Raw genomic sequence first — 72,089 nt, 5'->3', positions numbered from 1 at the left:
CCCAACTACCTTAATTATTAAAAATCGTACATGTCGAACGCGAGACTCGATCACCGTACCCGACGCACGAGGGCCCTATACCATACCGCGACGTTAAGCCGATGATGAGCGACCTCTTGCCTCAAGTATACTTATAAGCATGACCAATGTTCGGCTTGCCTAATTTAAAACAAATAAAATTCGAATTCAAGCCTAAGTTCGGAAAGCCAAGTTCGCTCCAAACTGGTAAAACTCAGGTTATCGTTACTTGAAACCAGTTCGGCATTCCCATGATATATCAGACTTAAGGAATCCATGAGACTTTCCTAGTTACGTCCAAGTTTGGCAAGCCGAACTTCAGCAATTATTTATGGTTATCGTTGTTTACAAATCAGTCCGGCATTTCCATAATATGCCGGACTTCAGCAATGCCACACAGTTTCAGGATCACAACCAAATTTGGAATATTTTCGGCATGCCAATTTTCGTTCTGCCTACCTTGGTTTTTATGAGGTGCAACTTAGGCAGGCCGAATTTGGACGTAGCTTAGAAAACCTACGGCAGAACGAAGTTTGACAAACTATTGGTGTTCCTGACTTGCATGAAATCACAGTTATCGAAGATTTGCCGAAGTTTGGTTTGCCAAACTTGGGTGTTGCTTGGAAAACCTACAGCAGTTTAAAGCTTGATATACTATTGGCATGCCTGACTTGCATGAAATCACAGTTACCGAAAATTTGCCGAAGTTCGGTTTGCTGAATTTGGGCGTAGCTTGGAAAAACTATGACAGTGCCGAACTTTGGCTTGCCTATAGTGGAATTAATAAGGCGTGAATTAGGCTTGCCAAAGTTCGGAAAGCCAAACTTGCCCCGAAGTGATTGTTCGGCAATGCCTCACGAAATTTCTAGTCAGGTAGTTAATTATTTAAAATTTTTCATTTTAAAAATCTCATAAAATTCTATATTAAAATGTTAGATATATGTAAAATGAGAAAAATGAGCTTTTGGTTATTTTCCAAATCCAGAAGACGTAAATGTGGTCATTCATATGATCGGCTATATCTGGGACGAGTCCCAAGGCAGCTTCCGAAACGGCTTTTAATACACACTATATCTTTCACGACTGACTGGGATATTATCCGCGTGTTCACCCTCAAGATCTTACTACCTGAAGAAAAAAAATTAGAAAAACGGTTCACCCTAAAGGCCATCCCTGAAACTTCCCGCTAATTCCATTCCTGGGCGCTTAAAATTGTACTTATGATATTTTTGAGATTTTTGAGCTCAAACTATAGTTTATGTGATATTTTGAGCTCGCTGAGTTCAAAGAAATAATATTTCTATGCATTTGAGCTCTCCCAGCTCAAAAGTCTGATAGAAGTTTCATAGAATACTATTTTTGGAATTTTCAAACCGCAATAACTTTTGAATGGCTCAACCAATTTTCATGCGGTTGGCGGCATTCAACGCAGTTTTATTATCCTCATAAGTTATTTTCAGGTTTTTTTTTTTTTTTTTTTTTTTTTTTTTTTTTTTTTTGGTTTGCTTTCGTTCACGATATCTCTCGAACGAATCAACCGATTTCGACCAGCTTGGTGGCGATCGACGTGGTTTTTCAAGCTTAAGGGCGGATTAGTTTTTGAAGTTGATCGATATAGCCGTTTAAAAGTTATTCCAAAAGAACCACTTTCAAAAAAAAATTTTTTTTTTTTTTTTTTTTTTTTTTTTTTTTTTTTTTTTTTTTTTTTTTTTAGATTTCCAAAATTTCTCAAAATCTATCGCTCTGAATCGGTTCAAATTCATAGGAAATCTAAGTTCGAGGGAACTCTTTAGAACGCCGTTTAGTAGATTCCGATCGGTTTAGTCGTTCAAAAGTTATAAGCGAGTCACATAGTCACACACACACACACACACACACACACACACACACACACAAACACACCCGTGTCGGGCTTGCTGGGTCCCGCATCGGGCGCCTCCTCAGGTGGCGGATAGGGGAATGCCCGGCATATCTGCACGTCAGATGCGTCGGGTACCGAGGAAACAGAATACTCGGGGTGGACCAAAACCTAGCAAAAGATGATATGGAAATGTCAGAAGATTTTCAAACATCGTTTACAGTACAGAGGATGGATACCTCAGTGCCGGCGAGAGAAGGCGTGCAAACGGGCCTAAACTTGTCGTTATCAAGCGACCGTTTGAACAGTGGAGTAGACCCCATGGCTCTGCTGTCTAGCAATGCTAGCAAGGTTACAGGGAGTACGAAATCAGCACAGATGGCAGAGAACGGACAGCTGAGCAACATTCCTTCAAAAAGTGGAGGACCTTTTGCTCCTGCCACTAATCAAACCCACCGAGGTAGAATGAACTCTCTACCGACCGTCACCGGCCAACAGTCACCAATGGAGAGGCTCGGCAACAAGATTGATGAGTTAGCCGACTTCATAAAAGACAAAAAGAATCTCCACCATGAGATCAGAAAATTGGTTTCGTCTATTAGTACGGCATATAGGCTGGCCAACAAATCACCAACGAAGTCGGCGTCAACGACTCAAACATCTCCGAGTCTGAACAAAAATCACAGCCACCTCTGACCACTCCTAAGAAATTACCACAGCAAGGAGATGGCAACAAGAAGAGGCCGCTGTCCACGCCCAGCCCTTCCTCAGATATTGACAAGCCAGCACAGAAAAAGACAGCCCGGGATGATACCTGGACCAAAGTGACTCGGCAAAACAAGAAAAAGAAAGAACAGGAGCCAGTGACTCAAACTGCTACAGCCCAAGACCAGCCAAACAGCGGTGGCTCCAAGAAACCAAGGAGGAAGAAGACAAGAACTAAAGCTGTCCTAGTCCAACCAGCTGAAGGGCGAACATACGCCGATCTCCTGAAGGAAATCAAGGCCAAGGTAAGCCCTGTCGAGACGGGCGTAGACATAAGGTCTATTAAAAAGACGAAACACGGAGGCGTTCTCCTTGAAATGGCTCGAAAGTCCGAAGACAGCAAGGCATTCACCGATGCAGTAAGGGCAGCCACTGCAAACATCGGCACAGTCAAGACGCTAACACCAACAACAACGATCGAGATCCTCGACTTAGATGAAATCTCTACCGAGAGCCAAGTCCGTGAAGCACTCAAACGTGAATTCACTGACAACCTGGAGGTCAAACGGGTAAATTTGACAAAACCCACACCACGAGGTAATCGGGCAGCCTTCTGCGAACTAGACGAGCCCAATGCGATTAAGGCCCTTGACAAGGCCCGTATACGGATCGGTTTGGTGAACTGTCGTATACGCCCAGTAGTAAAAGTAACACGTTGTTTTAAATGTCTTGGTTATGGACACCAAACACGTCAGTGTGCGGGACCAGACAGAAGCAGGTGCTGCTACAAATGTGGCGGAGAGAACCACAAGGCCGTAAACTGCACGGAGAAGTTAAAATGTTTCCTTTGTGCTTCGGACAAAGATGCCCAGGATAGTCTATGCCATATTTCTGGCACTGGAGCGTGTAAGGCATTCCGCAAAGCACTTGCAGAAGCCATGAAAGGTCAGAAATGACACGCATACTACAAGGCAACCTGAATAGGTGCGCCTTGGCGCAAAACCTGCTGCGCCAGCGTGTTTTCGAAGAAAAAATTGACGTCTGCTTTATCTGCGAGCAATATCTAAACATCGAAGGTAAAACATGGTTCGCAGACGAAACGGGCACGGCAGCAATTTGGATTGTGAACACAAAGAACGTTACCGTCAACAACAGCGGAGGTGGAGCAGGTTTTGTCTGGATTCAAACCCCACAACCTACTTCATGAGCGTCTATCTCTCACCTAACGAAGGGATTAGTGTGTTCCGACAGAAACTCGCAAATATAGAAGATGCGGTCACTAAGTTCGACGGCGAAGTTATCGTAGCTGGTGACTTCAATGCTAAATCGGCTGAATGGGGCGCTGATTTCTCCGACACCAGAGGCAACGAGGTCGCTGACGTCGTGGCTAGACTCGACCTCATAGTGCTAAATACTGGGAGCACCACGACTTTCAGAAGACCGGGGTACCAAGAGTCCATCCTCGACATTTCGTTGGCGACTCCAAAAATTGCCAACATGATTGAAAACTGGACAGTATCCGAAAAATACAGTGGCAGTGATCACCAGTTCGTGACATTTAACGTTGGATTGGCATCTGCTCCGGTACCACAACACGACCTTTCTAAGCGAAAGTGGAATGTCAGGAAGCTTGATCCAGAGGCACTGCGAGCTTCACTTGCACGGAGCTGGTCTACCCTTCAGAACAACCCGACTCCGGATACTTGCAGCGAGACAGAAAGGACAGTACTAAATACGATGAAGGAGATTTCCGCCGCATGTGACGCCTCTATGCCGCGGTTGAAAAACCGGAGTTTTCGCAGGCCGGCGTACTGGTGGTCAACAGACATAGCGGAACTTCGCAAAATGTGCCATCAACTACGTCGCCGCGCAACGAGAGCCGCCAAACGCTCCCCAAGCCAGGACTTGTATTCAAAAGAGTACAAGCAGGCCAAACAGATGCTAAATCGAGCCATCAAAGCAAGTAAAGCAAAGTTGTGGAAAGAGATCTGCAACGATCTCGACAATGACATCTGGGGTAAAGCCTACCAAATTGTCGCCAAACGACTTGGAAAGGCTTCACCAGAGGCGCCGAAGTCTCCTGCCTTAATGGATAGCATCGTAGCGGAGCTTTTCCCCAAACACCCGCCGCGGGAGAAGAAACACTACACTAAAAACAACGAAGTAACGCCCTTCACAACTAAGGAACTACAAGACGCGGCCAAGTCACTCAAAACAGGAAAGGCACCTGGACCTGATGGCATCCCGGCATCGGTGATCAAGATTATAGCCCTGGAATACCCAGACTTACTCCTGAACACCTACAACGCATGCTTGGCAACTGGCACCTTTTCCGCGGTCTGGAAACGGCAGAGATTGGTTCTCTTAGACAAAGGTAAGGGAACCCCCATAACACCTTCGTCGTTTAGACCACTCTGTATGCTAGACATTGCTGGAAAACTGCTCGAGAAGCTCATACAAGGGAGACTTCGCGACGACATCGACCGTGCTGGAGGTTTTGCCACCAACCAGCATGGCTTCCGGAAAGGTCATTCGACAGTCGGAGCGATCAAGAAAGTCATAAAGACAGCAACACAAGCATGGTCTGGTAGCCTCAAAGCTCGTAAAGTATGTCTTCTCCTCACGCTAGATGTCAAAAACGCATTTAACAGCGCAAATTGGGGGGACATTTTAGACGCTCTGGAGCACAAGTTTGACGCGGAGCCAGAAAATCTGGCACTAGTCGACAACTACCTTGACGATAGAAAGCTAATAGTGGAAACTACTGAAGGCCCACAAGAATACGCCATAACGGCTGGCGTGCCGCAAGGCTCAATAATGGGGCCTGATCTATGGAACGCAGACTACGACGAGCTTCTTGAAATCCCGTTGCCAGAGCAAGTAGAGCTAACAGGCTTTGCAGACGACGTTGCAGCCACTATAGTGGCGGACAGCGTGGAAGAGGCCGAACTGCTAGTTCGGGAAACCATCGACACCGTCGAGACTTGGCTCGATAAGCATCACCTGAAACTCGCCAAACAGAAAACCGAGATGGTCGTTTTGACCCGTCAAAAATGGTTTCCAAAACCATTCGCTATGGACATGGGAGGAACAACGCTGACGTCAACAAGGGCCCTGCGGTATCTAGGGGTAATGATAGACGAGAAACTATCTTTCCGTGAACACCTCGACAGTGCATGCAAGAAAGCCAGCAAGACTGTGTCTAGCCTAGCACGAATTATGACCAACACCATGGGGACCAAGAACAAAAAGAGAAGAGTTCTTCTAGAAGCAGTCCACTCGGTACTGCTTTATGGAGCGGAGATATGGGCAGACATATTAAAGCAGAAGACCTACCGGCGAAAGATCGCAGCAGTACAGCGGCGAGGCGCTCTCAGGGTTGCCTGCGCCTACCGCACAGTTTCCGAAGCGGCTGTATTGGTCATTGCAGGAGCCGCGCCCATCGACCTATTAGCGTTCGAAAGAGCAAAACTCTATGACGCTAAAAACAGTGATGATAACATGAAGGACGCAAGAACGAGGATAAAGGCGGAAACGCAGCAAGAGTGGCAGGACCGATGGACATCGGGAGAGACGGGCAGATGGACGGCGCGCCTGATCCCAAACATCAACGTCTGGCTCTCTCGGAAGCACGGGGATACGGACTTTTTCCTGACCCAGCTACTGACGGGACATGGGCAGTTCAATGCCTATCTTTTCAAGATGGGTTTGCACAGCACACCAACGTGCAAATACTGCCCGGATAAAATCGACGACTCCGAACACACATTCTTCGAGTGTGCTCGATGGAAGGACTACAGAAGAAACACTGAAGAGATCATAGGCACCAGGCTCTCCCCCTCAAGCCTGGTGACCTATATGATCAAACAAGAGGAAAACTGGTCAGCTGTTGCAGTTTATGCACAGCACCTCCTGAAAGACAAAATCGCAGAAAGGGACCAGTAGCCAGGAGTAGGCGTCGTGAGACGCAGCACGACTGGATTGAAGTAATGCTAACGCGGTTCCAATCCAGTCCTCCCCGTACCATCTAGGGGAGAGGGGAAGAGGAATGTTTTTTTTAGTGGGTAAAAATCTCCACACTACCGACTATCGATATCTGCCGGAAGATGGGCGGCAGAGTTAACGATACCGGTGTCTTTTGAAGATCTTTTTTCGTACCTCTTTATAAAAAAAAAAAAAAAAAAAAAAAAAACACACACAAACACACACACACACACACACACTCGGGGCAGAAGAGATACTGCTACCGGGCGCGTCTCCCCGAGCGGATGGGAGAACGCTCGCTGTCCTTGGATGACACTTAATCTCTTAGTTGATGAGGTACAGCGGGTAGGAACCAAGCAAAATAACCAAACAAAATAAGCTCCCGTAGAAAAACTCCCCTTTAATGGGTTGGTCACACTAACTGACCTAGCAAGACGATTGGTTCCTGCTGTAACTCACTGGGAGTGTCCGGAACCTGTATCGTAGTTTCCGACGATGCAGGCCACGGCTGATGTGAGCTTGCTCTGCCGAGGTGAAAGTTGCAGCAGTGGATCAGGAGCCAGCCACTTCGAGCCTTGATCAGGAAGTACGCAGTGAGTGTTAGAGATCGGAATCTTCACCGCTCTGAGCGAGTCTAGTCCGTCCGTGTATTCCGGGACTGGCTAAGTGTCGACTAGGCCTCAGGGAACTGGGGTAGGAGTACTATCTCCGAGGGTATACCCGTTCCTAGTTATGGCAACCCGCTCCACTCCGTACGATGCGCTGGTAAATCAGAAAAGTATGAGTAACCCACAGGAAACAAACAAGAGGGGAAACGGGCTACATGCCCAACAAGCAGCGATTGACGCAAGCGCTGAAATGAAGCGTTCGCAAGCGCTCAAACGCCTTGAAAAGCTGATCAGTGAGCTGAATGATTTCGTCCAACCAAAGGTCAACATTCACAAAGAGATAAAATCCAAGATGACTGGTGTAACTAACGCCCTTCAAAGGTTTGAGAAGCTGGATGAGGAGTGGTGCTCATCATTGCAGCGCATTTCTCATGCTACACCGGAGAAAGCCTGTCAGGCTGTCGTCGTGACTGACGAAGCAATGGACACCGGAGCTGAAGGTGATGGTGAATCAGTCGCTGAAGACAAGGGTGAAACTGACACAAGGCCTGGAAAGAGAAAGGACCGAAACTCGCCAGAGCCAACCGATAAAGTCACAAAGAAGAAGGACTTGAAAAAAAGCCCTCCCCAACGACTGGCAGGGCAGGTCGACGAACCTAAGAAGACGACTGACTGGGAAAAAGTACAGTCTAAGAAGGAGAAGAGAAGGCTAGCTAGAGAGCAACTCCCAAAGCAACCGCCGAAATAGCCCCGGCCGGAACCTAAGCGGAAGAAACCACAAAAATGGACCAGGCCTGACGCTCTGATCATCCGTCCGGTCGAGAAGGAGAAGTACGCCGAAATATTGCGTCGTATAAAGCAGGCCGTCCCTGACGAACAGGTCCGCACAACCGTGGAAAAGATCCACAAAACCAAAACTGGGGACATGCTGATTACGCTCTCAAAGAAGAGTATCGACAAAGGCCAAGCCTTGCAAAAGACCATCATGGATATTCTTCAAAAAGAGGCCGAAGTAATCTGCAAAGGACCGCAGGAGACCATCGAGATCCGAGACATTGATGATGACACGACGAAGGAGCACATTCAGACTGCCCTGAAAACGGAAACCGGAGAACTTGCGAAATACCACTAGAGGCTATCAAGATCCGTAAGGCCTACAGAGGTACGCAAACGGCTACAGTGACACTACCAGCAGCTGGAGCACAACAGCTACTGGAAGGAAGCGGCAAAATAAGGATTGGCTCAGTCAATTGCCGAATAAGAGCAACTAGAAGACCAGTCCAATGCTTTAAATGCTGGCACTTCGGACATGTTGGGTCCCAATGTAAAAGCCAAGTAGACCGGTCTAAACTCTGCATCAGATGTGGACAAGAAGGGCACCGTATCTCTGACTGTAAAAATCCTGCCAAGTGTGCAATACCTACACCAAAGGTGACGCAAGCTCAATTGTAGACCTCACTTTTGTCAGTAATAGCCTTGCTAGAGGTGACTACAACTGGAAAGTGTTGGACATCTACACTTCCAGCGACCATCATGCGATATTCTGGGAAATATCAAACGACCAGAACCTCAAGAGACCAATCAAGCAGTCTAACATCGTTGGTTGGAAGGTGAAATCTTTTGACCCAGAAGCATTGCTAATAGCCTTCGATGGTGATCCGATCAACACTGGATGTGCAGAACAACATACTAAGGACCTGATGAGGAGAGTAACACATGCTTGTGATGCCAGTATGCCTCGTAAACGTGGCATAAATTCGAGACCTTCGGTGCATTGGTGGAACGACCACATCAGCGTCCTCCGTAAAGAGTGTCATAGAAAGCGAAGAATCTCTCAGCGCGGCTATCAACGGCTCAACTCAGTGGAGCTGATCACAGAGTACAAAAAGGCGCGTCGTGAACTGAATAAAGCCATCAAAGAGAGCAAAAGAAGATGCTGGAAAGAGCTTATATACGAGGTGGATAAAGACGTGTAGGGTAGGCCTTATAAGGTGGTTATGACCCACCTGAAAAAACAACAAATGCCATCACCTACGTATCCTCAACTTCTTCAGAAAATCGTCACTGCACTGTTCCCACAGCAACGCAACTTCGATTACCAGTTGGCGCCAGGCGAACTGGACGACATTCCACCTGTCACTGAAGAAGAACTGCTGGAGGCCTGTAACCGTGTAGGGAATAATAAAGCGCCGGGATTGGACGGAATCCCTAATATAGCCTTGAAAACCATCATAAAGGCAGCTCCAACATTATTCCTCAACGCTTATAATGCATTCCTCAAGGAGGGGACTTTTCCTCGTTAGTGGAAACAGCAACGATTGGTACTGTTACCTAAAGGGAAGAAACCACCAGAAGAACCGTCATCTTACCGACCACTTTGCATGCTAGTTACGGCGGGTAAGATATTTGAGCGCATAATTCACCAGAGAATTGAAGCAGTAGTCGACCCACTCCTGGCAGACAATCAGTATGGATTCCGGAAAGGACGATCAACCCTGGACGCAATCAAACAGGTTGTTGATTCGGCCAAGGAAGCAATTGCAGGAACCAGATGGAACGGTGGAACGAAGAAGTATTGCCTGGTGGCGATACTAGACATCAGAAACGCCTTCGACTCCGCCAATTGGAAATGCATCATGCAGGCCCTCCAAGAGAAGAATGTACCAGAATACCTGCTTAAGATCGTAGCAAGCTACTTTGAAAACAGGGTCCTGAAGTATGACACGAAGAACGGTCCGAGGGAGTATGATATTACTGGAGGGGTACCACAAGGTTCAGTTCTAGGCCCGCTCCTGTGGAACATTATGTATGACGGTCTATTAAGACTAACTCTGCCAAGAAACGTCAAACTCGTAGCATATGCAGATGACGTAGCCGTAGTGATCGTTGCCAAATACCTTGACGAGATAAATCATATGTTCGATCTCACTTTTGAGCACGTTAACCGGTGGATGGACGCAGTGAACCTGCAACTGGCGCAACACAAGACTGAGGCAGTACTTATTACCAGCAGAAAAGTGGTAGAGACCATTAAGCTGAAAGTCGGCGAACAAAAAATCACATCACAACCTTATATCCGATATTTGGGAGTGATGCTTGATGCCCGACTCAACTTCAAGCAGCAAGTGGAACATGTCAGTGCCAAAGCGTCAGTAGTGAGGGCTAGTCTCGCACGACTGATGCCGAACGTCGGAGGCCCAAAACAGAGCAGGAGGCTATTATTGTCATCAGTAGTCACATCGGTGCTCACTTACGGAATATCCATTTGGGCCGACGCATTAAAGACGCAAGAATCATGGAGAAAGGCTGGACCAGTATATCGACTGAGTACCCTACGAGTAGCTAGCGCCTTCCACACAATATCAGAGGAAGCAGTGTGTGTTATTTCCGGTACTCTGCCTCTCAGAGTCCTAGCTGAGGAAAGAAGGAACCTATATCAACGAAAAAGGTCAACCACACTGAGCCCTGAAGAACTTAGAAGGGAAGAACGGCAACACAGCATCGCAAGATGGCAACAAGACTGGAATGCTTCAGAGAAAGGTCGGTGGACGTACCGTCTCATACCTCGGATTGATGTGTGGTTCAGCCGGAGTCACGGTGAGATCAACTATTATTTAACGCAGATGTTATCAGGACACGGATGTTACCGGAAGTATCTTCACTGCTTTAAGCACGATGATACCCCAGAGTGCCCGTCCTGTCCAGGGGTCAATGAAGATGCGGAGCATGTTTTCTTTGTGTGTCCACGTTTCAACCAACAGCGCGATGAGTTGGGGAAGATTCTGAAAAAGAGAACCCAACCAGAGTCAATAGTAGAAGCAATGTTGTCGTCAGAAGCTGCCTGGAACGCCACAAGCACTTTTGCTACAAAAGTGCTTACCGAGTTGCGATTCACTGAGAGGAAAAGAGCGAAAGACAGAATCTAGAAGGAAGAAATAACATCTTAGCCACCAGAAGGAAGAGCGGCAGCTAATTCCTCCCCCCGCGAAGAAATGCCTTACGGCGGTACCATGGGGGATCAGAGGATAGAAGAGAAAGAGGTTTAGGGTTTAGTGGGTAGGGGCGTCAGCGTCGAGTTTTAGTATGACGCTGCGTCGAGTCGCCACATATCCAGGCCAAACAGCTATGCCTAGAATCCGTAAAAAGGATTCCCCCCCCTACAAAAAAAAAAAAAAAAAAAAAACACACACACACACACAGACATAGGGACAACATCGCGGGGGTAGTCAAGGAAGCTTCATATGACCTTAAAACGTCGAGATCTGATGAAAACTCGATTTTTGCAAAACGGGGTGAAAACAATAACTTCCCGATTTTTGAAAATCTTCGATTTTCTTAGCGGGAAGTTAAAAATAATGACAGTATAACCTTAAATCCATCGCTTTATTTGTTTATTTTATTCCTACAAAATCACATTTTTTTGTTCACCTATAAATTTTCCTTATTAGTTACTTCAATTTTATAAAAAACAAAAATAGTTACAAATAAGTATACGTCATAACGCAAGGATAATACCGATTAAAAAAGGTTTCGAAGAAGATCACATTATCGATCTATTCAGATTTTAGTGAATTTAATTTAAGTAAATTTCTTCTTATTTTAGAGCTTAATTAATGTAAGTTATCTAATTTACTTTCAGATATCTACTCTTCTTCTCTATGATGAACATGTATCATATAAGCATTATAGTTTTCACTATTATTTTATTCTAAGGACACATCTTTTATCTTTACTTCTATACTAATATTATAAAGAGGAAAGATTAGATTGTTTGTTTGCATCGAATAAGCTCCGAAACTACTGATCCGATTTGAAAAATTCTTTCACTGTTGGGAAGCTACACTATCCCCGGGTGACATAGGCTATATAACATCGTAATTAATGTTGAAATTTTGTGTTAAATAGCCGTGCGAAGCCGGGGCGGACTGCTAGTTTATTATATGTTCAATCTAAATTTGATAATTTATTTTAGACAAAAATTTAATTTCTTAAAAAATTATGTCGTCAACAAATATTCTTATTTTTAAATAACAGTTACAGTGACTAATGAGTATAGCTACTGAAATACAATAGTCCTTTCAAAGTTTTTATTACTTAAAAAACATCTCATTTTTTCATCATAATGTACAAAAATTTGTGTATCATCATAATGTTTTCATCAAAATGTACAAAACTCCTCCTAAACAGCTGGACCGATTTTAATGAAATTTTTTGTGTGTCTTCAGGTGGACTCGAGAATGGTTTAGATTCACAATTCAATCCACGGGAATATGTTTAATTAATTGATTTTTTATTTATAAATTGCTTTTGATCTAGAAATGTTTTACATTGGATATGGCAGACAGCGCTGCGATCGCAGTATCGAATATTCAAAAATATTTTATTTTAATTTCAGTGTAACCTGATAGTAGGCGCTGCGATCCGATTGAAGAAAATTTTGTTTTATTGTGGTAATATCAATCACCTGCTAATTGAAATATTACAGTGTAATAACGTTTTAATTTTAATTATAATTCTCATCAAAATGGTCCAAACTGTAACAGGTTATTCGAATAAGCTTAAAATTTCTAAATTTAAGACGTTTGTACAGGACAACGTCTGTCGGGTCCGTTAGTTTATTTATACATTTTTACACAATTATTATTATTAATGAAAGCATTATTTTTTAATAAAAAAATTAGGAAAACGGTTGACCCTAAAGGCTATCCCTGCAACTTCCCGCTACCTCCATACCTAAGTGCTCAACAATTCACTTATTTTTTAAGCTCTTCGAGCTCAAAAATATAATTTTTGTATAATTTTGAGCTCTCCGAGCTCAAATAAATCGCTGTTCCGTGCTTTTGAGCTCTTCGAGCTCAAAAGGCTAATAGAAGTTTTATAGAACACTATTTTTGGAATTTACAAACCGCAATAACTTTTGAATGAATTAACCGATTTTCTCGTGGTTTACGACATTCAACGCAGTTTTTTAAGTTCTTTAAAAAATCTTTAAGCGTAAACTGGTCAGACTAAAAATTTCATAGAAATTCTGAAAAAAAAAAAAACATTTTTTTCAATTTTTTTCGACAACTATATTTCACAAACAAATCAACGGATTTTGACCAGGCTGGTGGCAATCGACGTGGTTTTTTGAGTTTAAGAGCTGATTAGTTTTTAGAATTGATCGGTTTAGCCGTTTAAAAGATATTTCAAAAAAACGAATTTTTGAAAATTTTATTTTTGAGATTTCTCAAAATTGAGCGACTCAAATTTTGTAAATTAGTATCAGAATTTTAGGGGTAAAAGAACTCTTCAGAACGCCGCTTATTTTGATCGAATCGGATGATCCGTTCAAAAGTTATGAGGGGTTTATATATACACACACACACACACACACACACACACACACACACACACACACACACACACACACACACACACACACACACACACACACACACACACACACACACACACACACACACACACACATACATACAGACACGGTGACATCACCGCGGGAATAGTCGGGGAAGCTTCCTAGGACCTCAAAACGTCGAGATCTGATGAAAACTCGATTTTCGAAAAACGGGGTAAAAACAATAACTTCCCGATTTTTGAAAATTTTCAATTTTCTTAGCGGGAAGTTAAAAATTTTAAAATAGTTAAAGTAACAATAGATAGTTTTGTTAAAGACAAACTCCATTCGACTACCATTTGTCTACTAATTAATCAATTTTCAAATTTTGGCTTTATTTTCTCAAATATTTTAATAGGTGTGGTACATTTTTAATTCATTCTTACGTATATACAAATTATTGGTTTTTAATGGTTGTACAATATCTATTTCGACACAACCATATTATCTACGAGAAATTATTTCGAATAAAATCGTTCGAACAAGATGATGAGTTTTGACAGTTGTAATAATATAGCGATTAGATTTCTCTAAAACAAAGTTGATCTTTGATGTTTAAATTGATTCCTTAAGAGCATGTAATACAGTCTGTTGTCGGTAATTCAGTTTGAACTAGTGATCACAAATGCCAATTGAATGTATCGTATTGTTTATTTGAAACACAAAAATGCACTGAAGATTATCAGGCTGTCAATACTCCCAACACTGTTCAAAAAAATTAAACCATAGTTTATTTACTATAGTAAATGAAATTTTTTGTTGATAATTAGTTTTCTCTTCAAACCTAGTTGCATTTTAATAATTCTGTCTAATAAGTAATCTAAACTAAAGTAAAGATTAAACAAAAAATTTAGTCAATCTCGAAGATTATATTGGTTGTAAGTTTATGAGTAATTTCTTTATAGTAAAGTTCATTTACTTGAATATATGATGGGCCCGGAGATAAGGCAGTTTTACGCGCGAACTCTGCCTATTTATTTATCATTTTGTTATTTTTTTTCAATGATTATATTTTAAAATAGAAGAATCAATTTATGAAGGACTATTATTAACATATTCCTGCCAAGTTTAATGATTTTTTGTTCACAAATTACTTGGTCAAAAAGCGTCTCAGTATTTTGTCCAAAATTTGAATATTATCTGTCCTACATGTTCTTAAGTAACATTGAGATAACGGATTTTAATGTTTGATAAATGAAAATAAATTTCAATTTTAGCGATATATTTATTAATCTTGGAGCAGCTAAAATAATTTGTGGCGGAATTGCCCAAACAAAGCACCTGTTAAAATTCTATGAAAATCAAATAAATCCACTCCCCCCAAAATATCTCAAGAAATGCTCAAACACAGCTCCTGTTGAAAGCGGAACTCAAAATTCAAATTTTAAAAGATTCCTCACGGAAATTGAATTTTAGCACACCCTAATATATATATATATATATATATATATATATATATATATATATATATATATATATATATATATATACATACATACAAATAGTAACATCCTCGAATCAATAAATTAGACGAACTGATTTTGACGGTGACAGAGAAAGTCTTCAACGTTCAAAGTCTTCTGCGACTTTGTTCAGCACTTGAACCATAATGTTTATTAAATCAATAATTACTATCGATTATTATTGGAAATATATTATCTTTAGAAATTAAATGAAAATTTTTTTATGGTGAAGTTATGAATTGATTACTACTTTCCTAACCAAAAACCAGATCCTAATCTTAATATTGATGCTACCGCTGTTCTTAACCCTGATCCTGATTCTGATACTGACTTTATTGCTAACAGAACTCCCCTACGGAAAAATTATATATCCAAGAATATATACTGGGAATATATCCTAGAATATACTCTAGAATATATGCTAGGATATACGAAAATTCGCAAAAAAATATTTGCTACGATATATGTGCTAGTATATATTCCAGTATATATCCCGGATATATCCATGGATATGTATACTTGCGCTCGTATGTGTCCTGTTGTACGTAAAATTTTTTTGAGATCTATAGTCTGGTCCGTCGTGAGATCTACAGTCTGGTTCATAATCAATGGACGTAACACATGCATATATATCTTAGAATATATCATAGGATATATTCTAGGATATATACTAGAATATATCCTAGAATATATTCTAGGATATATCTTAGGATATATTCTAAAATATATCCTTAGATATATTTTTCGGCGAATTTTCTTATACTCAGCATATATCCTTAAATATATACTAGGATACATAATTATTCCCAGCATATATTCTAGGATACATAATTTTTCCGTGGGGGCTTCCAATCGTAAAAAAGTCAGCCGAAACAGTAGCTGTAGAAACCTTTCATGGACTGATATGCATAATATGGCGAGTTCAGTTGAAAAGTTAGTCGTAATTTTTTTCAATAATTATCAGATAAATTGACGTCTATTGATCATTCTAAAGTTCTCTGTTCCTTCGGGGTAATGGTGATTTATTTTTCATCGTTCGACAATCAATAAATCTATAACTAAAATATGGAAAGTTTAAATAATTAATACTATTTCCGGGTTATAGAAACTAAATTTTGACGATCTTATTAATATTTAAAGCTTCTATGCGATTTTGAGAGCAACTTGACGTATAACTGATTTTTAAGTACTTCCATTATTTATATTGTTATCTTCATTACTATAATAAACTGTTATTTGTTATTCATTTAAATGGACACTAAAGTAGCAGTTACGAAAGTCAAATAAAATATTTTTGTCATATATTTCAAAATGGCATTTTTATAGTCATCATTATTCTACATTTACTATCTATAAATACGAATTGATAACTATAAAGATATTTGATGAATACTGAAACTGATTTAATACTCCATCATACTAAAGTGGATAAATACTCTCATAATATATTCCTTTTATTAGGCATAAAAAAATAAAAATCAAATAAAAAAAGCATCTAAAGTACAGGTTGATAAGGATCATTAAGTTAACTTATACGAACCTCTGATTGATATACCTTTATTGAATTATGCAGAGAGCCCTTATGTAGGCTTATGATAAATCGATTTTCAGAAAAATACTTTTCATTATCTGAAGGTCATAATAGTTTTGATGGTAATCATTTAAAATGTGATATCTTTTTTTTCAACGATTGATACTCCGAGCTTAAAGCTTGAATGAAATCCCAGAAGATGGCGACTTAGTACAGAATATCATACAACTTTATTCACTGTTATAAAGATTTTTCAAAGTATGAAGATTATTTCAAATATGAAATCAAATACGAGCCAAGCTTGGCCTTGTCGTAATCTCCTGTATGAATTATCGCATTCATTAGTTATTTCGCAAAGAAACAATAAAAGTGCCAATTTTTAAGGATTTTAGAGAATTCAAATTTATGTCATTCCTAAAGTATTTAATTTAAAAAAATACATGTATGCAAATTAAAGCTTACTTAATAAGCTTTCAGATGCAATTTACAGAAATTCGATAGGATATCGTGTTTAATTGTTAATGAACGGAAATACGGTAAAAGTAAAAATTTTTGCGATTTAAAAAAATTTTTGAATTGCTGTCATTTCTAAACTAATCGACAGATTTAGCTCATCTTAGAACTTAGCCTCAGCAATCATCCAAAACATTAGTGTGTTACGTTTCATTAAAATCTGTTAAGAATATAAACTTTTAAACCATATGCATTTTCTAAATCCGCTTGACGAGCTGAGTCGAAATAAAGTAAAATTTTTCAAAAGTTGTCATGAGGACCAATGCAATAGTTACTCTCTTAAAAGAAATCAGTGGAATTCCACTGTTTCAACCAGTGAATGACAATTTCACTGGTGAATCAGTGGATTTCCACTAATTTAACCAGTGGACATAACAGCGCGCATGCGCGCAGATATTTTGTTCACTGATTCAACCAGTGAACTTCACTGATTCACCATTGGAATTGCATTCACTGGTTGAAATCAGTGAAATACTACTGGTGAACCAGTGAAATTTCACTGATTTCTCTTAAGAGAGTATAGATTTCTATGAAATCTACTAAAAATATTTGCTGACATTCATTTTATTGCAAATGAAAAATCTTTTTTACTTACAAAGAGAAATATTTCTATGATTCAGTATTGTTTTAGAATACAAAATTATAGAATGGATGAATAAATTTATTTCTTCGTTCTGCTAGGAAACCAAAAGACTGATATAATATATATATCTGAACAAAAACAGTTTCACTGTAGAAAATTGCGCCAAGTACACGTTCACGACTCTTGATTTACAAAAATACCAAGGAGAAATTATCACTTTACTAAAAGATGTAAAATAAAAAAAAAACAGACCAAGTAGCCGTTATAATTTTTAATAATTGAAAAAATTTTGTGGTAAATTTAACACTTACAAACAACTTTTTAAACGTACTTGACGTGCGTCATTGAGTACCCCAAATTTTTCCAGATGTGTTGTAGTAACGTCACAATATCCCTTAGATAACTCATTTATGTCAAACGTCAGTAATTTAATAATACATCAACTCCCTTTCCTTTATTCTTTACAGCATTATTGCATGAAATCAAGTTTCCTATCTCATTAAGAGAAATTCAATTTTAATTATAATATCCTCCAATAATTATTTTCTTTTCATCAAAAACGATCTAAAAAGAAATGTCGAAGTTATGTAAAAAAAATCACTTTTTTCGAAATTTTTCGTTTTTGATAACTCCCGAACGAATCAATCGATTTCGACGTGACTGGTGGCAATCGACGTGGATTTTCAAGCTTAAGAGCGGATTACTTTTTGGAATTGTTGGGTAGAGCTATTTAGAAGTTGTTCTAAAAAAACCTTTTTTTGAAAACTTCATTTTTGAGATTACTCAAAATTTAGTGAACCGAACCGATCCAAATACTCACCAATTTTAATGACAATGATACTCTTTGGATCGCCACATATCTCGATCTGATCGTCCGAGCTGTTCAAAACTTATAAGAGGCTTACACACACAAACACTCACACACACATACACATGCATACATATAGCCGCATGGATACCATCGCGGGAATAGTCAGGACAGCTTCTTAAGACCTCAAAACGTCAAGATCTGATGACAACTTAATTTTCGCAAAATAGAGTAGAACCAATAACTTCCTGAATTTAAAAAAATTTTTAATTTTTTTTAGCGGGAACTAAAAATACACTGGTGGCTAGAAAAAAGATCACTGAACTACCTAAAAACACTGATTAGTTAATTAATGATCAATTTGATCTAATCAATGATATCTAGTTTTAAAATATTGCTTAAGTCTTCCTCGATCATTTATTATTGCTATATTTTCCAATAAAGACAATTTAATAAACAGCTTCTTCTGTTAATAAATTGATTTGTTTATTTCGTGATCTAAATGAAATGCTCGGAAGCGTTCCAGTCGTACGAAGATTAATCTCATCGGTAAATTAATAGAAACAAACTAGTTATCAGACATGAAAAAATTTGGGGTACTCAATGACGCACGCCAAGTACGTTTAAAAAGTTGTTTGTTATTGTTAAATTTACCACAAAATTTTTTCAATTATTAAAAATTATAACGACTACTTGGTCTGTTTTTTTTTATTTTACATCTTTTTGTAAAGTGATAATGTCTCCTTGGTATTTTTGTAAATCAAGAGTTGTGAACGTGTACTTGGCGCAATTTTCTGCAGTGAATCTGTTTTTGTTCAGATTTTACATCTTTTTGTCAAGTGAGAATTTCTCTTTGGTTTTTTTGTAAATCAAGAGTTGTGAACGTTTACTTGGCACAATTTTTAGGTAGATTTCGTAGAAATCTATCTATTGCATTGATCCTTGTGTCGGAACTCACATAGAATTTTGTCATTTTATCTCTTATGTAGTCGAGTAAAGCTCAAAATTAGCATTGGTTCAAAAGTTTATATATTTATGTATATATATATATATATATTGAGACACTACAAAATGTCCCGATGTTATCAGCCTGGCGAACTACCACCCGAAATTTTCGTTACCGACACTAGCTAAATTAATGTGTAGCCCCGTGACGTCACAAGACGACACGAGGAGGGAAGAATCAGCTACGAACCTCAAAACTTAAGCGATGATCGACACTTCGATCTATCCCCCGGTGTCAACCACCACGCAAAATATTTCTTAGTCATTTTTACTACTATTACCACTATTACTGCTATTAGGTGACTACTCACCAAAATCTCAATTAATCTAAAAGTTTATTATTCAATTTAATATTCTGTATTATTTTCTATTAAAATTATTATTTTTCGCATCAGGTGATTACTCACCACGCTCACTAGTATTATTACTAAATTAGTTATAATCTTAAATACAAGTGTTCTGTTTCATAAATATTTCGTTACCGAAATATTATAAGTCTTGTTTAAAGTGTTGATTTGGTGAAATAAAGTTAAGTTTATTGTTATCACCGCTATACACTATTACTAAACTACCACTATTCACTTATTTATTTACTACGACCATCTATCTACAACCTGCCAAAGGGTCAATCAAAGACGAAGGGTCATCGTTGCAGTTAAAATTTGTAAGTAATTAAAATAAATTGACTGGCACGCGTGAGAACTTCTGTCTCAAACTAATAAAATCATCTAAAGACAAAGACACTCATTGGTTCACGGGAGCAGAATATCCCAAAGCAGCGAATCCTAATTTTTAGAAGTTTAGGCGATTATTTCTTATCCGCGAGATTTAATGGTCTAAATAATTAAATTTTAAATTGAGTAAAATTTAGTGTTTCAATATATATATATATATATATATATATATATATATATATATATATATATATATATATATATGTTGTGTGTTCGGTGAACAAGGCCCAGTAGCGATTAACTCGCTCCTGGGGGACTCCCAAATTCAAGAGACGCACCTGTCCACCGCTAGTTCCCGCAAAAATCGAACCGCCAATAGAAAATCAGCCTCTCGATCACGCCATGAATCGACCGCTTTATTGGCTGATCGCTCCCACTAGACATGCGCAATAGCCTTCTTCCCCAACTCAACGAAGAAGAAGACGAACTATTGTTATTATCTTTCGCTTCTACGCTTTCGCTGCATCAAGTCGCCATTAGTATTTCTTTTTACTTTCGCTTTTCGTTAATAAACCGCATTTCGCTTATTTAATAATTTAATTTGCTTAAATTAATTGTTAATAATTCGCTTTAGTTTGTTTCAGATAAGTTGTGTTATTTGTGCATTATTTTCACCGCTTTTTCAGTGCCGGCAAAGTGTTCAACCACGTGTCAACCGGCTTCGCTTTTGCAAACCACGCTGTAATTTATAAATCCGCTTTTATCTTAACAATCCGCTATTAAACATATTAAATATTGAGTGTATTTAATGTAAATAAATTCCTAGTGTTATTTTTTATAATAATTTACGCGTTTTAATTGAGATATCCAGACCTAAACCTGATCCCCGCTTTTCCGCTCTTTCAGTAATTATTCATTGTGACATGGGAAAAAATTTTCCATGTCAAAAGATTATTTTGGTTAATTGTTTAAATTTATTTTCTTTTATTATTTAATTAATTTGGCTCAGCTGAAGGAAGGCGGAGATTCGACGCGACTGTGTCGCCCCAAACGGTTTCCTGATCAGAGTGCGAAGCTCGAGGTAAGACAGGTTGGAGGGAAAAGCGCCGAATTTGGAAAGTATGCATGAATGAGTGTGAATATTGTAAAGAGTATGATAGAGTGAGAGCGAAAATAAGTTAGAGCGATCAGACGAACCCGAAAATTTCACGGAGCCATCGACGACCTGTGAGACATCTGGACGACTACGTTAGAACGAGGCGAATTCAAATCGGCCAATGACGACAGCGTTTGAACAATTTCAGTCGAGCGAAGCGCCATCTGCATCCTGAAATCTGAACCGAGCGGCATATCGACCAATCATCGATCGCAACGGAATACAGGACGCATCCCGTAATACAACGGCCGGCTAGAAGAAGCTGTGAGCTGATTGGATGCGAGTTTTTGGAACCAACAGAAAAGTAAAGAGCATATGTCGCCGAGGAGGCAGCCATATTAACAATGAATTCTGATCTGGACGCTGTACCCGTTGGTCGACTATCATTCTGATACGCCATTAACGAGATACTTTCACCGTAATTAAAAATTGGTGGAGTAATAAAATATTGCCGGTAATTAAAATTGTTGTATCGCTGAGAATATTTTTGACGATCGTTTGAGCTGGTGGATTATTACCGAGTGCCAAGGTATTTTGCCAGCACGTGCAAGTGGGAGATGCCATCGCCGAGAGATCGACGCCAGTCCGCCAGCCTTCCCGCTAATTAAGTTAGCGCCTTTTTGACGAGCCAACACCGACTTCAAGCGGTTTACTGCGACCACAGGGTGAGTTTGATCGATAATTCTAGCTTCAGGGTGTCCTCACCGCAACATAGCGATCAATTTTAGTAAATTTCACCAGTTTGATTTTTGGTGTAATTTTTTTTGTATTAATATTTTTTTTACGAAAGTAATTATTGAATTCCTTTCGGATTATCGAGACGTGTGTAACGACACTCTGAGGCCCGGTACCATTGGGTTGTGTGAATTTGTGTGTGTGTTCGTGACCTCACCACGTGGGAATTGATACCGTGCTTTAGATCCGTGTTGTTTATTTTTATGATTATTGAATTGGACGTTCGATAAATTTGGAGTTGTTACGACAACTAGCCCGACCGACGTGCCATCTCCGAGCGCGAGCCCAAATTACCTCGAGCTTCTTCATTTACCCTCGACTTAATTGATTTACCGACCGTGAGTGTTACCCGCCGCGAGCCGCCGAAAATTTGAAATAATTAAATGTGTCAAAATTAATTTCGATGAATATTTGAATTTTTCTTTTGTTGTTTGCGGCGACAATTGAACTTATTGTTAGTTATAAGTAATTAACTTACTCAGGCGTTAATTTTTTTTATCATTTTTTTCTTAAAATTGTTTTATTGTTACGATCGATCAATTTGAGAGTAATTAATTGTTCATTCAGTCGCATTAATGATTATTACCCAACCCAAGGTTAATTAATTGTTTAATCATTAAGTATTAGTACTTTTATTTAATTTAAAATGAATTAAATTGTTTATTTCGCCGCTCAATCAGTTATTAACCAAATTGAGATTAATCTATCATTTATTCACTAGTATTATTACTCTTATTTAATTTGAAGAAAAATAAGTTGTTTATTCCGCCGTATAATTAGTTATAAATTAATTTGAGAATTTTGATGAGCCGATGATGTACCGAAGTTAATTATTCTTTTGATTTTTTTTTTGTGTTACTTTGAATTCGATTATTTTTAGTATCGATTAATTGATTATGTCAACGTAATACTAATTATAGTATATCATATTATATTATAGTATATTACTATTTGCGAGTTATCGACTGATCACAGCTATAATTTTTTTCATTTGTTATTATTGTCGTTACTTCGACGAGAATTAAATCGTTACTATACAAATTTGGCGACACCTTATGAATTATATTGGCGACTGCTAGAATAAATTGTTAACTGAACATTCGGTAATCAATTTTTTTTTAACTTCTTCCCTCCCCGAGATCACGTAGATTTAATACTTTTGCTTTTCGCCGATTATTCGAATTTTTGAATCTCTTCGTCGCCGACCCGCCGCCCGACGACGATCAACAACGACTTCGAATCGTGGAACGGTAAGTTCCTGGCACCCAACTACCTTCGAAACCCAGGTAAGCCAATTTAGGTGGTGCTCTCCGGCCCTGTCGACGCCAGTGCCGGCGAAATCCCATTATAATATATATATATATATATATACTAGCTGACCCGACAAACGTTGTTTTGCCATGTGAATAATTTCTAGAGAATTTCTAGTGTCGAAAGAAAATTACTAACTTATTGGAAGTGTATAAGGATGATTAATTGTTTTAATTTATTAAAAGTAATAATTGTTTATATAATTAATTAATTACATAATATTAATCTCTTAATGCTGCAGCGTGAACAATATTTTTTGTTAGCCCGTCTTTAGCTAATACAAACAAACTTGATGGTTTACCCACTCGAGAGCATGCAACGTATAATTGTCCGTGTGAAAAACATGGTGTGCTCAAATCTAAGCCACAAACAGACATTGTTTGGCCTTGGGATTTATTAATAGTCATTGCAAATGATAATCTAATTGGAAATTGAATACGCTTAAATTGAATTGGCACATCTGTGGGTATAATAGGTATTCGTGGTATCAATATATTTTCTACTCAAAACTTGCCATTTAAAATGGTGCCTTCGATAACGTTTTTCATTAATTTTTTAATGACTAATCGCGTACCGTTGCATAGCCGTGGCGGGTTCAAATTACGAAGCAAAATAATTGGAGATCCAACTTTCAATTGTAAGTTATGTGGTTGCATGCCTGGCAAATCTAGTGAGTTCAAAAACTCTGTTGGAAAATTTACAGCTTCAGTGTCATCGCAAACTGTACCAATAGATTTATATGATACCAAGTCCCCTGGCAATAACTGTTGTATCTTCAGATTTAAAATGTCAACGTCCACATTTTTTGCAGCTAACATTGCTCTTTCTGCAAGCCACTCGAGATTTATTTAATTTGTGTGTACATCGGGAAATATTTGTTCAATGAGAGCATCTTGCGAATCAATGATTGTGCAGAAATCATTCGCTAATTTTATGTATCCAGTTTCGGCTATAGTGACTTTTCCATCGCCAATATCTAAGAGTTGTTTTGAGAATGTTTCAGCGGATGGATCTTAAAGTATTTGAACGCGAATATTTACTTTCAGCTGTACTATTTCAACATTACGCCACAATGTCGATGATTTTAAGCAGGCGTTGATTTCATCAGCGTATGTTGAACGTGGAATGACGGGAAGTGTTTGTCTGAAGTCACCTGAAAGGACTAACAGAGTGCCACCAAATAGTATGTCGTTGTTTTTAATATCTTTCAATGTCCTGTTCAACGCCTCAAGCGAATGTTTTTGTGCCATAGTACATTCATCCCAGATGATAATTTTACACTGTTTCAGCACTGTGGCTATGGACGATTGTTTTAACTTCCCGCTAAGAAAACCGAAGATTTTCAAAAATCGGGAAGTTATTGTTTTCACCCCGTTTTGCAAAAATCGAGTTTTCATCAGATCTCGACGTTTGAAGGTCACAGGAAGCTTCCCTGTGACCTTCAAACGCGAGGTTGTCACAGTGTCTGTATGTGTGTGTGTGTGTGTGTGTGTTTTTTTTTTTTTTTTTTTTTTTGTAGGGGGGGGAATCCTTTTTACGGATTCTAGGCATAGCTGTTTGGCCTGGATATGTGGCGACTCGACGCAGCGTCATACTAACTCGACACTAACGCCCCTACCCACTAAACCCTAAACCCCTTTTCCTTCTTTCCTCTAATCCCTCATGGAAACCGCCGTCAGGCATTACTTCGTGAAGGGAGGATCTAGCTACTGCTCTTCCTTCTGATGGCTAAGGTGTTAACTATCTTCCTTCTATCTTCTGTTATTTGCTCTTTTTCTTTCGGTGGAACGCAAGTCTTTAAGGACTTCTGTTGCAAACGTGTTGGTAGCGTTCCAGGCAGCTTCTGATGACAACATTGCTTCTACTAGTGAATCTGGTTGCATTCTCTGGTTCAGGATCCTCTCCAGTTCTTCACGCTGTGGATCGAAACGAGGACATACAAAGAAGACGTGCTCCGCGTCTTCAGCAGCTCCTGGGCAGGACGGGCACTCCGAAGAGTCATCGTGCTTAAAGCGGTGTAGATACTCTCGAAAACACCCATGTCCCGACAACATCTGCGTAAGATAGTAATTGACCTCACCGTGATTCCGGTTAAGCCAAATGTCGACCCGAGGTATGAGACGGTGCGTCCACCTACCCTTCTCTGCAGCATCCCATTGTAGTTGCCATCGGCCTATGCTCTTCTGCCGTTCTCCAATTCTAAGTTCTTCCGGGCTCAGTGCAGTTGACCTTTTTCGTTGGTAAAGGGCCCGTCTTTCCTCTGCTAGAACTCTAAGAGGTAGGGTTCCAGCAATGACGCACACTGCTTCTTCTGATATAGTGCGGAAGGCACTAGCTACTCGTAGGGCACTCAGTCGGTATATTGGTCCAGCTTTTCTCCATGATTCTTGGGTTTCCAGTGCATCAGCCCAAATGGATATTCCGTAAGTGAGCACTGATGTGACTACTGATGACAATAGTAGCCTCCTGCTCTGCATTGGGCCTCCGATGTTAGGCATCAGCCGTGCGAGACTAGCCCTCACTACTGACGCTTTGGCACTGACATGTTCCACCTGCTGTTTGAAGTTGAGTCGTGCATCCAGCATCACTCCCAGATAACGGATAAATGGTTGTGATGTGATTTCTCGGTCACCGACATTAATCTTAATTGTTTCAACTTCTTTTCGGCTGGTAATAAGCACTGCTTCGGTCTTCTGCTTGGCCAGTTGTAGGTTCACTGTATCCATCCACTGGTTGATCTTCTCAAAAGTGATGTCAAACAGATGTTGAATCTCGTCGAGGTGTTTGGCGACGATCACTGCGGCAACATCATCCGCATACGCTACCAGTTTGACACATCTTGGAAGCTTCAGTCTCAGGAGCCCGTCATACATGATATTCCACAGAAGTGGACCAAGAACAGAGCCCTGTGGCACACCACCGGTTATATCATACTCTTTTGGACCATTCTTTGTATCGTATTTCAGCACTCTATCTGTAAAATAGCTAATCACTAGTCTGCGAAGATATGTTGGCACGTTCTTCTCGTCGAGAGCTTGCATGATGCAGTCCCAATTAGCGGAATTGAAAGCATTTTTGATGTCCAAGGCAGCCACCAGGCAGTACTTCTTCGTTCCACCCTTCCATCTAGTCCCTGCGATTGCCTCTTTGGCCGTTTTAACAACCAGGTTGATCGCGTCCAGGGTTGATCGTCCTTTCCGGAATCCATACTGGTTGTCTGCCAAGAGTGGGTCGACTACTGCATCTATTCACTGATGGATGATACGCTCAAATATCTTACCCGCCGTATCTAGCATGCAGAGTGGTCGGTAAGATGACGGTTCTTCTGGCGGTTTCTTTCCTTTAGGTAAAAGTACTAACCGTTGCTGTTTCCACTTACGAGGAAAAGTCCCCTCCTTGAGGCATGCATTGTAAGCGTCTAGAAATAATGTTGGTGCTGCCTTTATGATGGTTTTCAAGGCTATATTAGGGATTCCGTCCAATCCCGGTGCTTTATTATTTCCTACCCGATTACAGGCCTCCAACAATTCTTCTTCAGTGACAGGTGGAATGTCGTCCAGTTCATCTTGCGTTGACTGATAATTGAGACTGTGTTGCTGTGGAAACAGCGCAGTGACGATTTTCTGAAGGAGTTGGGGACACGTAGGTGACGGCATTTGTTGTTTCTTCAGGTGCGTCATGACCACCTTATACGGCCGACCCCACACGTCTTTGTCGACCTCGTATATGAGCTCTTTCCAGCATCTTCTTTTGCTCTCTTTTATGGCCTTATTAAGTTCACGACGAGCTTTTTTGTACTCTGCGATCAGCACTGCAGAGTAAGGTCGTTGATAGCCACGCTGTGATATTCTTCTCTTTCGATGACACTCTTTACGGAGGTTGCTGATATGATCATTCCACCAGTGTACCGCAGGTCTTGAATTCACAACACGTTTGCGAGGCATACTGGCATCACAAGCTTGTGTTACTCGCATCATCAGAGCCTTAGTATGTTCTTCTGCACATCCAGTCTCTATCGGATCACTATCGAGGGCTGTTAGCAATACTTCTGGGTCAAGAGATTTCACCTTCCAACCGACGGTGTTAAATTGCTTGATAGGCCCCCGGAGGTTCTGGTCGTTTGACGTTTCCCAGAGTATCGCATGATGGTCACTGGCAGTGTAGATGTCCAGTACCTTCCAGTTAGTGTTACCTTTAGCAAGGCTGGTACTGACAAAAGTGACGTCTACAATCGAGCTTGCGTCACCTTTGGTGTAGGTCGGCGTGTCACCACTGTTGAGCAAGACTACATCTAGTGTAGAAAGAGCTTCTAGCAGCTCTCTTCCTCGTGCATTAGTCTGCTTACTGCCCCAGTCCACTGCCCAGGCGTTAAAGTCCCCGGCTATCGCCACTGGATGATGTTGCTTCGCGTCCTCAGTCAGTCGATCCAAGAAGTCAGTAAACTCAGCAATTGAGAGGCTAGGTGGTGCGTAGCAGCTGTAAAAACGGATGCCATCTACTGATGCTGCTACAAAGCCAGCGCTGCCATTGGTAGTTACACTCTGGAAAGGGAGCTTACCACAAGCCCAGATCACAGCTTTCGTGGTGATATCCGTCTCCCAAGGTTGTCCAGCTAAATGTTTATATGGCTCCGATAAAAGCACAACGTCGAGCTTTAATTCCCGTACTGTCTGCATAAGCAGGTCATGCGCAGCTTCGCAGTGATTGATGTTAAGCTGCAGTATCCTCATGTTCGTTTATTTGTCAGCTTCTGGAGTGCTTCTTGGAAGACTGGACATCGGCCAGAACCAGACCGGTGAGCAGTGTCCTGAGAGCCAGGTTTTTTCGCACATAACGCACATTTCACTTTATTTTGGCATTGAGTGTGTGTGTGTGTGTGTGTGTTTTTTTTATCTTAGGGGGGGGGGAATCCTTCTTACGGATTCCAGGCATAGTTGTTTGGCCTGGATATGTGGCGACTCGACGCAGTATCATACTAAAACTCGACCCTAACGCCCCTACCCACTAAACCCTAAACCCCTTTTCTTCTTTCCTCTAATCCCTCATGGAAACCGCCGTCAGGCATTACTTCGTGAGGGGAGGATCCAGCTACCGCTATTCCTTCTGGTGGCTAATGTGTGTGTGTGTGTGTGTGTGTGTGTGTGTGTGTGTGTGTGTGTGTGTGTGTGTGTGTGTGTGTGAAAGTATGTGAACCGCTTATAACTTTTGAACGGCTTGACCGACTTCATCGCGGTTGGTGCCATTCGAAAGGGCTTGACTAAACTAAGATTTTGAAAACTATTTGGACCGATTCAGATCAATAGATTTTGAGAAATCTTAAAAAAACTGAAAAAAAAATTTTTTTCAAATGTGGTTTTTTTGGAATAACTTTTAAACGGCTTAAAGGTTCAATTCCAAAAACTAATCAGCTCTTAACCTCAAAAAACCACGTCGATCGCCACCAGTCCGGTCAAAATCGGTTGATTCGTTCGAGAGATATCGTGAACGAAAGAAAACCGAAAAAAGTGTTTTTTCGGAATAACTCCAAAATTCCTAGCGCGATCAATTCAAAATTTGAGATTCTTTGTGAGGCTTGAAAAACTGCGTCGAATGCTTCTAACCGCGTAAAAATCGGTTTATTCATTCAAAAGTTATTGCGGTTTAAAAATTCAAGAAATAGTGTCTTATCAAATCTCTATCAGACTTTCGAGCTCGAAGTGCTTTAAAGCATAGAAAAGCAATCTCTTTGAGCTCGGAGAGCTCAAAATAACCCATAAATTATATTTTTGAGCTCGAAGAGCTCAAAAACGTCATTGGTGCAATTTTAAGCGCCTAAGTATGGAATTAGCGGGAAGTTGCAGGGATGGCCTTCAGGGTCAACCGTTTTCCTAATTTTTAACTTCCCGCTAAAAATCTCAGATTTTCAAAAATCGGGAAGTTATTGTTTTTACCCCGTTTTGCAAAAATCGAGTTTTCATCAGATCTCGACGTTTGAAGGTCACAGGAAGCTTCCCTGACTACCCCCGCGATGTTGTCACTATGTCTGTATGTATGTATGTGTGTGTGTGTGTGTGTGTGTGTGTGTGTGTGTGTGTGTGTGTGTGACTATGTGACTCGCTTATAACTTTTGAACGGTTGAACCGATTTCATCGCGGTTGGTGCCATTCGAAAGGGCTACGCTGAACTTAGATTTCCTGAGAATTTGAACCGATTCGGACCGATAGATTTTAAGAAATCTTGAAAATCTTAAAAATAAGAAAAAATCATTTTTGAAAGTAGTTTTTGGAATATCTTTTAAACGGCTCTATCGATCAACTTCAAAACTAATCCGCCCTTAAGCTTGAAAAACCACGCCGATCTGCGTCAACCCGATCAAAATCGGTTGATTCGTTCGAGAGATAGCGTGAACGAAAGAAAACCGAAAAACCGAAAAGTGTTTTTTCACATAACTTCGTCATTTCTTCTCGGATCACTTTTGATGACATAGCATAATTTATAGAGCTTAAAAAACCGCATCGATTGCCGCCAAAAACGTAGAAATCGGTTAATTAGTTCAAAAGATATCGTCAATAAAAGATTTGAAAACAAGTGTTTTTAAAATCACTGCGACATTTTTAACTTCCCACTAACAAAATCGAAGATTTTCAAAAATTAGGAAGTTATTGTTTTCACCCTGTTTTGAAAAAATCGAGTTTTCATCAGATCTCGACGTTTTAAGGTCATAGGAAGCTTCCCTGACTACCCTCGCGATGTTGTCACTGTGTCTATATGTATATATATATATATATATATATATATATATATATATATGTGTGTGTGTGTGTGTGTGTGTGTGTGTGTGTGTGTGTGTGTGTGTGTGTGTGTGTGTGTGTGTGTGTGTGTGTGTGTGTGTGTGTGTGTGTGTGTAAACTTCTCATAACTTTTGAACGGCTTGACCGATTTGATCGCGGTCGTTGCCATTCGAAAGGGTTTGACTAAACTAAGATTTTGAATACAAGTTGGACCGATTCGGGCCGATCAATTTTGAGAAATCTTAAAAAAACTGCGGTTTTTTTTTAATAACGTTCAAACGGCCTGACCGATCAATTCCAAAAACTAATCAGCTCTCAACATCGAAAAACCACGTCGATCGCCACCAAGCTGGTTAAAATCGGTTGATTCGTTCGTGAGTAATCGTTGACGAAAGAAATCGAAAAAAAGTGTTTTTTTCGAATTACACCCAAATTTCCGGTCTGATCAATTTGTGTTTGAAAACATATCATAGAATTTGAAAGACTGCGTTGAATTCCGCCAACCGCGTGAAAATCGGTTCATTCATTCAAAAGTTATTGCGGTTTGAAAATTCAAAAAATAGTTTTATGAAACTCCTATCAGATTTTTGAGCTCGGAGAGCTCAAAACTACACGAAAATCATATTTTCGAGCTCGAAGAGCTCAAAAACGTAATAAGTGCAATTTTGAGCGCTTAATTACGAAAGTAGCGGGAAGTTGCAGGGATGGCCTTCAGAGTCAACCGTTTTCCTAATTTTTTTTACTTAACAAACGTAATGGCAAAAATATTTTATTCAACTCTATGAAGCACAAAAGATTTATAGGTTATGTTTTAGATCTCAATATAAAAGAGCCGTATATATTTTATAAATTAGAACATACTCTAGTAAACCGGCTGTAGGTAAGTCTGTAATTATCATGCCCTAGGTTATCGATCGTATTGACGTATTAAAATTTGAATCTTAATCGTTGTAATGGTAAATTTGGACAATATATAGAGAATATAATACCTTAAAATCATATAATTACATTAATTATGTTATATAAATAATATTTATGAAAAAAAAAATTTCTGCATTTTTAAAATGTTGAAAATTTTTTTTCAACTAAATAAAAAATAGAAAAAATCGGCCCACTCTGGGATACACGGGGATAATTGTAGAATTGATTGAAGTTTTTTTTGAAAAAAAAAAAAAAAAAAATTGAGAATGACGAACTTCGAAAAATAACGATTTTATACAAAAAAACGCGATTATTTCATAGAAGCGATCATGTTAAATTTTTTTTATTTATTTTTTCGAAAAATTCAATTAAAAACAAAAATTTTGAAAAACAAAACGTCCCGAAAGGTCAATTTTTGAGAGAGTTATGGCTATTTGAAAATAAAAGAGCCATTTTTTTGAAAGCTTCATAACTTTTTTTGGGTTGGATAAAAAAATTTGAAAAAATTCTGAAAAACGTCTTTCATCGAGTAGAAAAAGGTAAAAAATTTTCAGCGAAATCTAAAGGGGTAAGGTTCAAAAGTGGTCGATTTGGCATGGAATACCCCATATATATATAATAATTAGCTGTTTTATGCTTTTGAGCTCTTCAAACTCCCAATTACAGCTTTTACACTTTTGCGATCTCTTCAAGCTCGAAAATCTAGTAGTCGTTAAAAAAATACGTTCAGCTTCACGCTACGAGAATTGAAAAGTTTCGGAAATTGAGGTCCTAGGAAGCTTCCCTGACTATTCCCGCGATGGTGTTTGTATATCTGTATGTATGTATGTTAGTGTATGTGTACATCATAGAATTTAAAAAACTGCATCGAATAGCGCGTGAAAATCAGTTTTTTCATTCAAACGTAATTGCAGTTTGAAAATTCTAATAACAGTGTATTATGAAACTCCCATCAGACTTTTGAGCTCAAGGAACTCAAAAGTTTAGAACAGCTATCACTTTGAGCTTGGAAAGCTCAAAGCAACACATAACTCATATTCATGAGCTCGCAGAGCTCAAAAACATCATACGTGTAATTTTAAGAGCTTAGATATAGAATGAGCGGGAAGTTGCAGGGATGGCCTTCAGGGTCAATCGTTTTTCTAATTTTTTTTATGTTGTACACTGCGTCAGGGTTATTTTGAATATTTAGTGGTAGCTTAAATACTGAATGAGCTGTTCTGCCTCCATCCAATAAAGTTGCCGCAATGCCCGATGATGCAACGGCCAATGCGATTCCATTATTAGATCGTATTTTGGCGAGAATTAGCGAAATAAGGAATGTCTTGCCAGTTCCACCTGGTGCATCTAAAAAGAAGAACCCACCTTGTCCTGCTGAAACTGCGAGCATAATGCGGTCGTAAATGGTTCTTTGTTCCTCATTCATTAGTGGAACATTGCGAGAAACGATCGCCGCCGTTACTACAGTGTTGTACTGCATTTCACGATTCATTTCAGTGTTCATTAAATCAGTTGCACCTCGATTTGGCGAATTCGTACCGAAATGACTGAATGGTAAGTTGGCAATGATAATGCAAAGATCCTCAATAGCAATCAATGCTTCATTGTACGATGTTGATGCAATATATCATCAGTCATTGAATCTTTGTGATTATCCCGCAATATCTCTGCTCGGGCTGGAAAACATGTAGTCAACACTATAGCGAATAGTAGACGAATTTGTATTGCTGTACAGTTCAATGCTGCTTCAGCAAGCATACATTCCCACTGATTGTCATCTTCTAGCAAGCCGAGTGCAAGGCATGCATCTTTATACGTTGTATACTGTTGCCTATTCACTTTACGTATATCTTGAAATGACAATGGGCCAGTAACATTAACCAACAATAGTCGAAGATAAAAGCACTCAGTCTGTCTTGGATTCACTGTAAATACTCGCCTCAAGGCGTTTGATTTGAATAAATTGGGGCATGCATCAACTGGTGAGCCTTGCTTGCGGGGTATCCATTGTTTTGTTTGAGCCCATGTGAAATAGCGTGGTACTTGTGAATAGAGTAAAGTACGTGCAAAGGCACCAAAATCATCCGCACGAATACACAATTCAAAAAATTCAGTAAGTGTAGTTTTTGGTGGATTTATAGCACGATCAATCGCTGTCTCGTTCGTGAGATATACACGCTGACCATTTTCAAGATGAACGGCTAACTGAACAACTGCTGGATCCCGTTCATGAATTGGAAAACTAAAGATACGCCAAACAGCTTCATTGGAGCTGATGTACCGACCTATTTGGTAGAGCGTTATTTCATCGTTTTTATTTACTAGAGGAGCATTCACATTGGTATTTTCCACTCTAAACACCACCATGTCACTGCCTTTATGGACATACTTGCAAATGTATTTGATGCTCTTCACAGAACTGCAGAACTCAACATTAATATGAGCATTGTATGTTTTGCTCAGCAGGGGCGAATATGGCACGACCCAACGATTGTCAATATCAATGTCTGTGTTGCTGATGTTTTTAATAAATGATTCGAATGGACTTCAGGAACACGTTAGAATATGGATCTGTGCCGATAAGCAAACCGTTCAATGGTTCCCGTGGTGTTTCAATTACAGGTAGTTGTACCTTCCCTGACGCGCAACACATCCCGGCTGGTTCATTTTTGAATTTCAAAGCATGACAATACGGGCATTCTTTGTCCATAGCACCAATTACTACTTTTGAATGAGCATAATATTCAATATCGGGCTCATACTGGAATGCTAGTCGCAGAAATGATGTAGCTACAAATGCTCGATGTGCATGTTGGCGTTGTTGGTCATTCGCTCTGCGTCTATTGACAGTAAAACGGTGTGATTGTCGTTGTTCTAATCTCATGACTTCATTGCGTTCAGCTCGTGTATCGTCTGATTGTTCTTGACGCAATTGCGCCATTCTCACACGCGCTCCAGTATTTTCTTCCTGAACTTGTTCTTCGGTTCTTTGGGCTCTTCTATTTCGAATGCTTCTAGATTTATTTGTATCACGGCTCAAATTGGCCCCTTTGCGTTTTGTTGGCATTGATCACTGTACATTACAAAACACACATGAATAGAACTGATTGAATTATATAATTATTATATTTAATTATTATATTAATCATTTATTTTATCTTTGATTACATTAAATATACATGTAAAAATTATATAGTTTCACGAAAGCGAAAAATTTTATGTTTTTTAATTATATCGAAAATACATATTGTTAGAAATAGTGAAAAAAAAAATTCGGTCGAAGTTAGAGCTCTTATAAGTAAACACAAAAAACAATTTCCCAATTGTAATTAAAATCTAACTTTCACCGAATTCGTTTTTCACCATTCCCAACAATATTTTCGTTATAAATAAGAAAGAATAATTTTTGATTTTATAATAAACGTAAAAAATAATTTATACTTACAACTCAATAGCCGTTGTTTGCGGGAACTCGTGACACGTGTTGAGTATTTTAGAGGTTATGTGAGTCACTTAATTAACTGATCGTGCGATTTACACTCAAAATTAATAATTTTATTAGTTATTAATAATTAATTATATTCAATAATATTAGTTATTAATAAATAAATAATAAAGTTACTCGAGAATATATTTGATATGAGAGTTACACTGAGATAGTAAAAATGTTTAACTACTACGCTTGAAGCATAAACACTAATAATAGCCGAAAACTATAGAGGTAACATCCCTACTCCGTGCTGTTTACAGGGTGAGAAGTGACACCGGTAGACACATGGAGGGGATAACTTACCAAGTGATAATAATTGATGTTATCGAGCGGGATAGAAAATGATAAAATTATGAAAATGACTATTAAAAAGCAAGGGCTGGTGATAAAAAAGTGCAAATTTAGAGTTGTATGTATTTTTTGATGCCACATAATAAAAAAAAAAAAAATTTTATCAAAAAAATAAAAACAAAATTTTTAGGGTGAACACCCCTTATCACTTAGAGGTTAGAAAAATAGATAGTAGCCGATTCTCAGGCTTACTGAATATGCATAAAAAATTTCATGAGAATCGGTCAAGCCGTTTCGGAGGAGTATGGGAACGAACATTGTGACACGAGAATTTTATATATTAGAAGATAGATATGTAATATAACGCGGCTTGTGGACACGATAGCGTCTACAATTCTTAACGGATTTAGATGAAACTCGGTACACATATTCTTTGGGTAATTTCAATTACCTTGAACGAGTTCGAAGATAAGCAAAATCGATCAATTAGTTTAAAAATGGCGGCCATTTAAAATTTTCAATATAGTGAAAATCACGTTTTTGGTCACTTCATTGATGTATAACTTTTGATTGAACAGAGATAGCTAATTTTTAAAAAATTCATGTGATAGCTCATAAAATTACCCTTAATTTGACGCATATAACATTGACATTTTGACCATTTTTAGTTATTTTATCAAAGTTAAGAGTGCAACTGAACCATTTTCAGACAATGTGTAGTACAACCGACTTATGAATGTTATTCTATCGAGAATTCTTAAGAGATCCTAACGAAATTTAGTATATAGATTCCTTGGACAATTAGCTTGCATGAGCCCTAAAATGAGCGAAATTCGTCAATAAGTTTAGAAATGGTAGCACCTCAAAACTATCAAAATAGTGAAAATCACGTTTTCGGTGCCTTAATTGTTGTATAACTTTCGATTGAAAAGAGATTACTAATTTTTGATAAATTCATGTGAAAGCTCATAAAATCGCCTTCAATTTGACGTTTATAACATTGACATTTTGACCATTTTTAGTTATTTTTTCAAATTTAAGAGTGCAATTGAACCATTTTTAGGCAATGTGTAGTACAACCGACTTATGTACGTCATTTTATCAAGAATTTCATTCAGTGAAATCTACCTTCCACTTCGGGTGTGGCCGAACAGCGTTTTTTTACAGTGAAACTGTTTTTGTACGGATTTCAATTTTTTTTTGTAACGACACGAAAATTATATTTTTGAGCTCGATGATTGTAAGATTCACATTAATAAAGAAGAGATATTAATAATAATAGTTTTAGTCAACAATAATATTAAAAGTAAAAACTATTATAATATTAATAATAATAATAATAGAACGTGAAATGAAATAAAGAAGTTTAATTTAATTATTTTAAGAATCCTCCGGATAATATAGCAATGAAAATTGAATGACGCTAGTGTCTGACGAGTAAGACGTGTTTACAACAGCTCTGTTAGATATTTGATATTTTTGTGTTGAGACATTAGTGATTGAATTGTTTTTATAAAAATTGTTGAAAATTAGTGATTCTTGCAGTTTTGAGCTAATAGTTAAACTCAAGTGTAGAGTTATTAAGTTGTAATTAGCTTGTGAAATACTGCAGTCCATGTGCGGCAGAATTGTGGCATAAACGCCAGAAAAACAGTAGAGTTTGTGGATTCTTACGATTTGGATGCATTTGATACGTTCGGACATAGACTCGAAGCTAGATGCTTTCAACGAACTAATAAGTGATGTTTTGGATGAAGTTGCGCCAGAGAAGACGTTTGTGGTGAATCGTCCTCTGATTCCTTGGTTGACAGTTGAATTGCGCAACTTAAAGAGGGAGAGAGATGCGTGCTATCGTGCTTCAAAACGCCGTAACTCGATATCTCTGTTTGCTAGATATGTGGAACTGAGACCTGATTTTAAACGGAGACTTTCGTCATCAAAGACTAAGTATCTGGAGCGTAAATTTGAGTCTTCATGCGGGACAAAATTATTTTGGAGGGAGATAGATAGCCTTGGGCTGACTAATAAAGGATCTCAATTGCATCATATTCCAACTATTTCTCCCGATTAATTAAATGCCTACTTTGCATCAGTGGCATCAGGTAATGTGCTTCCAAGTTTTGAGAAGTGTGTAGCGATTTTTGACTTGGAAGACATCGTTGAGAGTGAGCTGCAGTTCAATTTGAGTAATACTGACATTACTAGTGTTGAAAGGGCTATCAAGCGTATCTCGATAAATGCAAGAGGTTTGGATGATGTTTCAGTTCAAGAATACAAGGCCATTCTGAATGGGATATTGCCAGTGATTTTGTGCTTACTCAATGAATCTATTAATAATAGTGTTTTCCCATTAATTTGGAAGTGTTCGTTGGTAATACCTTTGCCGAAAGATAATTACCCATCGTTGCCATCGGACTACCGTCCAATATATTTGTTATGCGCACTATCAAAAGCATTAGAGAGAATTATTTATGATCAGGCTATAAAGTATTTGCAGGTGCATGATTTGATGGATCATAGACAAACAGGTTTTAAAGAGGGTATGGGAACTTAGTCTGCTGTCTTGAGGTTATCTGATGATATAAGATTAGGAATAGATCAGGGTGAGGTTACGATTGCGGTTTTTTTGGATTTTACGAAAGCATTTGATTCGGTTGATCACTCTTTATTGTTATTAAAGTTGGTCAGACTGGGGTTTTTGTTAAAATCAGTACAGTGGTTTCATTCCTACCTATTTGGACGAGCCGATTTGCAGATGACATGGTTATTTATTTGCGTTGTAAGCTAGCTGATGTAAATAAATATATTTTTTACATGAATGAAGATATTAAGTGTGTTTCAGACTGGTGTCAAGCGAATAGGCTGCGTTTAAATGTATTAAAGACTAAGGCAATGATATTTGGCAGTGCGGTAAATGTGTGCAATGTTAATGCAAGCATAGAAAATTTAAGATTATATTTAGATAATAGATTGATAGATTTTGTTACAAGCTACAAGTATTTGGGCGTAGTCTTTGATTGTACTCTTACTTATTTACAAATATAAATAATGCTGTGAAGCGGGAAAGAATAGGAGTTACGGTAATTATTACGTGAAGCGTTCCACATTCACGTAACAGGATATTGGTAGGAAAGGATTGAGAAAGGAATGTGAAGAGGATCATCTTAATGTGAGTTTATAGAATATGCGAGAAAAAATTATTAGATAGCTCGGACTGGGATTCGAACCCAGAACCTTCCGAAGACATGTCGGCTACTCTACCATTTGAGCTATCCGGTCTATACTAAATTTCCTTTCGCTTATTCTATATACATTAAGCCACACCGTCCATCTTACGGTAAGCATTTTTACAAATATAAATAATGCTGTGAAGCGGGAAAGAATAGGAGTTACGGTAATTATTACGTGGATATAGCTATATACATTAAGCCTTGGCTTGCGATAGTGTTTGCTGCCTCACCAACTAGTACATTTGACTTGTGCCGCTCATGTACATTTGACTTGAACCAATGGGAAAATGCTTTCCATTCTTCAAGTTTACCATCAAATTTGCGTAACTCACGTTTCGGCATTCTTGTCAGATTGTGGTCAAGAGTTTGATTGCTACTACTCTCTGAGATAGCAGGAGTCACCGATCTATCTCTGGTTGTCTCAGTAGTATTGTTTTGTAAAAGAATTGCTGTCGCTAATACGTCCATATAATTCTCGGTTATCTTGGTTTCTATTATATCATGGTTTCCATCAGGATCACTTGCCATGAGTTCCGCCGTAATATCCGGGAGTGCACTGAAAACGGCTTTCAAATTTTCAATTCGTTGCTGCAGCTTGGCTTGATTCAGAGGAGAATCAGTAAATTCTTCTATAAATGTTTGTATTCTTGTTATAGATGCTTTAATTTGACCTCGTCTAAATATTTGAGACATGTTTATTTGATTTTCTCGCGGTATTAGACTCTAATTAAATAACAATTTATGCTTATTTTAATTTCACTTCACTAGACTGTATACCACTTTTAGTTCGTTAAACCCGGCTTTGAGGACCATAAAATGTCGCTTAGAGATTTTTAACGACAATTTGTTAGGGGGTTATTTGTTTGTTTTAATGTTTTCTTTAGTTTATTTTATTTTAAAGATTAACGAATATATTAATTTCATTTTCTTTAGTTATAAAAAACAAATCAAGATCAACTAATACAAATTAATACATAAAATAGTGAAATTGAATTTAAAGTTTGGGAGCAAGACGTTCGCGGAGACGTTATGTTTGTATGTATTATCTGTTTTACGTTTATCGGTAGACTGTTGTAATTTTGTCAAAGTTTAAGTTTGTTTCTTACTGTCTAAGTCACTGCATTTAGAAGGGATGTTTTTACGTTTCTTGATTGGTCAGGAAAAGTTGTAGGCGTTTTAAAGGGTGTTGTCAATATGACGATAGTCGAGGTGACAAATTTAGATAGAGAAACATGCTTTGACTGAGTGAGATAGCATTAGTGGCCCAAAAGATCAGCTAGCGTGGGACTCATTTTTATCTCATGCTCTTTACTGAGGTCATAAATAATTTTATAAGGGTTCCAAATATGAAGTAATAGACATCTACTTAGATAAAAAAAAGTAAAAGTAAAGGATTAACGTAAAATCTTTTCTCAAATTTTGTAAAGAGTAAAATAAATAAAATAAAATATTTTTGGAAGGAGAACGTTTGTAAAATCATAAATTTAAGAGCGTGAGAGAATTTTCTTGTACAGTTGTTTTGCAGATGTTTTGAAAGTTATAAAAATTTTGTATTTAACAAACTTTTTATTTTACCGTACGTCTGTTAGTTATTTGTCTCGGTCTCGAACAAAAATGCTTGCTTCAATCACTTTTTTGAACATGACAATTAACAATTGCAATCTTTATTTTGGATCTTATTTAAATATTTTTTCTTGTAGAATTATTATGACTTTAAATTAAGTTATTTGTTTGTATTAAATAATATATTTGGATTTTATAACATTTGAAATTAAATCTAATTGTAAACCTTTAATTAGTTAAGTAATCTTGTAACCTATGTAAACCAATGTAATTTAAATATTGATGGCTTTGAGGGAGCTTAGGTTCCAGAGCCAAATAAATTTTTTTATCTATCTATCTATCTATCTATCTATACAAATTATGTACATTTATTCTACCAGGGGTGCCTGTGCATTACCTTCCTAGTACAGCTGTTTTTTCGGTAACTAACTTTGAACGACTTATGTTTTTTTTTTTTTTTTTTTTTTTTTTAATATTTCATAATTAAATGAGCATTATGAGTCGTGAACTTTTGGATTTTCCAAATTGAATTTTATAGAATGTCGCAATCGTCTGGAAATTTATTAATAATTTATTTATTACAAAAGTAATAAATAAACAAGTATACTTAAAGATTTTCAAAAAACTTTGCAATTTAAAATAATTTTTTTAAAACTGTTGAATTTTTATTCACTTTGCTATTCACAGTTGATCCGTTTTAAAATATTGGAAATAAATAATCCTAGTTGATTATAATATTTGCCACTAGCTGGCGTATAAGTCAAGAAGCGTGGAGTATATAATATTTACTTACGACCAATCCAAATTATTATTTTTGAATAGCGGAAGCTACACAGACTATAGTAAGCGTTACTTCCGTCAGAAAAAAAATCTGAAACGGACTAACTCTGATACTACAGAGTAGTATACTATCCGCAGAAAATTAATCTGTACCAACTTCGAAATAAAAATTTCGACCGAAATTAGTAAAATCTCTCGTAGAATCGAAAAACGGGGGAGCGAAAATTTTGTAAATTAGGATAACGCTAAATAATGAAAATAATAATATAGTTTTTGGTGTTTTATCGAAAGAACTAATAATTAAACTATTTAAAGTGAGTGTAAAGTGTTGATATGAACGTAGTAATAAAATTAATCGAGTTAAAAATATGGTGAGGTTATGTTGACATCTGACTCGAGAATAGAGGCACTTTAGCCTCACGCCTACACGTTCACACACATTATTACATATGTTGTTGAACGTGTACTTGGCTTGAGGCACTACAGTGCCTCCGGTTTAGGGTGTTTCAATTTTAGGCGACTTTTTTTTTTCAACGAAAAAACAGGCTGAAAACTTGCATGAAGGTGAGAACAGAAGCCTGTTCAAAGCGGAGCTCTTAATATTAATATTTAGAGGTGTCTGTCCCTAATTTTTCATTTTCCATTTAAATAACATAGGAAAAAAAATTCTTTTTTTTGTTTATTTTTCTAGCTCGGCATACGCACCTCCCATAAATAAGTCCATAGCATATTCTTGTAGAGAATTCAACGCTCTACAAAAAAGGTCTCTTACACCCCGACTAGAAATTTTAATGTAAGACTTATTGGGCCCTCGTTGGGTTTCCTAATAGGGACCCCACATGGGGATGTCGCGCAAAGTCCTATGCGGCCCTCATTGGGCGATCCCTCTCAGGTCCCAATGGAGAAATCCCCATCAGAGCCCAATCTAAATTTTGAAAGAAAAAATATTATGATTTTCGAAAAGATTAAAAATAATTTAGAACCATATACTCATTATATGATGATCTCGTTAGTAAATTTAATTTGAATTAAAATGAAATCGTTGATAGAAAAAATCTTTGTCGTGAGTTGGGCTCGAACTTGCGTCCTTAATAGCTTAATAGCTCGAACGCTAAGGACATTAAGGGGTTAGGACATTAAGGACATTAAGGGGTTAGGTCGGCTTCAGAGGTTCAAAAAAGGGTATTTTTACTATTTTTTTTTTTAGTATAGGGGAAGGACGGGCAAAACGGATATGTTAATTTAAAACTGAAATAACAAATATATATTATAATCATATATATTCTTCACTTTGGCTGATTGAAGTTTATAATTAAAGTAAAATAAAAATAAAAACAAAAAAATTCTTCTTCGAAATTAAAAAAAAAAAAAAAAAGTCAACATTATCCGTTTTGCCCTACCAGGGCGGGCAAAATGAATACTCAGGTCGCGTAAAACGAATACTGATTAGAAAATACATTTCAATCAAAACGATCGTCGCAAAAATATGAACCACATCCGGAATATGAAGAAAAAAATCAAATCTGCATCGTCCTTAACAACATTAAAATAATCAATGTATATTTACGATTTAAAATTTTAATTTTTTTCCTAAATTTCAATATTTATAAAAAAAAATTCTCACAAGTATGCAAAACCAATACTTTATCGATAACGGTAAGTGTAGTTACATAATAGATTGATAGATTACAGTCTAAAATGTTTCTATCGATCGACCAGCGATTTAAAACGATTATTCATTTTACCCGCCCTCTCCGTCTTGCCCGCCCGTCCCCTATACAATCATATATTTTATTTAACGAAGGATTATTGGACGAAGGATTTTTTTTTTATTTCAACTAATTTTTTCGAGCAAATACATGGCGAAAATTTGACCAAAAAATGTGTTTTTTTTTTTCAAAGTCTGTCAAAAATTCAAATTTTAATTTTTTTATTCTCCTTCGTCCAACAACGAGATTTATCCATGTACTAACGACATATGTTTGGATCTTTGATTTTAGATGAACCAATAATGAGTTATGCTGTCCACGGCAAGAGCATTTTTTTTTTTGAAACGTCAAGGGAGAAAATTTCAATGGGGAAATTGATTTCCCAATAGGGAAATCCCAATGAGGACCCAATGAGAACCCAATTGGGATAAAATGTATAAATACATACATATATAAACTTTTGAACCATATGCATTTTCAGAATCCGCTTGACGAGCTGAGTCGAAATATAGCAAAATTTTTCAAAAGTTCCGTCATGAGGACCAATGCAATAGTTAGATTTCTATGAAATTACTAAAAATTTTAAGAAGTTTTCTTCTCGTTGGGATTCATGTGGGATCTAAATGGGAATACCCAAGGTGGAAATAAAAAATTTTTTGCACTTTTTTTATAGTTGGGATTCATGTGGGACCAAAGTGGGAATGCCCAATGTAAAATTAAAAAATTTTTAGAAGTTTTTCTCTCGTTGGGATTCATGTGGGATCTAAATGGAAATATTCAACGTGAAAATAAAAAATTTTGTACACACAGTAAAAAAATTTGCGTCATTGAGTGACTTAGTGTTAAAAATTTCTGTATTAAATATTTAACACTTTTATGTGTAAATTGAAAATTTATTCTGTTAAATCAACACAAAAAAGTGTTAAATAATTAACATAAAAATTTTTGACACAAAATTTTTTAACGCAATGACGCAAAATTTTTTACTGTGCACTTTTTTCCTAGTTGGGATTAGGGCTTCAAACGAGAGCGAGATTTTTCTCGTCTCGTCTCGTTCTCGTCTCGGAAAAGCGAGAAGAGACGAGACGAGACATTTTTGAAAATGTTATGGACGATACCGAGATCACATATAGCGCAACCCGAGAGTCTCGTTCTTGGTCTCGTAAAATTTTTTTTATGAAGTTTTTATTAAAAAAATTAGAAAAAATCTACAAAGATAACAATAAATTTCACAAAGTATAAAATCTGGTGACCATCTGTGAAATAGTTTATTGTAACTTTAAAAAGAAAACTCAAAGTTGAAACTGTAATTTTTTGAGTATATGTATTAATATTTATATTCTATATCGTAGTTTTTCAATTCAAAACATCATGGCATCCTTAGCCATGTATGATTTTTTCATATTTTTACTTCAACTTGTTAACTCTTCTAATAGTTACTTATCAGTATCACTTTTCATAAATACTTTATTATTATTATTATTATTATTATTATTATGCTTTACTTGTACACCTCTCGGTTTTTTCAAGGCTGATTCCTCTTTTTCTCCTAGCTCTACGCTTTTTCTATTTCTCATATTGGACCTCAGCAAGTCCCACCCGACTTGTGCTTTCACTTGCACCCTGACTTCATTTCTACTTTTAATTTTTGCGGCTGTGGACCGACTTGTGCTTTCTGTACCGTATTCATCCTGAACCTCACCTTCTCAGGCTGTTGGAACAGAATCATGGGGAAACCACAGAGAAAACCCATGATAGTACAGTCGGAGCTGGGCTAAGTCTACAGTGATTGATAAGAAACTCTTCTTTATCGACCACTGGAGCATTAGGCCCCTCTCCTAGTGTGCAGAGATCCCTCGCGCTAGCCAACGCTGACTAAAGTGGTCACCCATTCAAATTGTTGCTTAAATGTGTGATCGCCCAAGTCAGACGTGTGCCACCCGGCTATCTCTGCCACTTCTAGAGGCTGGCAACGTAACGTAACGCACATATTTTTAATTATAATCACTGAAAAATATTGGTGCATGCTGGGATCGAACCCGGGTCCCACTCTTTCGAAAAGCGAGCACCGAGCCGACCAGGCCATTGCCAGCCTCATTTTTTCATAAATACTTATTTTTGCAGATTTTTACATTTTAGATTTGAATGATTCCTTTTAAAAGATCAATGGGTTCACTTATAATCTCGCTTGTGTATGTGTCTACAAGCGAGAGAGTCATAGATGTGTGTACTATTGAGGGGTTTTTTTTTACTCGAAATTTTCTACCTGGAAGACCCTCTTATTTACTACAGACATACAGTAAACTTTTCTTATATTTGACTCGTCCTTTTTCAACACCTATATAAAACAATTAAATATAAAGAGTTTCCATTATGATCACCAATGTGATTTGTCTAGATAATATTTCAAAAGAATATTAATTATTATGTTTGTTACAAATTTGCGATAATTAACGTTATTTTTCGAGAAAAATAAAATTTACTAATATAAAAACTAATCTCATTATAAATTCAGTACTTAACGGACAACTTTTATTGCCTCTATAGCGATGTTTTGAAAATTTAGTCTCTATTTGGACATCTGGAGAAATTTTTTGTTTTTTCCTGTACTTCTTGTAGTAAAGATATGAACAGTTATTGTATACATCTGTAGGAGTATATATAATAGAACTGGTCAAATACTCAAGTATTTAGTAACAAACTTATGTTAGATGCAAAAAAAATGTTTCAAGTATTCCGTAAAGATAAAATTTATGCTAAACTGCGTGACGAAAAATTGTTTATATTGACAAAATTATGTGGATCAGAGAAATTCTCTAAAGAGTTGTTCATCAGTTTTACAAAAACTTTTGAATAGTGAAGATTTACAATTTTCCGATTTCAGATACAGTAAATTGTTAACAAGTGTGATTGTTAGTGATAATAACCCAAATAAGAGGCAAAGATCTAATGAAAGTGAAGATGAAATAAGTGAATAAGTGAATATGATATTTGTTCTTAATATTTAGAACTAAGCGAGACAAGATGAGACAACTGGTAACGAGACGAGACCGAGACGAGACAACTAGTAACGAGACGAGACCGAGACTTGAACGAGACTTAATTTTTTCGGAATTTACGAGACCGAGACGAGATTTTTAGTACTCTCGCCTACTCTCGTCTCGTGTGAAGCCCTAGTTGGGATTTATGTGGGACCAAAGTAGGAATACCAAGGGGGAAAATGAAAAACTATTATCAGTTTTTCAATTTATCCCTTTGAAATCATTTGTGAATGCTTCTTTAAATCTCTCATCTCAACATTATCAACTATTGGCAAGACAGTTTTCGCCCACTTGTTATCCATTAATCTTTATGTATTTTGTGTATCGTTTTATTTACGTATCTATTTTACGCTGAAAGTACACGAAAATTCTAGTTTTTGTTTTTCACGACGTGGTTACAAACTGTTTTTATCTTTTTATTTTAAGAATCTTATTTTTATTATAATGTTAAATTGAAAGAAAAAAATTTTGGAACATACTTGGTGTGCGTCATTGTGTATTTCAATTTTTTTTAATTTTGCAACCGCGCACACTAAATACGTTCCAAACTTTTTTTTTAATTTTTAAATTTTTAACAAAATTTTTTTTAATTTCCGAAAATCATAAACAATCATATCGGTTACTTGGATTTTTTAATTTTTTTATTTTATATATTTTTGTAAAGAAAAAAACAAATTTTTTTTTCTTAATAGTCTTATGAACGTGGACTTGGCGCGATTTTTTTACAGTGAAACTGTTTTTGTTCGGATTAGTTATCTACTGTATCAATTACGGTAATTTACAGTATCTATACGGTAGAGTACTGCATTTGTACGGCACACTTACCGTAAAATACGGTAACGTACCGCAGTATTGTAAGTCGACCGCACTACATCGTCTTTTATAGTAATTTTCACCGTAACTTACTGTAATTTTACGATACTTTACCGTACCCTACCGTATTTTGGATTCGTCAAGGTAACATTACAATTATACCGTAATTTCACACAGTACACTGGCCATACGGCAAAAAACAGTAAAAATACAGTGAACTACAGTTATCATGTATCTGTAATTGTTGACGGTCTTTTACAATACCGTACGATATTACTACAATCAATCACGTTGAACAATCGCGGTATATTATATCGGGTCCACCAAGGATTGAGAAATTTACTAATCTTCACAATAAATGATATTAAAAATAAATTTTAATATTGATTTTATTCAACCATGTATTTATCTCAATAATAAAAAATATAAAAATGTATACAACTTTACTTTGATAAAAAATGTAGTACTGACACAAGATGAAAAAACAAAAAATGCGAAATTTAACACAATTATTTAATAATTACCTTCGCAAATGAAGCTTTTGGTGAGAAAAGATTGGAATTACGAATTTGTAAAAATGCCATCACTTGACACACATTAATATTCTATTCACAAGTAATTCACTTTAATTAATTTTTTTACTATCGCACGTTTCTTGATATTAATTGTCTATAATTTTAAGGTTATGAGTGTATAGTAAACTTCGTTCATCAAAAGTAAAGATATACAGTACAGTTTACGGTATTTTTACCGTACTAGTATACGTCGCGCGCGCAAGCGCGCGTCTGAATGTTAGCATGGAATTATATATATTTTCGTGCTTATAATATATTTGACCAATCGCGTTACGAATAGTTTGCTAACATGATATACTTTAATATTTTTCATCTAAATTATACTTATGGATTAAACATAATGGAGTTAATAAAAATATGCAAAAACTTGCATATTCAAAGCATTGTCAATTTTTAATTATATTACGGTGTATACTTCTGAAGTTCCCGCACTACCGTATTCCAATGATAATTACAATTAAATATATGTTAGAATTTTATAAACTCATGAATAAAATTTCTTACAAATATTTTCTTAACAAAATTTTCTTTTTTAAGTAAAACAAATAAATTGTCAAATGTTTGCTAAGTTGGAAGTTTATTTATTCTCTTAGGAAGTTTATTTATTCTATTAGGAAGTTTATTCTCTTACAGATCAAACCACCGTTTTTTGAATTTTCCAACCATGAGTCAATAAATCAAAGTGATCCGCAAATAAAAGCTTACTATGATTACATGGTTAATATATCTGTGCTACTAGGGGCTGATAAGCCGATTGCTGAAAATGAACTCAGCGATTCCTTGGAATTTGAATTAGAACTCACAAATATTTCAAATAACTTATCAATTGACTCATTATTAAACAACACGGCATTAATCGAGGAAATGTCCGTTGCTGATATGATTGAACGTTGGCATTCCGTCAATTGGATCAAATTTTTTAACATAGCTATGCAACCATTTTATGAAATCAACAACGCGACAATTATCAGAACGGCAGGAAGTTTTATTTACTTGGACAATCTCATTCAAATTTTAAATTACACTCCCAAGCGAATTCAGGCTAATTTTGGATTATGGAAAATAATTGAAAGTTTAGTACCGTTTGTTAAAAATTCCACTTTCCTACAAGTTTATCAATTTTATAAACAAGATGAAGACGAATATGACAATGAAATTAATTGCATTGAATTAGTTAAAGAATTGTTACCGGTAAGCGTTCATGCTCTGTATGTGAAAAAACTTAAAGATACACGAATTAAGGAAGCAGTGACTGATATCTTTATCGAAATAAAACAAAAGTTGATAGAGACTTTGAGTTCTGTCGATTGGACTGATGGAGAAACTAAAAAAAATGCTATCGCAAAAGCGGAAGCTATAAAAGGTCTTATCGCGTATCCGGATGAGTTGTTAGATGATGAAATGCTAGAAGAGTATTTTGCAGATCTCGATCTAGATGATGATTGTTTTCTGGAAAATGTTGTTCAATTGGAGAGATTCAATTGGATAAAGGAGATGGATAATATAAGTAGACCCTTTAATATATATTATAGAGCGAATTGGAATGTAACTTCCTTTGATCTGATTGGGAGTACAGGCCATTACTTTCCAACATTAAACTTATTTGGTGAGTTCATTTTATGTCTTATAAAGTTAATGTATAGAAAGTGTAAACTTACTTATTGAATCAAAGTAATAACCCGAAAAAATGATATACTTTTTATAGTAAACTGTGTAACAGGGAAAATCGAACTTCCCGGGGTCATTATCGACCCCGATAATTGACGCATGGTAGGTAAGGGTTTTCCCTTACTTTTCGATTTTTGACAAGAGTTTCGACTTGTCACCGGGCGTGCTAATCAAGAGTCCCCACTACTGTTCCCGGAAAATGAAGCGGGGCGTAACAATAGGAAAGTTCGAGAGCCTCAGCTGAGGGTTATAAAAGAGCGAGCACGAAAAACATCGAGGCTTTTTCCCTTCTGGAAGCCAGTGGCCTTTTGCCTTTTGTGAATCAGTGACCTTGTTGAGATTAGATAAGTCAAGAGAGTGCAGTTTTGAACGCCGACGATAGAAAGCAACTACTGAGGAGTTTATTACGGTATTTGGAATTGGACAAGCCCTGACCGGAAGCTAACATAGTGGTTTGAGACGACAAGACGCCAAGCGGCGGAGCCAGCCAAGTTGGACCGGAGTATCAGTCATCGTTGGATAAAACAATAATTTAGTCTCCAGGTATTTTCGATTTTTTTAGGCCAAAATTGATTATTAATTTAATTAAGAGGCTGAAATAATTAAAATTAATTTCTCGAGCGGTCATTTTTATATTAGCAAGTTTTGTACTTTAGAAATTCATGCGCCAAGGTCATTTAGCTAGTTTTTTGTTATTGGATATTTATTTTAAAAGAATGAGATTAATAGTTTATTTGTGAATTTACTGTAGAGAATTTATAAGTAATTTATTATAGGCCTGTTAGCTATGATAAATTAATTTTAGTTAAGAATTTTCGAGATATAAAGAAAAGTAAATTTGAATAAGAAATGAAAATGCGTAATTAAGTCAGTGAAGGTCATTCTAGAATGTATGTAGTTAAGAGTTGTATTGAGACGCTTAGGATTCGAATAGTTGATGTTTAGAATTTTGTTTAGGAAGATTAAATTGAGTAAATCCTGTAATGAGTTCAGTAGAATTTATTAATTGAAAATATTAGTAGAAAATTTAGTAAGTGAACTAGTACAGAAATTTAGTGATTATGTAATGTAGTAAAATTTATTTGCAGTAAACAAGTGTTGGCGTAAAATTTAGTAGATTATGATAGTATTGTAAAGTTTTGGAAAATTAAATTTAGGCCGGTGGATAAATGTAATTGAATTGTTTAAGTTAGAAAAGTGCTAAATCAATTATTAAATAATTGATTGAATTTAAGGATAATTTATTAGATAAATTCGATAAGAAAATTTGGTGAATTTGGTAAATTTAGTTAATCTGGAGATTAAATTTATTTAAGGAAAATTGGTTAAAATTTTATTTAAGAAAATTTGGGAAATGAATTTAGTTAAGAAGATATATTAATGAATTTAATGAATTAAAATCGAAGGTCAGAATTTTGTGTTAAGAAATTGTTAGGCGTAATTTTGGAATTTTGGAAAATACGAAATATTGAGAAGTTTTATTGGGTAAAATATGTTGTTTGTTATTCCGTCAGTTGGACGAGGGTTAAGGAATTAAGAATCTAGATGCGTAATGGTCTATGATTAAATTTAGAAATTAGGAATCTAGATGCGTAATGGTCTATGATTGAATTAGGAAATTAAGAAGATAGATGCGTAATGATCTATAGTTGAAAGAATTTAAGGATATTTAGTTGTAAGTTTTGGCAAGTGCCTGCGTAGGTGAGAGGTCCTCACAATTAAGTAATTGATAAGTTAATTTTAAGGGTAATATTATTAAGGAATTTTGTTAAAATTAAATTGTTTATATTAAATAAATAATTGAATTGTTAATTGTTAATAATTGTTTCTCAGTATTAATTTTTCAGCCTTTCTCAACTTCTCACGACCCGATCTTTCCTTCTCATGCTCCCCGGTTTCTGGGACACCGAGTATAAAATCCCAGTGGCACCCTTTTCAAAGAGGAAAGGGGTGACCAATTGGACAGGGCTAACCACCCCGTTACAACTGAATCATTAACATTAACAATCCTAATTAATAGAAGAAAACGAAAGTAATAAATTATGTATCGAGGGTTTAATTTTTAAAATCTTTAGCGATGTCCACAGGATTGCTCCAAGGCTTAATTTTCGGGATCCATCATCCTAATTACATGAATTACGGAGCAGCTGGAACACTTATAGGCCATGAAGTCAGCCACGCTTTTGACCCCTTCAGTCTTCAATATGACCATATTGGAAGAGTAAATAATTTATGGACTGATAAATCATATAATGAGTATCAAGATAGGCACGTTGCTTCATCGACCAATACAATAATTATACCCTAAATGCAAGTAAACAAAAAGTAAGTTTCAAAATAATTATTTCATTATCAAGAGACTGAGTTGGTTGAAAATGTTCTATATATATATATATATTTTTTTTTTTTTTAGTTGAATGGTATTAGAACTCTACACGGAAAGAAAATTATGGGAACTATTCCTATACCATTATGGGAATGGTTCCCATAATGCTATAGGAATAATTCCCATAATGATATAGAAACTATTCCTATATCATTATGGGAACTAATCCCATAATATTATGGGAACTATTCCTATATTATTTCTATATTATTATAGGAATAGTTTCCATAATTTATGGGAACCATTCCCATAATAGTATAGGAGTGGTTCCCGCAACATACAGGTTTAAATCCTACATGGAAAAAAAAAATTGGGGCTGCCGCATGATACATTCCTGTGGAAGATAAATGACTTTCATATGACAGCAACATGATTTTCATGTGGCAGGCAGTAATGGTTAAAACAACAATAATAATTAAATAATAATAATTTATATTATTAAGAGAATAAGAAAAATTTTGTCTCCTGGATAGTCACATGATGAAATCGATTTTTTTAGTGAAATTTAGTGTCATTACAAAGGACTTGACATGAATTTGTGCCTTTTCAAGGTTTCATATCATTCTCGTTGATAGTCAATTTATGATGATGGTCAATTTATAATAGATATTTAGGTTGCATTCGAAAATGCTCTATCTCTAAACATATAATTGAGAAATGACCTTGTATCTTGTAAACTATTGACATTTTTAAAGATATAAGCTCATATTTGTAGTAATCTATTTCTTTGGTTTTATAATTTATTCAAGTTATAACTATACTCTTTACAATATTCGAATGAAGTTAATTAAATCTCACAATAAATAATCAATCCCGTAGAATATAGTTATCAGAAAACGATACAATAGATAAAGTTCGTGTATAAATAATAATGTCAAGATAGTACTTCGCGATTACAATAATACGATACGTGAAATAAAGGAAAATAGGATGTGTCCTAGACCGTAGGTGTGTGTATCTCAGAGGCTGAGGAAAATCTGCCTCGTGCCCCTTGACTCTTGAGGGTGTTAGTCTTTGCTAACACTTAGCGTTGGTCTTGGGGTCCCGTGACGTCATGAGCCCCTTGAATGCCGGGGAAGGGATTTTATGGCCGAAAGAGTACGGTGGTTGACGCAAAATTTTCGAGAGTGGAAAAGTACTCCCACATTCGGCCTCTCCTGACCACACAAACCGTCCTCGGCTTTGACTACCTGGATCTGAAAAATTCATCCAAACAAATCCTTATTAATGACCCGATCAGGGTATTAAAACTACAAGAAGGTGACTATCGCTGCTCAACCCACACTCCTCTAGTCAGAGTGATCAGCTCTTCCCAAGAGTATGAATCGACCCGCGATAGCAACCAGGTAGCGCCTAGGGATAGGAAAAAATAGGATTCTCAACCATTCCAGGGCCTTACCCCATGAAAACCGTTTACCAAAACGGTATAGTTCACGGATGCCTGTTCAGGATGAGACCTCAGTTAGGTATACACATACTGAGTTGTCTGGGCCTAGCGCTAGAGTGTACGTCCCTGAAGACTCTTGACTGAAGTCCAGCATGACACTCTAACTAGCGGCCAACTGGTCCAACCTAGGCCAGTGTCCTCCGAACCTGCCTTGACCAGGGGCCAGGAACCAAGAGAACGACTGACTTGGCAAAACAGTCCACGCCTGACTGGCCTAGAACCTCCATAGTCTCTCCCGTCAGTGACGAGCTGACAAGCTCTAAAGATCCCAGACTTGGCGAAATTAGTCGTGCCTGACTGGCCGAGAACTTCCATGGGTTCCTCCCATCAGTGACAAGCTGATGGGCTCTAGAAGCCCCCGACTTGACGGAATTAGTCGTTCCTGACTGGCCGAGAACTTCCATGGTTCCTCCCATCAGTGACAAGCTGATGGGCTCTAGAAGCCCCCGACTTGGCGGAAACTAGTCATGCCAGACTGGCCAAGAACTTCCAAGGTTCCTCCCGTCAGTAGCAAGCTGACAGGCTCCAGAAGCTCTTGCCTTGGCAGTAGGTGAGATCGAGCATCCACTGCCTTGTCCAATTGACCCAGTGGCTCGGAGTTCTCAGAAAGACCAGCACGGTTACTGAATCCGGACGACGCAACTCGTTGCTTGTCCCTGGGAAGTCAGCTCACCGTCGAGCATCCCGGAGACCCATCATGGATCCTCGATGAAAAACGCCAGAGCACTCGCTGTTGTTCTGGTCACCCTTCTTTGGTCCATTACACGACCCAAAGACACGTTTCTGAGATCTGTAAACTACAAACATTGATTAGGAATCATAATCTCACCTTAATTTATTCCAGTGCGTTGAAGGATATCCATCTTTTCATCCTGTCAACCGCTACGACAGTCTTTTGTCTCCTGGATTTCTGCAGCTCCCGTAAGTCTTGGACCTCATACCGGTCATTGGGCAGCACTGCAGTAACCTTGAATGGACCCTTAGACTTGGCGACTAGTTTGTTGCTCTGTCCAGTCGCGACTGGATTGGTAGCAACCACAACGATGTCGCCGACAGCATACTGTGGTGGTTTGGACCGCTTGGCATCAAACCTGGCCTTCTGCTTTTCCTGTTCAACTTCCGTAGCTGCTTTCGCCTGTTCTCGCATCTCCTTGAGATCCAGGGCGTCCAACGAGCTTTGAATTGAACCTAAAAGGACAGAATCTGCCATACTGCGGGGCCTGTAACCAAGTAAAAGTTGAGCTGGGGTTTTTTGTGTAGTCCGATTAGTAACACTATTGATACCACTCTAGACTATCTTTACAAATTTATCCCATTGGTCTTCGTCTGCCCCTGCACTGGAAGTTGCTAATGAATTCAGCAACGTGCGATTCATACGCTCACACTGTCTGTTCGCCCTTGGTGTTGCGACTGCATTGAGGACGTGCTTGATATTGTATTCTCTACAAAAAGCAGCAAACAGTTGTGACGTAAAACTCGTGCCTCTGTCACTGATGATCCTAGTAGGAACTCCAAAAAGTGAAAAGAGTTGGGTCAGTGCTCGAATGACCCACTTGGCTTTAACGTCCTTCACTGGCTCCAGAATACAAAATTTAGTAAACCCGTCAACTATAGTTAGTATCTAGGTATAGCCTCGTTTACTTTTGACAAACGGACCCACATGATCAATGTAAATCGTGTGGAAAGGAAGGGCAACCTTCTCTATGGGGTGTAACATGCCGGGCTTGCGGCCAGAGGTAGACTTATAATACAGACATTGTAAGCATGCAGTAACGTATTTTGGAACAAATCTCTTCATGCCTTTAAACCAATAATGTTCGCGCAGTTTCTCGAGAGTCTTATCAATTCCAAGGTGTCCCTGATCGTCATGACACATTTTCACGACGTGGAAACGAGAAGCTCGTGGTACTAACCATCTATTACCATTCTCGGTTCTTCGGAAAACTACTCCGTTCCTAAGGTCATAAATTTCAAAATAATGTTTTGTACTCGCTTGATTATCTCCAGACTCCAGGATCTTCATGATTGTTTCAATGTCGGGATCTTGCATTTAAGCAACTTTGATCCACTCGCTGGGAGTGACATCAATAGCTAAGCATTCAATGGGATACCGACTTAAATAATCAACATGCACTCCTTGAGCGACCGGCCGATACACAATGTCGAAATTGTAGTCTTGTAAATATACCCACCATCTGGCAACACGTGGTTGTATATCCTTTTTTATAGCGGTCGCCCGCACGGCACTGCAGTCAGTAACTACAGTGAAGTTTATCCCTATCAGGTATACGCGAAAGGTTTTGAGGGCTGCAATGACCGCAAGAGTTTCCAAGTCGTATGAATGATATTTTTGTTCTATCGGGGTTGTTTTACGACTATAGTAAGAAACAACTTTCTTTTCGTTCCCATACTTTTGCATGAGCATGGCTCCAAGACCTATTGAACTAGCGTCTGTATGAACCTCAGTTTCAAGGGTCGGGTCATAAATAGCAAGAACGGGTCTTGTTGTTAATATTTCTTTTACTTCGTTTATTACTCCAGTATGTTTTTCAGTCCAAACCCAAGGACTGTTTTTCTTCAACAAATCTGTTAGTGGCGAGACTTTTTGGGCGAAGTGTTTAATAAATTTCCGGAAGTATCCCGCAAGGCCAAGGAATGAACGCACTCCTTTCACGTCTTTAGGGATTTCAGCATTTTTAACGGCTTCAATTTTATGAGCGCCTGGACGAACTCCATCCCTGGATACTTCCCGGCCCAAATAGTCGATCTTTGTTTGAAAGAACTTACACTTCTCTAAATTAAGAGTGAAGTTATAATTCCTGAGCGCTTTCAAAACAAGCCTTAGGTTTTTGAAAGCCTCTTCTATGCTTGAGCCTATAACCAGAATGTCGTCGACATACACTAAGGCTATTGTGAATCTCAATTCTCCGAGAGCAGTGTTTATGGCTCTTTGGAAAACAGCGGGTGCATTCTTTAAGCTAAACGGCATGCGTAAAAATTCGTAATGACCGTCTGGGGTTACAAATGCAGTCACTTTAATAGAATCTTTGTCCATAGGAATTTGATAAAATCCGGATTTTGAATCGAGTGTAATATAATATGAAACTCCGCTTAATCGATCGATCTGGTCATCTATGTGAGGTATAGGATGAGGATCGACGACGGTGACCGTATTTACTCCTCGAAGATCGATACACATGGCTTATTAGTATTGTAATGCTTATTAATATTGTCTGCTTCTGGACAGTTGTGACGTTGGTGACCAGGTTTACCGCAACCGTAGCAGACATTTTTCGATTTGTCTTCCCGAGTTTTGACTTTACTGGACTCTCGCGCGTGTGACTTTTTCGCGTCTTTACTCTTATCTCTTGATTTATGCGTAGTTTCGTAATTCGCGAGACGCTCATTCAATTCCGCGATAGTTTGGAATTTGTGAGTCATTAAAGTAGTGCGGATCGAATCGTCTTGAATCCCCCCAACTACACATGAAACTAATTTATTCTTCGGTATTTCAAGTTTTAATTTCTTCAATTTTCCTATTTTAAGGAAAGAGTACGCTACAAGATCATGACCTACGGCGCATTCGAAGTTCGCGGCTTCTTTAAATAATTTACTGTAATTCGACTCACCCGGAAACTGCTCGGCAATTAAAGAAGAGAATGCCCCCCACGTTAACTGCGAATCATGCAATTCTGTATACCAAAGTTTTGCGTTACCTTTAAGCCTGCATGTCGCCATGTAAAGGGTTGTCCGCTCGTCCCATCCATAAAGCCTAGCGTGTGCGCTGACCTTGGCAATCCACTCCGCAGCAGATAGGCTGGTTTCCTTGGGATCAAACTCCGGAATCGCCTCCTCGTTGGTGAAACTGCCACCGCTAGGTCTTGGTATACGTACTGATTGTGCAAAACCTGAGAGGACCTCTGTGAGTTTCTCAATCATCAGAAACTCGCTACTCCTGCTGCTGCTGGCTTCACTGTCAGTTTGTCGATTGTTTGGTACAGTTGGGTTCAATCGACTATTGGAAGCACCCCTCTGCCGAGGTGGTGATTCACGGTGGCGATGCGGTGATCGAGATCTGTGACGATCTTTCCGGTAACGATCACTCTCATGATCACGGTCCCGCCTTGATCTTCGGTCACGACTCATGATTTTAAATTTATTAAAAATCACTGTTCACCGCACTATTCACTACACTATTCACTATGTGAGCACGATAGTGTATCCCACTTCTGACTCTGTAGTAATCTATTTCTTTGGTTTTATAATTTATTCAAGTTATAACTATACTCTTTACAATATTCGAATGAAGTTAATTAAATCTCACAATAAATAATCAATCCCGTAGAATATAGTTATCAGAAAACGATACAATAGATAAAGTTCGTGTATAAATAATAATGTCAAGATAGTACTTCGCGATTACAATAATACGATACGTGAAATAAAGGAAAATAGGATGTGTCCTAGACCGTAGATGTGTGTATCTCAGAGGCTGAGGAAAATCTGCCTCGTGCCCCTTGACTCTTGAGGGTGTTAGCCTTTGCTAACACTTAGCGTTGGTCTTGGGGTCCCGTGACGTCATGAGCCCCTTGAATGCCGGGGAAGGGATTTTATGGCCCAAAGAGTACGGTGGTTGACGCAAAATTTTCGAGAGTGGAAAAGTACTCCCACATATTGATGTTACACTCATCGAGACCTTTCATTTGAGTACTCACATCAATTTTTCATATATTTTATATATTTATATATATTACTAGCTGTGCCCGCCCGCTTCGCGTGGCATAATTCAACTGTACACTTAATATAATATCTAATATGAATATATATAAATATATATCAAATATAGCTGTTACTTTCCCGCTTCACTGGTTATTTTTGATTCTAATAGTAATTTATAGTTATTAATTAATTTTTATTCATTTATTACATAAATAAATTTGGTTTCACATAAAAATTAAAACAACAAATTATAATTTAATTTTTTAAGTGATGAGTATTCTCGGATTCATTTATCATTGTTTTCTTGGAATCGAAATCTGAAAAATATATTATTTAGTTAGTTATTTTTAATTTATGTATCATACTAATATCATTAAATATATCTGATAATACTTACTATTAGAAATCCATTGTTGTTTTAGTTCATTTTGTCGTTTAATACGCTCCACTTTCTTCTTCTCTAGATTTTCAAAATAATCACGAATTTCCTTGAAGCTGATAAGAGTATTATACATTGCATCAACCAAACATTTCTACAAATGGGTTAATGAATAAAATAAAATTAAAATGTGTTAATATAGAAGTATTCGATCGTAAGTCTCTATAAGAATTAAAGTCACATACCGTTCTAACTTCTTTAAAAGCTGTCCTTTTTGTCTCAAAAGTACCCTCATAAAATCCAACACCTTCGTGATGTCTCTCATCTTGATAACTTACTCTCACTATTGTAAAACATCCTATCATAACTTTCCTAGTCTTATCTTCTTTTTCGAAATCTATTTAATTTAATAATTTCAAAGATAATTTTTTACAGATTTGATAATTTTTATTTACATGTAAATTAAAATTAATTTACCAATGGTTTGGTTTTTGATTACATGTGACCAGTTTTCACTGCCGAACACTTGATCAGCATACACACACAAATGTTCAAACGTTAAATTCTTTTCAGCCATCTGTTTTTTTTCTTATTAATCAATTTTTTAAATGACGTTTCGTTAAATTATTTTGTGTTGAAAAAAATCTTCAATTATTTAGGTTAAAAATAAAAGACTATTGGTTCATTTATTCGTTTTTCTAGAATTTTTTATTTATTCTTTTACAATTTACAAATTTAATAAATAAAAACTATATTTAAATAGTAATAAGTAAACAATATAAACAATATATTTAAAGTATAAGTTATTCTATCTTATTTTAATGCTTCCGGATAAACAACATTTCGTGTTGTGTTATTAGGAGATAAAACATATAAATTATCACATGAGCTTACGCGAGACACCGCTACGTATAATTGTCCATGTGAAAAACAATTTGTTCTTAGATCGACACCAGCAGCTTTCAAAGTTTGCCCTTGTGACTTGTTTATCGTCATAGCTAAACAAACACTGACAGGAAATTGGATTCGTTTAAATTCAAAAGGATAATTGTTAGGAATAATAGGAATTCGAGGAATGAATGTACTTTCTCCTGTACCTGATCCAGTTAATATTGTGGCTTCTATAATATTCTTCATTAATTTAGTTACTCTCAATCGCGTCCCATTACATAGTTTGGGTGGATTCAAATTTCTCATAAGAATTATCGGAGTGCCTACTTTTAATTTAATTATATGATCTGGCAACCCTGATGTATTCAAAGAGTTAAGAAACTCGACAGGATAGTTAGTAAGGTCATCTTGATTAAGAGTAGTATTAATTGATGTATAAATTTTTTCAACAGCATTAAATTTTTCTATGATAACACTATTAATACCTTTTACAATTTCATTTGTCGGACACAATATAGCACGTTCAGAGAACCATTCATTGTCTTTATTTGAAATATCATTTATGCCGGGATAAATTTTTTCGATCAAATCATCAATGGATGAAACAATTTTACAGAGCCCTTCTGGTAATAAAATTTCGCCATGTTGATTTTCAGTTAAAGTACCTTCCCCTACATTCAATAATAAATTTGAGAATTCCAAAGAGGTTGAATCTTTTTTCACACGCATGTTAATTGATAATGACAATTTTTTAATTTCATTCCATATGTAAGATTGTTTCAGAGAAGCATTCAATTCATCAGCTCTTGTACCTCCTGTTATTACTGGTAGTGTTTGACGAAAATCACCAGAAAACAAAAATGTTATTCCACCCATTACCGAAGTTGTGTCTCTTAAATCCTGTAACGTTCTATCAACAGCTTCAATAGCTTTTTTATTAGCCATCGTGCATTCATCCCATACAATAAGGCAAGTTTTCTGAAGAAGCTCGGCTTTGTTAGTATTTTTAGATATATTACAAACTGGACTGTCAGTAATATCCAAATTTAAAGGTATTTTAAACATTGAGTGAGCTGTTTTTCCACCTGGTAATAAAGTGGCCGCAATACCTGAAGATGCAACTGCTAATGCTATTTTTTTACTATTTCTTACTTTTGCCAAAATTAAGTTAATTAAAAATGTTTTGCCGGTACCTCCTGGAGCATCAATAAAAAATATGTCACCTTTGGATGTAGACACACTATTAATCACTTCATTATATATTTTATTTTGTTCTTTATTAAGTTTTGGCTCATTTTCTATTAAAAATTGTGATAGTACTGATTGATCATAATTTATTTCTTCTAAATATTCTCTATTATTAATAGCATTTCTATAATCAACAGTTGGTGTAGGGAGCCCGTAATGATTTAAAGTTATTTTATATATTTATATATATTATATATATGTATATATGAAAAATATATCAAAAATGCATGTGGGTAGTCAAATGAAAGCTCTTGATGAGTATAAAATCAACACAAGCTTATATTTTTAAAAATATCAATAATTAAGAAATGACCTTGTATCTTGTGGATTATTGGCATTTTTAAAGATATAAGCTCATCCCGCCATTACACTCATCGAGACCTTTCATTTGAGTACCCACATCAATTTTTCATATATTTTATATATTTATATATATTATAACCAAAATTGCGCCGATAAAGGTTTTCGATCGTAGCGGGCTTTCGCGTTTTCAGGCCTCGACGTTGGGCGCCAATTCATAACCAAAATTTCATGGGGGGTATACGGGAACTTGACTAAACTTAATTCTAAAAATAAAATCTGGGTTATACTTCGTCTTCTTTCCGATTCTGGATCTCTGGTATCGATAAAATTAGGGCGCCAGGTAATTTTTAATCACTGGAATCACCAAACCAGTGAACACGGAATTCAAAGAATTTTTATTCGCTAGGAATTCTTAAACTAGCCAAACTTAAACTTAAACTTAAACGGAATTAGATAATTTTTATTCGCTAGAAATTATCCAAACTATCCAAAACGTAAACTTAATCGAAAACACAGAAACTTAACGTAAAATAAAGGCCAAAGAACCCAAAACTGGAAAGACGATAGAATACCTCGGGGTTGCTCAGTGTGCTGGTTTGTGGAGAGAGGGGGTGGTTCGGGTGGAGAGGATCCATACTTGTAATAATTCTATTCGCAACACTAAAAATTTATGCTTAAAATAAAATCCTTATTTATTTAATAAACCGTAAACTTACTTAACAAACTTGTTCTCAAATCACTATAAAAAATTACTAGAACGATACAGTTAACAATAATCAACGCTATAGCCAAGTTACAGACACTTACTTTCATAAAATAAAACAAATAAATAAATAAATCTTAATGACTCGAATAACAATCTCAACTCAATCTGTCAACGAAACTCTAAGTATAAAATTTATCATAAACGAGACTATCCAATATCTCAAGACCAAAACTCAATTATTAACGCTCAAATTACAATAAATAAAATAACCTCATACCTGATACAAACAATGTCGATGCTGAGTAACTTTTTATAATATTTCAAATAAACTTCATAACTATATTCATTTCTGTAGCTCAAACTAAAACGTAAAAGACTAAAATCTTAACCTGTAGCTGCAACGGTATGCACGTCCGATTACCGGAAGTGATCAGCGGCAACTCTAATACAACACAACTGTCCTCTACGATGTCTAAAACTCAACTCTTCTTAACGAAATCTAAAACTCGACTGATATTAACGAAATTTTAAAACTCAACTGTTCTTAACGAAATCCCAAACTCAACTATTTTTAAACGTGACTCACTCACAAACTAAAATTTCTATATGCAATTAATCCCCATAAATATTTCAATCCCTTAATCAAATAACTAAAACTCTGAGTACGGATATTCCTTTGGTAGATGCTCTCCAGGAACTGACTACGGCTGGGATCGAAACCAAAAACGTAACTCAAAACGTAACTCAAAATCAAAATAGCAAAAACGTAACTTAAACTTTAACTAAAACTTAACGAAAAACGTAAACGTAAACGTAACTTAAACTGATCCCATATGCTTTCGTCATGTTCCTCTACATTAGAGCGCTGGCATCTCAACCAGACCTAGGCATTCCACCTGGAAATCTCAAAGGGTTAGACTGGCGTCTAGCATCAAACGAAACCGGGTGACTTATAGTCCCGCTCTACGGTAACGCTGATTTACCCACATACTCTGCAGCCTCAAAACCCAAAACTTAAAATTCGAAACTCAAAACTCAAAATAACTCAATAAAACCCTTAAATGACTCAACCTCAATATTTTCCAAAAACTTGACTCTAAAACTGACTCTAATCTCAAAAATCTCAAAATCTTAACTGTAACTGTAACTCTCTAAATTCACACTAAAACTGTAGCTCCTCGTTACTCGGCATCTACACTCAGACTCTCCTCACTAAACTCAAATTTTTAATCCTCACAATTATTTTCTATAAAATTTTGGCCTTGAAATATCGACTTAGAATCACAAAAATCCGTTGGCGCTAGTGACGTTCATTTCAAATAGACCCCGGTCGATAAAATAACGTCACAATATGTATATATGAAAAATATATCAAAAATGCATGTGGGTACTCAAATGAAAGCTCTTGATGAGTGTAACATCAGGATGAGCTTATATCTTCAAAAATGTCAATAGTTTACCAGATACAAGGTCATTTCTTCATTATGTATCTAGACACAGAGAACTTTCTAATGCAGCCTAAATTCTTATTATATTAAACTGAGTATTGGTGAGAATGATATGAAACCTTGAAAAGGCACAATTCCAAGCAAAAATCCATTTTATCACATAAATACACTGGCCACAAAATTTTCCTTATTCTCTTAATAATATAGATTATTATTATTATTATTATGATTATTATTATTATTTAATTATTATTGTTGTTTTAACTATTATTGCCTACAACATGAAAATCATGTGGCTGCCCCAATTTTTTTTTTTCTGTGTATATATTATAGGAATCATTTAGAACTCACTCCGCACGAAAATTTTATCTTTATTTTTTTTTTTGAAAATGATTCCCATAATGGTACAGGAATGATCCCTATAACATTCTAGGAATACTTCCTATACCATTATGAGAATAGTTCTCATCATTATGGGAAATTTTCTCATAATTCTGGGAAAATTTCCTATAATTATGGGAACAGTTCCTATAATTGCCTGGGAACTGTTCCCATAAAATTATGGGAATAGTTTCCATATTTTTCTTTCCGTGTGGCTGAAAATATTGCAGACAATGTTGGCATAAAAATAGCTTATCTAGCTTACCGAGATTGGGTAGTACGAAATGGACCTGAACCAAGTTTGTTGGAGTTCTCTTCATACACTTCCAATTAATTATTTTGGTTATCTTATGCGAGCTTGTGGTGCACTTCATACTCCCCAATAGGATCGAAAATTCGAAGTGATAGTGTACATTTGCCAGCCAATTTTCGAATCATTGGATCGATTTCAAATATGCCCGAATTTTCTCGTGACTTCAACTGCCCTTTAGGTTCCAATATGAACCCTCAAAAAAAGTGTAATCTGTTTTGAATACCCGGGAAAAAAAGTTTAGATTAGCTCTGATCAAATCAGATCAAATTCATCAGATCTGAGCAGATCTGCATTTTGGCCAGATCAAATTTGATCTGATTAGATCAAATCTGATCTGTTCAGATCTGATTCGATTGAAACAGAATTCATAAAAAAGTTTATAAAATAAAAATAATAGTAAAATTTATTTTATTCCTACTTTCAAATTATAAATTATGTATTTTATATCAATTTTCCGTGATTTAAAGTCGAATTATCGTTGAAAAACAATTTACGATGTTGGGGATTCAAACCTGCGTCCTTCTGCATGTCAGTCCCAGAGCGTACCATTCAGCTACTAGAAGTACCTGACTGAGTTACTCTCAGATAATAGTGTAGGCGCTGTATTTTCTTGTCTTAAAATTTTGAGGTCGATGTACAAAATATGATTACTTTATGAATTTTGACCCGCTGAAACCGAATATCACAGTCATTTTTGCGAAATCCTAGGCCATCTATTGTTTATAGCCATTTATTTAAACAATTATTTGAGAAATCATTTTTTTTGAGATCGGATATTTTTTTATCAATATTTTAGGGAATTTTGAGGTGAAAATTACTCTTATAAAATTTGCCGTAAGTTGATAGTTTCTGAGTTATAAATTTTTGAAAATTGAAAATTCTTGATCTTCAACAATTTTGATGATTAATTACAAATAAATAAATTACTTTAACACCAGGTTTAATGCACGTGATTGTAAAGAAGAATACTCAAAGTTTCTATTGAAACAATAACATCCGGTTATAATTTGTATTAAATAAAAAAAAATGTGATCAAAGTTAGTGCATTTGTAAGAGCTATTTATTAGAACATAAAGTATAAAAAGTCGTACCTAAGTAGATCTGCTCTGATCAGGGCAGATCTAATTAGATCTATCCATATCACCTTTATGATTACATATATTCATCAAGCTTGATCTGATTTTATCTAACTTGATCTGATCATATCTAAACTTTTTTTCCCGCGTAATAATCAGATTAAATTAGATCTGCATAGATCAAGTCAGATCTATTTATATCTAATTTTTTATTTAATTTTGATCAAACTTGATCTGGATTGGTCTAATTTGATCTGACTGGATCTAGTTTGATCAGATTAGATCTATTTATATCTAATTTTTAATTTCATTTTGATCAAACTTGATCTGGATTGATCTAATTTGATCAGAGCAGATTTAAACTTTTTTTCCCGGGTATGTAAAATGTACGTAATAGAAGAATTTTCTCGAAAATTATAATTTTGTATCATTCTTTTGATATGCATCGCGAACACATGCGCAGGGTATGATTTCTTCCATCATATAATCATTTTAAGCTTATTAAAATATCGACAATTAATAATTGACGGGAGTCTCTGATGAAATTTAGGATGAGACTCAGATAGAAAACTGTTGAAGACTAAACTAAGACTGACTGACTAACTGGAAATAACTGAGAATTTTCATTTTAGTTAATCTTAAAATTTGAAGTTACTTGTTTCCCAAGCCTTCTTGGGTGATACAATACAGTACAATAGAACTCTTATTTACTTGTTGATTAAGCCCTTAAAAACATCTAGAACCGGACGAGATACTTAATGTATTGCACGACTCTTCCAAGCTCACGTCGACTGGAGTATCTCGAACAACTCCTTTCTTAAAGTGTAGATACGCTGGCACAATAGCTTCTAGACCATTTTTCCCCAAGTTGAGGTTGGATAGACAGGCATTGGCCGTCTCTCTGGTATTGAACGTTAAACACCAAGTGTTTTTGGGACTCTCAACATTGTTGTCAAAGCGTACATTGCTATTTGCCAGCTTGCGAGCTATTTCAATGACTTTGATAGATTTAGTTTTGTCTTGATCACTAATTATTCTCACGTATACTGCGAAAAGACTTCTTTCTTGTCTACCATACCTGAATTTATCCGCAATCTTGTTATTTTCCTCCACCGCGTTATCAGCCTTATCGCGAACATTCTGCTGGGTCTCCTTTTTCTCAGTAGGTCCTTGTTGCAGGTCATCGGTCATCTCCACGTCTTCCAGGGTGTTGCTCTTATCAATGTCCGAATCGTAAGCACCACTGTTGCTGACTGACTTATCTCTTTTGTTGTCAGGTTCGCACCGCTTGCCGGCGTCATTATTACGAGACCGTCCCGGCGACATTTTCTCTTCTGAGTATTGTATAAAACTACAGTTAATCACGCCAGATCTTCTCCCTCTGATAAACTCTTTCATAAGACGGTCCAAATTAACGAGATCGATGCAAAGTTAGTCGTCGGTGTACAGTTATGCTTATACCCAGAGTTAAGAGTCAGCGAGCTTACTTGGATAACCAAGGAACTGATTACGTGATAAATCTATCACTAATGATAGTTATGAGTAGGGCCAGGACTTTCGCAGTTGTTTAAATGAACATTCATATGTTTAACCTAAAATTTGAATAAAGAAAAAACACCAACTTCCTGGCCCTAGTTTATGAGTGACTTATACAAAAATTCGTTCAAAAAATCTTACGGAGTCCTAATTTAATTGCAGCTTCAACGCGATAGTAGCGTCATCTAGCAACAATGATTTCATTACTGTTGTTTTATTGTTGATAATTTAGGTTTTGTTTTATCATCGTTTACCCTGATAGCCACAGTTTCAGACCAACCAAGTTGGTGTCAGATAGTTGCCACCAACTTAGCGACAACTTGCGGTCAACTTCCGAATTTGTAACTGTTGGCGCCAAGTTGGCTACAAGTTTCTGAGAAAAAAGAGACCAATCTACTGCCGCAATATGTCGCCAAATTTCTTGAGAAACTTGTCGTCAACTTGGCGTAAAAAAGTTTCAGAGCAACTTTTACCGACAACTTGGTGAACAAGTTGACACCATCCGAGTTACTTTCCAAGAGTTGCCGCCAAGTTGGTGATAAGTTGCGGCAGTAGATTGACAGAAAGTTGCGACCGACTTGGCTATCAGGGTAGTTAACGTAAACTTTTCGTCAACTTTAGTGCAACTCTTGTAAGTACCGTAGGTATATGAAGAATACTATCTTATCGATGGAATTTCATAATACCGATAAAAATCACTTTTATTTTACCAACATAATCACATTAAAAGTTAGATGGCGCCACTGTCAAACTAAAATAAAAAATTTGAAATTTAGTAAAATTATATGTAACTCAATGTGACCACGGCAGAGTGAGCTGTTGCTCGAGCCTTCTCTTATATTTTCAATAAAAGAAAAAAAATTTTAAATTACCTAAAATTTTTTATTATCGGTAGGAAATTTTATAAATTAAATTATTTTTCGATTATTTGTTTAGGAATTGAATCATTAAGTTATTTTATTATAATTGTGTTATATAAATGACATTATTGCTAAAAGTAAATTGTGTTTCTTAGTTAAAAATTAAAGTATTAAAATAATTTAATACTGTGCATACAAAAATAATGACTGGATTTTAATTAGATAAAAAAGAAAAATTTCGATTCTTCATGAGGTCGATTCCGGGTATTTGTCGACACTTTTCTTGCCACAATCTTTGAGTTCTTGTTCTTTTTTTTTGGTTTTTCACTCGATCATAAGCAGCTTTTAAAGCTTTTTGAACATCCATAGTGTGCTGATTGAAAGTATAATTCGGATGATTTTTCAATACAATAGCTGAAATATAAAAAAGTTTGAATTACAAATGGGAAGTTTTGAAAATAACAATATAATTTTTGTGTTAGTTTTAAAAAATGGTTTTTTAAGACATTATTTCACTTACTGTACAAATCTATATTTAAATTTGTGCCTTGGAGTGTGTTAGTCTTTGTCTTGTTTGATTTCAAATAATTGAAATTAACAAGAACCTCATCCTTAATTATAAGATCTCCTTTCAAGAAATATTTCAAGTTGTCGTAAAGAGAAATCGCAACTCCAAAATGACTAAGATAATTTTTCTATAACATACAAAAGAGGTAATGATTATAAGAGTAATATATATAGTCGTCGTCATTGATTTATAATGGTTGGCAATGATTCGAGTAAAATAAAAAATTCTCAATTTGGATATCTCTCACTAAAAATTTCAATTAGTTGGTGTGTTCGGACCCGCCGCCCCGGCGCCCCGGGGCGTCGACTATTTTTGTTTTTTGACGCGGAAAATTCAAATTAAAAATTCAAATCGGTAAACAAAAGACAAATTGACATGAAACTAAGTGTGAATTTTCCTGTTAGAAAGCCAACAGCTGATGATCAGTAAAGGAGAAAAGTATTGGCGCCTATTTGTCACATCATAGTGTATAATATTGATAAAAAACAATGATAATATTTGTTATTATAAAAATATAAGCAAAAAAAAACATTAATATTTAAAAAAAGTGATATAGTTATTCGTGATAAGCTATCTAATGGAAAATCAATATCAATATTTAATTGATGCAATTTTGAGTTCTTCGTCTGATAGCTCAGATGATGAAATTCATCAGTGGCTGCTGATGTCTGAGAAAATAGAAACACCAAAAATAAAAAATTACATTGAGAATGTTGTTTATATAAATATAAAGTTTATATCTATATAAAAATAAAGAGGTAAGTTTAATTAATTTCACGTAGTTTTTACTTCTTTAGAAGTCTTCAACTATCATTTTTTTTCATTATCTAACATTCACTTTAGTGGCTAAACTAATTTTTTTATGCTTCAAAGTATTTAAAAAAAAGTATTAATTGAATTACTTGATTTTTGCAGTTTCGGCGTCATTTTCGTATTCAAAGAAATACCTGTAACAAATTGATTCAGATGTTTGCCGAAAGTCAATTTTATTGTAATGCTGATACTCATAGTCCTATGGTATCAGCTGAACCTCATGTATTAGCATTTTTGTGATATGTATAAAATTACAAATAATAATTTTGTTATCGTTGATTACTAATTACTAAAAAAAATATATATTCAATAAAGGTACGCTTGTAATAAAACAACACTCCGAAGTGTGGCAGATCGTTTTGGTATCGCTAAGTCGACATTGCACCAATGTAACGATAGAGTCATCAATTTTTTATTAAATATTTCTCCACAGGTAATACGTCTTCCGAGAACCGACGAAGAAAAAAATATTAAAGCTACTGAATTTCAAGCTGTAATCAACACATAAACACTCTGTTTCTACTCTTACTAATCCTTTAATACTTATATACTTTTTATATCTTTTTTTTCGCAGATTCAAGGCATTCCTGGCGTTGTAGGTTGCATCGACGGTATGTTCATTGACATTAGATGTCCTCACCATAAGATGCCTTCTACATTCGTTAATCGTCATCATCAAACCTCTTTGGTTTTACAAGCTATTTGTGATGCTAATAAAAGATTTATTGATTGTTTCACTGGTGTCTCTGGGAAATGTCATGATGCACAAGTATTCAAGTTATCGTTTATATATCCCATGATTCATCAATTGGGTGATCAATACCATATTATCGGCGATTCAGCGTACCCAATGTCTAAAAATGTTTTGACACCATACAAAAATTATGGCAATTTAACCAACATCCAACAAAGATACAACTCAAAATTTAGTGCAACTCGGGTTAAAATTGAAAATAGCTTTGCATTATTGAGAGGAAGGTTCAGACAGCTAATTCGTGTAGAATACACGACAGTTGCAAAAATTTCGAAGTTAATCATGGCTTGTTGTGTGTTACATAACCTTTGTATAGATAATAATGACTTCTTTGAAGGTGAACTTGAACCTGAAGAAAATATATTTCATAACATCAATGAAGATAATGTTTACCCTGAAAATATCATGCAGGAAGAAGGAGAAGTTAAGCGCAATCTAATAGCGGAAAATTTATAATTAAATTTCTACTTAAGAGATGATAATTATCATAACTAATTGGTAAATATAAAGAACTTTGCAATCATACTCTCTTTCTTTTACAACATAACTTTTTTATTAACAATAAATTTTTTACATCAAGTATGATCAAAATACAATGTAATAATTAAACTTGATGATTCGAATTACTCCTTATTTATAAAACTATTAATAATTTTTAACAAGGACACTATCATTACAGATAGTTTTATAAGTAAAAACATAAAATAATTCATAGTTAAGAATCAAGTATAATAAATTTTAATTAAAAAACCATGTTAAACTATTGAAATTTTGTCAACAACTAAATAGTTTACATACTAATACTGATATTATTATTATACGATATATTATATTATTATCATAATATCACATGTTTTAATCATATATTCAAAGATTATGTAGTATTAAACGTTTTTGAACATATTTTTTCAACATTATATGTTGTATAGACAAAAAATTAAGTAACGTATTAATCATTAGAACTTTTTAAGCAGTCTTTCAATTGATAACGGTTTATATAGTTTTTAAAATTATTTTTCTTGATCAAAAGTTTGCTTGCGACAAAATACGTCTCTTATAAATTCGAGTTTTTCTTTGTGTCTCTTCATTTTGTTTAGCTAATTCTTCAATGACGTCAATAGCCGAGGTCGTGGAACGTTTGGCAGTTTTTCGTTTTTTCTTCTTAGAAACTCCAACTTCATCATCACTAGTAGTATCACTATCACATGATTTTCTTTTTATAGTAGCTGGTTCATCGATATCCGCAATACCGACACCAAACCGAACCTTTGGCAGAAAAGAGTCATCTATTGATGATATTTTTTGTAATTCATCTTGGTATTTAACAACACGTGGTGCTCGTCCTGATATGCGATTGTTGTCTAAAGCTTCTTTGGCATCTCGTTTTACTCTTTTTAATCTGTTTTCACACTGGTATGCAGTGAAAACTGTTTTATAACTAGTAGACATCTCTGTTGCAATGTGCTTCCACATCATTTTCAGATTTTAAAATTTTTTGAAAGGTCCAACTTCAGTAAAATTTTGCGTATAGAGGTCTAGCAAAGCTCTGGTCAGACCCTCAGAAGACAAATTTTTAGAATTTTTATCACTGACACCCACGTTTGAACTGTTGGTGGATGGGTAATTTGAAGAATTGTTTTGACAACTTTCCTCATCAGGTACATCAACGGTAATCACAGTATCTTTTGACAGGAATTGCAAAAATTCATTGCCTGTAAAATAATAATAAACAAATATAAAAATAAAAATTTATTGACGTAAGCAACGATACAGATATTTGAAGAAAAATTGATAAATAAAATTTATATATATACATATATATATATATAAATTTTCAATAAAAAACTTTCACTTAAAAAATAATAAATTAATTGATAATTACCCGATTCGTCGACAACTTGGTACAGTGTTTGATCTCCTTCAGTAATAACCTCGTCATTTTCGTTATAACACACTCCCTTAATTAACATTTTCCACAGTTTATTAATACAAAAAATTATGAATTATGATTATTAACTTTTTCCAGTCTAAAACATGAACGATATCGTATTTACGTGTATTTTTAATAATATGATGACTATTTATATTACTATATTATTCAGTATGATGTGATAATGATGTGACATTAGCTGTTGGCTTTCTGACAGGCGAATTCACACTTAGTTTCATGTCAATTTGTCTTTTGTTTACCGATTTGAATTTTTAATTTGAATTTTCCGCGTCAAAAAACAAAAATAGTCGACACTCCGGGGCGCCGGGGCGGCGGGTCCGAACACATCAAATAATATGTTTGGAAAATAAAAAAAACAAACGAAACTATGAAGAAAATTTACATAAAATAAATAATTGTAAGCTCAGACAAACATAATTATAAAACTTTAACCACAGAAAAAGTACTATATGTAGAGATAATTAAAAATAAATAATTCCTTTATGGTAAATCACCAGAGAAATAATTTAAATATTCAAAAATATACAAATAAAATATTTCAAATAAGTTTGATATTTCAATTAAATGAAAATCAATGAAATATCAGTCTCCTGATAATAACAGTCTTAAAAATAAACAATATCAAATAATTATAGCTAAATATAAAGACATTTACTAAATTATTAGATCATATCATAATACAAAATTGAAATTGAAAAGGCCTAAAATTAGAAAATAGTCCATTAAAGCAATTTAAATTTTCATAAAATGGAAATATAAACAGAAGAAACAAAGGAAATTAAAAAATAATGACAAACCTAAATTCAGACAATTCGAATAAAAGACATCAAGGTTATTTGACATATACACAAATGAACAACTCTTAATACAGAAAAGCTTTACAAATGAAGATCTCTAATTATGGACAAGAAAATTCGGAAATCTCTCAATATGGACATTTAAATGGGAATTCTCATTAAAGAAAACAAAAAAAAAAATACAATATTTATAAATTAAAAAATTAAAAAATAAGTAATACTTAAAAAAAACGCTTTAGCATAAAATCAAACTAAAAAGTACACCGTAAAAAAATTTTTGGACTCGGTGTGGTGTAAATGATTCGGTATAAAAATTTTTAACATGGACGGTGTAAAAGTCGCACTAAGTGTAATCTTAAATTTGAACGGTGTGAATCCTAAATTTTACACCACCAAGCGTGTAAATGTATTTCCCGAAAATTTCTCATTAATTAATTTGATTGTTTAGTTTCAGACTTGTACGATATTAGATTATAAATATAAATATGTAGGAATAAATATTTAAAAGTATAATTTAAAAAAAACTTTAATTTAAAAGTATGTTTTTTTTTTTTTTATATTATGCTATTTTACGGAGTAAAATCATTCCAACGTAAATCTTAATATCATTGGAAAGTCTGCAACAAGAATGTTAATATTCAAGTTGTTAAAAATTTATCTAATTATACGGTGCATCCTATGTTAGAATCTATTGATAAAAATGCAAATGTTTATAGTGTTAAATACATTTTTATATATGGGTCATTCCACCAAATAAGAACATTTTTACGGGGCGACCCTCGCAGATTATGTTTAAAATTTATGGAGGTGTTCTCTATCATAAGACAAAAATTCCCTAAGAGTTTTAGCTCTTAATACGCAGCGGTCTTGAAGTTATAATTTTTTGAAATTTTGGAAAAAATTTTTTTTCAACTTTTTCGTCAATTTTTCTGATATGAAAAACATTTTTAAACAAAATCGACAAACATTGTGTTTTGTAGGAAAAATTCTCAGCTTTTGAATGAAAATATTTATTTTTTCATAAACTCATCAGAAGACCCTTAAAAATCGAATTAAAGTGGAAAAATTGATTTTTTTCGGTGTGCAGCCCAAAATTCTTCAAATTTGAATTTTTTTCTGAAAGCTGAGAGTTTGTTACACAAAGTATAGCGGTTTGCCGATGTGCATATTTTTTGTTTCGTCACAATTAAATTAAATGTTAGATTCACTATGCAGTAATATAATTCAGAATAGTAATATAATTTTCTCTTTAATACTAAAATTATAGTACTCAGAAATTTTGAACCACCTGCTTAAAAGATGAGTCTATACTT

General features: G+C 36.1%; 6 protein-coding genes across 6 annotated transcripts; 2 read left to right on the top strand and 4 right to left on the bottom strand.

Moving 5' to 3' along the window:
* Nucleotides 1-32,633: 32,633 nt before the first annotated feature.
* Nucleotides 32,634-33,707, bottom strand: LOC123269061. The gene is made up of 2 exons (XM_044734559.1): nucleotides 33,673-33,707; nucleotides 32,634-33,555 (listed from the first exon to the last, which is right to left on the bottom strand). The coding sequence occupies exons 1-2, from the start codon at nucleotides 33,705-33,707 to the stop codon at nucleotides 32,634-32,636; spliced, it is 957 nt and encodes a 318-aa protein (XP_044590494.1).
* Nucleotides 33,708-47,151: 13,444 nt separating this feature from the next.
* On the top strand, nucleotides 47,152-50,508 carry LOC123269059 (neprilysin-2-like). The gene is made up of 2 exons (XM_044734558.1): nucleotides 47,152-48,138; nucleotides 50,276-50,508. The coding sequence occupies exons 1-2, from the start codon at nucleotides 47,247-47,249 to the stop codon at nucleotides 50,506-50,508; spliced, it is 1,125 nt and encodes a 374-aa protein (XP_044590493.1). The 5' UTR covers nucleotides 47,152-47,246.
* Nucleotides 50,509-51,322: 814 nt separating this feature from the next.
* LOC123269316 lies at nucleotides 51,323-53,315 on the bottom strand. Its single transcript, XM_044734924.1, has 2 exons — nucleotides 52,863-53,315; nucleotides 51,323-51,782 (listed from the first exon to the last, which is right to left on the bottom strand). The coding sequence occupies exon 1, from the start codon at nucleotides 53,241-53,243 to the stop codon at nucleotides 52,869-52,871; it is 375 nt and encodes a 124-aa protein (XP_044590859.1). The 5' UTR covers nucleotides 53,244-53,315; the 3' UTR covers nucleotides 51,323-51,782; nucleotides 52,863-52,868.
* A 4,611-nt stretch (nucleotides 53,316-57,926) lies between these two features.
* LOC123269315 (ATP-dependent DNA helicase pif1-like) lies at nucleotides 57,927-59,431 on the bottom strand. Its single transcript, XM_044734923.1, has one exon. The coding sequence runs from the start codon at nucleotides 59,085-59,087 to the stop codon at nucleotides 57,945-57,947; it is 1,143 nt and encodes a 380-aa protein (XP_044590858.1). The 5' UTR covers nucleotides 59,088-59,431; the 3' UTR covers nucleotides 57,927-57,944.
* Nucleotides 59,432-67,427: 7,996 nt separating this feature from the next.
* On the top strand, nucleotides 67,428-68,484 carry LOC123269058 (putative nuclease HARBI1). The gene is made up of 3 exons (XM_044734557.1): nucleotides 67,428-67,496; nucleotides 67,708-67,767; nucleotides 67,849-68,484. Exons 1-3 carry the CDS (start codon nucleotides 67,428-67,430, stop codon nucleotides 68,482-68,484), a joined length of 765 nt encoding a protein of 254 aa, XP_044590492.1.
* Nucleotides 68,485-69,051: 567 nt separating this feature from the next.
* On the bottom strand, nucleotides 69,052-69,504 carry LOC123269057. The gene has a single exon (XM_044734556.1). The coding sequence runs from the start codon at nucleotides 69,502-69,504 to the stop codon at nucleotides 69,052-69,054; it is 453 nt and encodes a 150-aa protein (XP_044590491.1).
* Nucleotides 69,505-72,089: the final 2,585 nt, after the last annotated feature.

This window comes from Cotesia glomerata, linkage group LG7 (assembly GCF_020080835.1).
Source record: "Cotesia glomerata isolate CgM1 linkage group LG7, MPM_Cglom_v2.3, whole genome shotgun sequence".
Classification (NCBI taxonomy): domain Eukaryota; kingdom Metazoa; phylum Arthropoda; class Insecta; order Hymenoptera; family Braconidae; genus Cotesia; species Cotesia glomerata.
The sequence above is the reverse complement of the archived record's forward strand: the minus strand, read 5'-3'. Positions and strand labels throughout refer to the sequence as shown.

What these genes read in the sequence shown, in the direction of transcription:
- LOC123269058 (XM_044734557.1), top strand. Translation starts at nt 67,428, where the DNA reads ATGTTTGCCGAAAGTCAATTTTATTGTAATGCTGATACTCATAGTCCT. An exon ending in TGGTATCAGCTGAACCTCAT is followed by an intron (nt 67,497 to 67,707) that starts GTATTAGCATTT and finishes ATTTCTCCACAG; the next exon opens with GTAATACGTCTTCCGAGAAC. An exon ending in AAGCTACTGAATTTCAAGCT is followed by an intron (nt 67,768 to 67,848) that starts GTAATCAACACA and finishes TTTTTTTCGCAG; the next exon opens with ATTCAAGGCATTCCTGGCGT.
- LOC123269315 (XM_044734923.1), bottom strand. Translation starts at nt 59,087, where the DNA reads ATGTTTAAAATACCTTTAAATTTGGATATTACTGACAGTCCAGTTTGT.
- LOC123269316 (XM_044734924.1), bottom strand. Translation starts at nt 53,243, where the DNA reads ATGGCAGATTCTGTCCTTTTAGGTTCAATTCAAAGCTCGTTGGACGCC.
- LOC123269061 (XM_044734559.1), bottom strand. Translation starts at nt 33,707, where the DNA reads ATGAACCAGCCGGGATGTGTTGCGCGTCAGGGAAG. An exon ending in TGTGTTGCGCGTCAGGGAAG is followed by an intron (nt 33,556 to 33,672) that starts GTACAACTACCT and finishes TAAAAACATCAG; the next exon opens with CAACACAGACATTGATATTG.
- LOC123269059 (XM_044734558.1), top strand. Translation starts at nt 47,247, where the DNA reads ATGGTTAATATATCTGTGCTACTAGGGGCTGATAAGCCGATTGCTGAA. An exon ending in TCCAACATTAAACTTATTTG is followed by an intron (nt 48,139 to 50,275) that starts GTGAGTTCATTT and finishes TAAAATCTTTAG; the next exon opens with CGATGTCCACAGGATTGCTC.
- LOC123269057 (XM_044734556.1), bottom strand. Translation starts at nt 69,504, where the DNA reads ATGATGTGGAAGCACATTGCAACAGAGATGTCTACTAGTTATAAAACA.